This window comes from Oreochromis aureus, linkage group 17 (assembly GCF_013358895.1).
Source record: "Oreochromis aureus strain Israel breed Guangdong linkage group 17, ZZ_aureus, whole genome shotgun sequence".
NCBI classification, from domain to species: Eukaryota; Metazoa; Chordata; class Actinopteri; order Cichliformes; family Cichlidae; genus Oreochromis; species Oreochromis aureus.
In genome coordinates this window covers 6,113,266-6,183,969 of record NC_052958.1, presented here as the reverse complement: position 1 = coordinate 6,183,969, position 70,704 = coordinate 6,113,266, and the positions used below count along the sequence as shown (strand labels likewise).

The 70,704-nt window shown below is 42.6% G+C and overlaps 4 protein-coding genes and 1 non-coding gene across 12 annotated transcripts; 3 read left to right on the top strand and 2 right to left on the bottom strand.

Annotated features, from left to right (window-relative positions):
• Positions 1–20,406: 20,406 nt before the first annotated feature.
• Positions 20,407–26,603, bottom strand: creld2 (cysteine-rich with EGF-like domains 2). Its single transcript, XM_031758515.2, has 10 exons — positions 26,220–26,603; positions 25,995–26,077; positions 25,647–25,757; positions 25,386–25,477; positions 24,562–24,738; positions 24,346–24,444; positions 21,811–21,894; positions 21,548–21,643; positions 20,903–21,043; positions 20,407–20,756 (listed from the first exon to the last, which is right to left on the bottom strand). The coding sequence occupies exons 1-10, from the start codon at positions 26,361–26,363 to the stop codon at positions 20,698–20,700; spliced, it is 1,086 nt and encodes a 361-aa protein (XP_031614375.1). The 5' UTR covers positions 26,364–26,603; the 3' UTR covers positions 20,407–20,697.
• A 279-nt stretch (positions 26,604–26,882) lies between these two features.
• alg12 (ALG12 alpha-1,6-mannosyltransferase) lies at positions 26,883–32,315 on the top strand. The gene is made up of 9 exons (XM_031758496.2): positions 26,883–27,088; positions 29,291–29,423; positions 29,529–29,702; positions 29,803–29,997; positions 30,091–30,194; positions 30,750–30,973; positions 31,134–31,303; positions 31,465–31,540; positions 31,983–32,315. Exons 1-9 carry the CDS (start codon positions 26,930–26,932, stop codon positions 32,218–32,220), a joined length of 1,473 nt encoding a protein of 490 aa, XP_031614356.1. The 5' UTR covers positions 26,883–26,929; the 3' UTR covers positions 32,221–32,315.
• A 307-nt stretch (positions 32,316–32,622) lies between these two features.
• On the bottom strand, positions 32,623–40,744 carry zbed4 (zinc finger, BED-type containing 4). Of its 3 annotated transcripts, XM_031758493.2 has the most exons (3): positions 39,648–39,797; positions 37,181–37,415; positions 32,623–36,982 (listed from the first exon to the last, which is right to left on the bottom strand). In XM_031758493.2, the coding sequence occupies exons 2-3, from the start codon at positions 37,220–37,222 to the stop codon at positions 33,440–33,442; spliced, it is 3,585 nt and encodes a 1,194-aa protein (XP_031614353.1). In that variant the 5' UTR covers positions 37,223–37,415; positions 39,648–39,797; the 3' UTR covers positions 32,623–33,439. The 3 variants fall into 3 exon arrangements, with proteins under 3 accessions (XP_031614353.1, XP_031614352.1, XP_031614351.1); XM_031758492.2 differs by lacking the exon at positions 39,648–39,797 and adding an exon at positions 40,611–40,744 and having other exon boundaries at positions 32,623–37,415; XM_031758491.2 differs by having other exon boundaries at positions 32,623–37,415.
• On the top strand, positions 39,793–59,332 carry brd1a (bromodomain containing 1a). 6 transcript variants are annotated; one of them, XM_039600994.1, is made up of 13 exons: positions 39,793–39,861; positions 41,866–43,267; positions 43,365–43,533; positions 43,854–43,985; positions 44,109–44,237; positions 47,718–48,030; positions 48,136–48,456; positions 51,731–52,312; positions 52,724–52,865; positions 53,070–53,203; positions 56,101–56,210; positions 56,624–56,778; positions 57,498–59,332. In XM_039600994.1, exons 2-13 carry the CDS (start codon positions 41,883–41,885, stop codon positions 57,679–57,681), a joined length of 3,756 nt encoding a protein of 1,251 aa, XP_039456928.1. In that variant the 5' UTR covers positions 39,793–39,861; positions 41,866–41,882; the 3' UTR covers positions 57,682–59,332. The 6 variants fall into 6 exon arrangements, with proteins under 6 accessions (XP_039456928.1, XP_039456929.1, XP_031614355.1 ...); XM_039600995.1 differs by lacking the exon at positions 39,793–39,861 and adding an exon at positions 39,904–40,644; XM_031758495.2 differs by lacking the exon at positions 39,793–39,861 and adding an exon at positions 40,854–40,992 and having other exon boundaries at positions 43,365–43,521.
• Positions 47,438–47,510, top strand: trnak-cuu. Its single transcript has one exon. It is a non-coding gene; the product is annotated as a tRNA-Lys (tRNA).
• Positions 59,333–70,704: the final 11,372 nt, after the last annotated feature.

The following is a 70,704-nucleotide window of genomic DNA, read 5'->3' as shown; positions in this document are numbered from 1 at the left end:
CAGTTTGAGAGCCAGACGGATTATCTGTAGTTATACGCCTCTGCCAACCACTCAAGTTGCACGTTGCGCCACTGATTGTCTAGACTCATATAATATCCAGTATGTAGTAGAAGACTTAGAGGGAGTTAGCGGAGATTAATGAAACAAAACAAATATGGTCACAATGTTCCCTTCTGTTCCCGAGTTCAATAACGGCCAGAGAAACGTTTTTGAACATCGAGACGTCACATGGAAATTGACTGCATGGTTACACAACTTCATGATGTCATCGGTTTATTGTTTATTGTGTTATTATTTTTATTGGTGAACTTTTTTTTTCCAGTGTATGATTTGGTATGTTACAGTCAAACCCTTGTTTTGTGAGACTGCAAATTTAAATCAGTTCATCTTTGTAGCTGGACAGACCGTGCAAAGGCATTTTACCTCCAACCATCATCATCATCATCACCATCATCAAATGCAATTGCATTTCGCCTAATGCATTTCCATATGGACTGTTTACCTCCATCCAATCAAAGTTAGCTAAAAATAAATAAGTCACTACTCCTTGAACTACAAATAGAGTTCATTTCTCAGGTGCTCAGCTGTTAATGATAAATGTTTCTTCACGTGGAAGAAAATCTTCTCACTGCTTCTCGCTGTTTAAGTTTAAAGTTTGCAGTTTGAAACAGGCTTTTGTTATGTAATCCCTGCTCTGGTAGTAGTCCATCTGGGAGTATTGTATTGGCACGTACAAACATGTGCAAGAGTGTGTCAGTGTGTGGGCGACAGCAAGATGGAAAGAGTCAAGTGAGTGAATGTGTGTGTTTTTAGAGTGCTTCTGTGTATGTGTGTGCACACCAGCTCCCTTCTGCTTTGAGTCCAATCGATTAAATCAAATTCACTTCAGAATTGAATTTAGTTAATTCTGATTTTCCACCTGATGATTTGAATGGCCGTGCATCAGCGTCATCCTTGTTGCCAGCATGCAAATACTCCATCGTTTGTGTGTGCGCTTCTGTGTGCGGGGGCAGCAGCAGGCTGGTGAGTGGGCTGTTCACTGCCTTCCATTCTCTCCACAATCACTTCCACTGCATTTTCTACCAAAGCCATTCACAGCTATCACTAAAGAGCCTCAGAAACAGGATGTAGGCCAAACAGGAGCTGCTATTGGCCGCAGGAGCCAGCCTAGATTCTAGCATTACGTAAACCTGCCAGCTAAAGCTTTGTAGTCACACACCTAATTTAATCTTTTTTTCTTTGTTTATTTTTTTAATCAGTGAACTTCCTTCTAGAAGTACTTCCTCTAGGCAGTACCACACTGCATCTTGGCAATGTATCTGGGCAGGTATTCCTGGGCGGGTATTCCCATGCAAGTTCCCACCTAAAATTTTCTAAACTTCAGTTGGCAAAAGTGCACGTATAGTATCACCAATCAAGCCTAATGAAAAAAAAAGCTTTCTTTTTCACAAGGTATAATTCAACTGCACATGCTCAGTTCATCTTACAGCTTCATTAACAGCTCAATCCAGTGGTGACAAACTCACTCATATGGAACCAGCTGAAAACTCCTTGAAACCACCAGTTGCCAGGAACAAACTGTGTATTCCCTGAAGTGGTTGCGGGCATTCGCTGTGAAATTGATTGTTAAGGCCCTGATCATGTTGGTCTAGAGACCAGTTAAACCACCAAACACAGGTTGCTAGAGAAAAATGTGTATTCTCCAGCTAAATGGCAAGTGGTTGTCAGAAGTTGCTTGCAAAGAGGTATACAGTGCAGCATTGAACCGCCTGGTGACCATTGCTTTGGTAGCCAGGAGGTTGCCACAGTCACCCTTAGTTTTTATGGAAGATGCTGACTTCTCTGCAAACATTCGCCAACTCCTAGCTAAGAATCCCACAAAACAGAAGCAGATATCGTTTCCCTTCAAAGTAAAAGCTGGTAAGGTGGAGCTTTGATTTTGAAAATAAACATTCTCCATTTCCAGTTTCATTATTGATCAGTCATTATAAGGCAAGTGTTTGCAGAAAGTGTTTGTAGCAATCTTCTAGTGACCTTGGAAATCACAAGGAGTGTTTTGATGCAGCACCCACTTTCTGACTGATGTCATGTAGCAACAGCCAGCAACCACTCACCAACTGGTTGGGGAATACACATTTTTCCTCTGTTACTAGATAACAACTGAAGACCTTTCACCCAAAGAGGCACCTCGTATGCACAACGTTTTATGCAAGGATCCTTTCATTGCTTCAGTTAGGCCACATCAGACTCCTTACGTGTGCCTCTTTAAACAAGCACAAACTCAAGGCTTATCCAACTCAAGATCGTTACCCCAAGGGCATGTTCTAACGCAAGAGAACATAACAGGAAGTCATGGTGTTCTTGGTGTCCTTTACCAGCGTGTTGTAAACTAAAAAATTCAGGTCCTCAGGCAAAGAAGCTCGTGCAGGCAGCAACATGGAGCAGTAAAGCTGGATGATTTCTGTCTACAGCTGTGTCCAGCCTTTGAATTGCACATGTGTCCAGATGTTCCCAGCTATTAACTCTGGGCCACAGTGGGACAGCGGACAGTCTGCGTCTTCCAAAAAGGTTGCCCCCTAGTGGTCAGCTCTACAAAGACAGGGGTATTAGGAAAACGCCCTGAAGAAAATCTGCCATCCTCAATTAAAGGAGCGCTCCCCTGATTTTGCACATAAACTTAATTTCACTCAGTGTACACGCAAATCATGTGTTTTGTGATTCTGAAGTATAAGATCATTACACTTGGAACATTTAAAGCTGCTGTAGCTTAGCTGGAAGAGCAGCTTTCCCAGAAATCATCAGGGGTTTGGTCCAAATGTACAATATCGGGAATCAAGACATAAAAATGAGGCAATTAACATACCTACCATGGGAATTGGACACACTTTGTTAGATTTTATAAGTGATTGCATAATTTCTAAAATTTTCAATATTTTTTCTGTAATATTTTTTAGAAGAAATAACTAGGGATGCACCGATACCGATACTGGTATCGGGTATCGGGGCCGATACTGTAAAATGTGTGCGTACTCGTACTCGTAAAAGTTAACCGATACCATGAACCGATACTAATGTAGCCCGGATGGGAATTTGGGAGTGGATACTCATAATTCCCATGGACTTAAACGCCACGGTAACATAAGGTGTTCACAGTTGATGTTATGTGATGTAACTCTACCCTGAATGTAATTTGCCCTGTAATATGTCGCAAGGTAAATACAGGTAATTAGAGCAATCAAACTGTTATGTTAATCATAAAAGTATTATTTTATGGTATGTAACTCTGAAGGGAGTTAAAATATTTTTCAGAGTTCTCATTTTCTGGAGGCCCGTGAAGGTAGCATAAAACGGGACCTGTGTATCTGTGCTGAACGGATAATTGGAGGTGAGCTTCCCTCCCTCCAAGACATCTACAGGAAGCGGTGCCTGAGGAAAGCGGGGAGGATCATCAAGGACTCCAGTCACCCCAGCCATAAACTCTTCAGACTACTTCCATCAGGAAGGAGGTTCTGCAGCATCCGGTCCCGTACCAGCAGACTGAGAGACAGCTTTTTCCACCAGGCCATCAGACTGCTGAACACGTCATAGACACCTCACCCTCACTACTGGAACTTCAACATTATGCACTCCATACTGTACATTAATGCCACTGTTTTGCACATACCTACCTCTGTATATTTTATATTTTATATATCTTATTTTATTGTTTACTCTATTTCATTTGTAAAACATGTATATACACACTCACACACACACACACACACACACACGTAGAAAAACATATTTAGTACACACATTCAGTAATGTATATACCTTTATATATGGTACATATATTTATTACTTTTTAGATTAACCATTTTTATATTTTGCTTGTTGCACGTTATTGTATTTTGCACAACTCTGTTGCTTGTGAAGCTTGCACACAAGAATTTCACTCGCATGTACTGTACCAGTGTACCTGCACATGTGATGTGACAATAAAGGTGATTTGATTTGATTTGATTTGATTTGTTGCAATGGAGGAGGAGAAGAGAACGGCATGGAGAGATGCACGAGGTTAGCTGAACCAAAGTGAGAGACTCGGCTAGTTTTACTGAGGTTAACCAGCACAAAAGAGTGTGTGACTAGAAAGCTGACCGTGTGAGAGCTTCACAACAGAGTGTGGGTGAAGTGACTTTTTGTTTCAATGGTCGCACCACCGTGCTGTGTTTCCAGCTACGACCGCCGAGGCTAAAGGCTAGCCCGGACTGCTTGGCTTCGCCAAGGAGGCAGCCGCTATGGACTGTCGGAGAGCTGGACAGTGACTCGCTAACGTGCTGTAGCAGAGACAGCATCGGTCCGCAAGGAGTGGATTTATTGTGGGACTGGTGAACGGCGATCTACCGGGCAACGGAACTGTAAGTCAGACTTTTGTGCTCTTACTGGGGAGAAGAGGATTTTTCTCCATCGTCCGGCGTGAGCAGCAAACAGGCCTGCAACAAGTGTGAATGTGAGTGTGTGGAGCCCATGTGTGAATATTGTGTGTTTAGTGGATTTATATAACGTGTTTTGGAGTGTATATTAGTGAGTCACTTACCAAAAGGTGATAACATAAGTTGGGTTGTTTAATATAATTTGAAAGGGAATTATGTCATTTATACAGTGTATTTCATTTGGTTAAGGAATTGGAATATCATTTGAGTTTAAAAAAGGGATGTGTTGTACAGTATTTGTCTCTGCCCTTACGTTCAGTAAACGTTTCGTTTGGGTTAAAGAGTTGTCTGGGGTCGTTTCTTTACTACTGGTTAAGTTTAACTTGTGTGTGGTAGAAGTATCGGTTTTTGTACTCGGTATCGGCAAGTACTCAGATCCAAGTATCGGTATCGGATCGGTTTGAAAAAATTGGTATCGTTGCATCCCTAGAAATAACGAAAAGAAACAATTCATTTAAGTGAAGTAGGTGTTTCAGCTGGTTTAAGATTCGGTGTCTTGTCTTCTTCTCTAGTCAGTGCGAAATTAGCATCGTTCTACGTCCAATAAGTGACATTGCCCTCCATTATAAAAAAAAACTGTAGAGATAGCAGAGTTATCATCAGAGCGATGCGGGAAGTAAGAGGCTTTAGCAGAGCAGGCCTAAGTGGGGAATGAGTGGCATGTCGCTGGACCTGCGGCTCTATGTGGCAGATATATGTTTAAAAGTGCTGAGCTGACAGAGAGGTGACAGGCAGCGCTTAGCTGACCCAGCAGTGCTGCCCTGTCTCCGCCTCACTCTGTCTGACTGCAGACTCATCAAGCATAGCCCTCAATACAGAATGCACAAAAGTTGGGTTTCCTGCAAACTGTCTGAGCCACGCTTCATAATAAAAAAAAAGACTGAGTGTGATTGGTTTTAATAAACCATCAAACCTTCAGCCTAAAGCAGGCACAGTTTCCTTCACTAGAGCTGCAGTCACAAAGCGAGGATTTTTGCTTTTACCCTGAGGTTGTTGACCTGAACGTGAATCACCCATTGCACTGACCGAAAGTAGCCCTGCCGGTTGCATAACTGCCATCAGTGGGGTGGTCAGCGTGGCTAAGCTGCCGAGCCCTCCTGTGATCGCTGCTCTCTCTTTTCTAGGGTTCCCATCCAGAAAAAACAAAGCCATATGAACCGATAACAGCCAGGAAATGAGTTTCTTACAGAACGACACAGAAGCCGGGCCTGTTTCATATCCAGCCGATTATAATAAGGGGAAAATGGAATTGATGCCTGTTGCAAAAGGCTGCTGCTTGCTTTCATGTGGCCACGTGGCTTTGAAGATTCATAAGAGACTTTTGTCCTCTCTTATTATGTCGCAATGAGACAAATCCACTAAACTGACCAATAAAACATGGATCAACTTGAGTCACGTTTAGGAAGCTGGATGAAGATGTGACAATGATTTGGGGACCGACCAGCAGCAGAAGGCCATATTTTGACTCTGCAGCTGTCTGGGGAATTGAGTCAATTTCTAACATTTAAAAAAAAAAAACTCCACTAATTAGTCAAGTTATATATACATATGGTCATTCAGCAACCTATTCATCAGCCAAAAAGCCTGCCTCCAGATCAACATGCAAGTCCATCACAGTTTGCAACAAGGTGCCAAGGGTGTTTTCTCACCCTTATCTCCATTCCATCCTCATCCGCTTTATCCGAAGTCGGGTCGCGGGGGCAGCAGCCTAAGCAGAGAAGCCCAGACCTCCCTCTCCCCAGCCACCTCCTCCAGCTCATCCGGGGGAACACCAAGGCGTTCCCAGGCCAGCCGAGAGATATAATCTCTCCAGCGCGTCCTGGGTCTGCCCTGGGCCTCCTCCCGGTGGGACATGCCCGAACACCTCACCCAGGAGGCGCCCAGGGGCATCCTTGTCAGATGCCCGAACCACCTCAACTGGCTCCTTTCGATGTGGAGGAGCAGCGGCTCTACTCTGAGCCCCTCCCGGATGGCCGAACTTCTCACCCTATCTCTAAGGGAGAGGCCAGCCACCCTTCGGAGGAAGCTCATTTCTGCCGCTTGTATCCGCGATCTCGTTCTTTCGGTCACTACCCACAGCTCGTGGCCATAGGTGAGGGTCGGGACGTAGATCGACCGGTAAATTGAGAGCTTCGCTTACACACTCAGCTCCCTCTTCACCACGACGGACCGGTGCAGCGTCCGCATCACTGCAGCCGCAGCACCAATCCGTCTGTCGATCTCCGGCTCCCTTCTCCCATCACTCGCGAACAAGACCCCGAGATACTTGAACTCCTCCACTTGGGGCAGGAACTCATCCCGACCCGGAGTGGGCACTCCACCCTTTTCCGGCTGAGAACCATGGCCTCAGATTTGGAGGTGCTGATCCTCATTCCTGCTGCTTCACACTCGGCTGCGAACCGCTCCAGTGCGAGCTGGAGGCCCCCACCCGATGAAGCCATCAGAACCACATCATCCGCATAAAAAGCAGAGATGAGATTCTGAGGCCACCAAGTGGAAGCCCTCCGCCACTTGGCTGCGCCTAGAAATCCTGTCCATAAAAATTATGAACAGAATCGGTGATAAAGGGCAGCCCTGGCGGAGCCCATCACCCACCGGAAACAAGTCCGACTTATTGCCGGCAATGCGAACCAAACTCTTACAACGGTTGTATAGGGATCGAATGGCCCGTAGCAGTGGGCCAGACACCCCATACTCCCGCAACACCTCCCACAGGACACCCGAGGGACACGGTCGAATGCCTTCTCCAAGTCCACAAAACACATGTAGACTGGTTGGGCAAACTCCCATGCACCCTCAAGTATCCTCGAGAGGATAAAGAGCTGGTCCAGTGTTCCGCGACCAGGACGAAAACCGCATTGTTCCTCCTGTATCCGAGGTTCGACTAACGGACGAACTCTCCTTTCCAGCACCCTGGCATAGACTTTCCCAGGGAGGCTGAGGAGTGTGATCCCCTGTAGTTGGAACACACCTCCGGTCTCCCCTCTTAAAGATGGGGACCACCACCCCGGTCTGCCAGTCCAGGGTACTGCCCTGATCTCCACGCAACATTGTAGAGGCGTGTCAACCAGGACAGCCCTACAACGTCCAGAGCCTTCAGGAACTCGGGGCGGACCTCATCAACACCAGGGGCTCTGCCACCGAGGACTTTTTCCATGGCCTCTCCGAACTCCTCCCACACCCGAGTTTTTGCTTCAGCCACTGCCCGAGCCGCATTCCGCTTGGCCTGTCGATACCTGTCAGCTGCCTCTGGAGTCCCACAGGCTAACCAAGCCCGATGGGACTCCTTCTTCAGCCTGGTGGCTCCCTTCACCTCTGGTGTCCACCATTTGGTTCGGGGATTACCACCACGGCAGGCACCAACCACCTTGCGGCCGCAGCTCAATGCAGCAACCCGGCAATGGAGACGCTGAACATGGTCCATTCGGACTCAATGTCCCCGCCTCCCTCGGAATGTTGTTGAAGCTCTGCGGAGGTGTGCGTTGAAGATCTCGCGGACTGGGGCCTCTGCTAGGCGTTCCCAGCACACCCTCACTCACGCGTTTAGGTGCACCGGGTCTGTCCAGCGTCCTCCCCGCCACCTGATCCAACTCACCACCAGGTGGTGATCAGTTGACAGCTCAGCCCCTCTCTTTACCCGAGTGTCCAGAACATATGGTCGCAAGTCTGGTGATACGATTACAAAATCGATCATCGACCTGCGGCCTAGAGCATCCTGGTGCCACGTGCACTTATGGACACTCTTATGTTCGAACAAGGTGTTCGTTATGGCCAAACTGTGATTTGCACAGAAGTCCAATAACAAAACACCACTCGGGGTTCAGATCAGGAGGCCGTTCCTCCCAATCACGCCCCTCCAGGTCTCGCTGTCGTTACCCACGTGAGCATTGAAGTCTCCCAGTAGGACAACAGAGTCTCCAGGTGGGGCACCTTCCAGCACCCCCAGGGACTCTAAGAAGGCTGGGTACTCTGAACTGCTACTCGGGCGCATAAGCGCAGATGACAGTCAGGACCCGTTCCCCGACCCTGAGGCGCAGGGAACAAACCCTCTCATCCACTGGGAAAAACCCCACGCATACCGGCAGCAAGCCGGGGATATTAGAATACCCACCCCAGCCCGCCGCCTCTCACCAGGGGCAACTCCAGACTGAGACAGAGTCCAGCCCCTCTCCAGGAGACTAGTTCCAGAGCCCAAGCCATGCGTGAGGTGAGCCCGACTATATCTAGCCGGTACTTCTCAACCTCACGCACTAACTCAGGCTCCTTCCCCACCAGAGAGGTGACATTCCATGTCCCTATTGCCAGTCTTGGCAGCCGGGATCGGTCCGCCAGGGCCTCCGCTCCTGGCCGCCGCCCGACACACATTGCACCCGACCCCTATGGCGCCTCCTGCGGGTGGTGGGCCTGCGGGAGGATGGGCCCATGTCTCCTCTTCGGGCTGTGCCCGGCCGGGCCCCATGGACTAAGGCCCGGCCACCAGACGCCGCCCTCGGGCACCCTCCCGGGCCTGGCTCCAGGGCGGGCCCCGGTAACCCTATATCCGGGCAGGGTAAACTGTTCCTCGATGTTCTTTTCATACGGGTCTTCTGAATCGCTCTTTGTCTGGTCCCTCACCCAGGACCAATTTGCCATGGGAGACCCTACCAGGGAGCAAAAGCCCCCAGACAACATAGCCCCTGGGATCCCTGTGACACACAAACCCCTCCACCACGATAAGGTAGCGATTCACGGAGAGGCTCACCCTTATCTGATTTCTTTAAATGACACAAATGTCAAAGCTGCATGAATCTAAATATTTTTGAGCAAATCGATCAAACAGCTGCATATGCTGTGAGAGGGGTTGTTCATTGGTGGAGGTTCTGGGTCAGTCGCACTGGTCTCATCCTCCTTGTTTCCAGCTTCCTGTCAACTCTCCTTTTCCCTGTCTCTTCTCTTCTTCTTCCTCCTTGAGTCATGCTGGCCTGGCAGTGCGTGCCTAAGGTCCTACTGCCTGGCCCCTGTAGGTTGAGTGTGTCCTTTCTGCTCTATCGGGGGCTGGGTGGATGCCCTGTGGTGCCACAAGGGTTGTGCCAGCTGGTGTCCTTCCTGGGTTCCGGTGCTGTGGGCTCCTTTTCCTGGTTGTCTGTGCTGCCAGTATGGGTCCAGGATGAGCTGTCTGGCCTCTGCTAGATCTTGGTAGGTGTGTGTTTGGCTCTTGGGGAGGCTTTTCTGCATGATTTCTGGTTCTAGGCGATGGTCTCCATTGCAACTAGATCTGGATCTTCACTGTAGGTAAAGGCACTTGTGGTCTTTGGGTTCATGTGACGTTTGTTTGTTTTCTTTTTTTAGATGTCATTGTGGTACATTTTTCCTTCGTAGATAATAGATGGTTGCAGATGGTTTTTGGTGGTGTTGGGATTGGAATAATGGTGAAGCACAGGTAATACCTAGGTACAACTGGTTACCAGGGGGTCACTAATCAGTCTCTAGGTCATTGTGACTGGGGCCTTATTCACTTGATCCGACACTCTTCCACGTCCAAATGACAGACATGTTAATGTCACCTTTTCCGTCATGCATTTCCAAAACCTCAACAGGGGTCTATCTCCTTAGTATTGTTGTATAATAGGGCGTGCCCACTGGATTTATGACCTCAGTTATCGTCTCAAACTCATTTAGCAAAACATGATGTTCAAGCAAAAAATAGTCGATAAAGCTGTTAGTTGTTATCATATGGTTTATTAATCAGACTCACAACTTGATTGTGATACCCAGTAGCCAATACACACAAGTGAATGGTTGAAAAAGCAGAGCATTTAGCTTAAAATGCAACATAACTCTCTATGGAAATGGTGGAGATAACAACATAATCAAAAGCACAGTGTATGTTAGTTGTTTTATTGAGCCACATTTTTACCCAAAAGTACCAAGAAATTTTTGTAAAAAAAGACTTTTGCAAGGATCTAAAAGACCCATGAAACTGTCATCATGCAACTATACAACAGATTGCTCCAGTTTAATAAGTCCACATGGCGGAGATTCAAGCCATGCTGCTGCTGATCCTAATTTAATGATCCGCAAATGTGGACATTTAAGTCAATGCTGGAAAAGGTACCAGCAGAAATGGCCCAGTTGAATAATTTTATGAGCTAAATATTGTGTTTAATGCTTGCTGTACTAAATAAAAGCTGGAACTGGTGACTAAGATGATTCGTCTCATCAGCAAAATGTTTATAGAGGTCATAAATCATTTTTGAAACCAGAGCTGTTGCTCTCTGTTGGTCATTAGAAAGAAAATAAGGTATTTCAATGATGGCCATCCTTTGTATACATGCTCACCGATTATTAAAGTACAGAAGTATTCACTGTGCATGCTGTTAGAGTTTAACCATAAATCAGTTACATAAGAAAAAAAATGCTTGAAGATAAACACAGAATCAAACCTGTGACCTTCCAGCCTCGCCCCTCCACCTTAGCGCCCAGACTGTATCGTCTTTGTGACGCTTCCTCGATCCCTTACACAGCACCACCTTGTTCCTTCTCCTCCCTGTTTACACCCTCCAGTGTCAACACCGGCTCAGCACCATGGCAACACACACCAATGTGAGGAGAAAGGAACACCAGCCTCCGCCTCCACTGGGTTCTTACAGCTGGTTTTCAGAGAAAAGGTTCAAAAAAGAAAGAAAAAAGAAACAACTTTGAAGTTGGGTCCAACAGCAAGAGAGAAAAATGCCTTTGATGTGGCTCGCTAGCTCATGTTTTATGTTACTGCAGGTGTTAAAATAGGTTAACAGTGTAAAATTCTGCCTACTCATAGCAAAAAGTTTTACAACCACAGTGTGAAGCAGGTCGCGCTATCGCTGGTGAGTGACATGCCTGTTTTTAGGCTTAGGTTTTCCATTTAAACTGATCATTCTGATCAACCAACGGGGAAAGAGCATTCAAATGGTATGCAGCTCCCAGCAATAAGCACATGCCTGACTGTGGAGTCCTGCGTTTATCTAACCAACCAGGTGCCGAACATCTGCTTGAAACTGTCATCTGGGTTTACTTATGTGAGTTTTTTGTTAGGCTCTGGAGATATCCAAGCACGAGTCATCTTTTCAGCATCAAAATCTGTTTGATTAGTTATGAAGTGATATGGTGGACTTCAACAGAGGGGCCACATGCCTCAGCAAATGCACAATGTCATTACATTTTAATTTGCTATATTTGCATGCTATTTAATTTTTAAAATAACAGATCTAAACACAGCATTATAACATTATATTCTTCACCGTGGTCTCCTGGACGATAAACTACCGCTGTTCCAGCTTATTGATGTGTGCATTGTAGGTCTGTAAAATGAGACTGTAACCTTTTGGTGCCCAATATTTCCACCTCTGATGGGTCAAGGTATCATGTGGCACATGACAAAACAACAGTATTTAATCAGATAAGAAATGCTGGACAATCCTGATAGGAAATCTAAAACGGATGCAGCAAGACCCGTGGTTATCATTGTGATAACCAATGAATGCTTCAAACAGGACATGTTTATCTTTTAGCCGTTCGTCTTTAATGAAGTGAAAGTACATAGTTGTCCAAAACTGTGAGTTCCCTCTTAAACCCAGCCATCACATAAGTTAACCCCATGCACATCTTTGAAGTGTGGAAGGTGACAATGGTCACACCTGGATTTGAGCCCAGAATCTTCTGGGTATGAGATTAAGGTGGTAACTACTGTACCACTGTGTTTCTATTGTTATAGCCTACATGCATAATTGAATGTCCTTAGTGCCCATACTTAACCAAACAGGGGGGAGAAAAGAATGAGTGACAAGTGGAAGTGCAAAGAAAACATTGGTACATGATAGGAATTGAGTGTTTTAAGGCTTTGTTTTGCCTGCTCCTCAAAAACATAATAGTAAGTGACACTTTAAAATGAAACAAAGCAGGAGTTTCAGACCAAGCATCAGTATGTGGCAAGGTGGAGCGAGAATGTGTCGCATGTGCACATCTGGCCAGCCACTAATCTAAGTGTTTGATTTGAGTCAGTGTGAGAAATGAGACAACGCACTGCAGGGAGGAGATTCATTCAAGTGCTCGTTCTCTCTTGACTTCTCCATCTCAGCGATCTCTTTAAAACGAGATCAAAGTCGCCCTTCTGTCTCCTCTCATTCCTGACGGGCGCGAGAGATCAGAGGCCAGACGACGGAGTCGCACGGTGGTGCCACGCACATACGCACACAAGCCAAATCTCATCATACTGCTATATGCAGGCGCAGAATACACACAGATACCTGCATGCGAACAAAGACACAAACAGACATGGGCGCTGGCTTTAAGATCAAACAAAGGTGAGTAGTGTCAGTCTGTTCAACCTGTCTGTGAAATCTCTGCACGGCACAGAGTGTTCCTGCTACTGCAGCTCCACGCCACTCCCTGTCTTCTCCCACCCTCCCCTTCTTCCTCGTCCTCCTCCTGCTCTGCTGATAAATGCAACTCTGAGATGTAGTTAGTGAGAAAATGATGAGTCCTAAACTCATGCTATCATTGTGCTTTTAATAAAAGAAAATAATAAAAATAATAAATAAAAGAAAACAGCAAAACACTTTTACTACTCATACTCTATATCAGCAGGTAAAAAAGAAGCCGGGGTTACATTTAAAAAAAGAAAAATACAAAAGTGACCATTTTCTCATTGACTTTTTGTTCCCAGCCCGATGAACCAACACAGCCAAATAACATGCTGAATAATTAAAAATGTTTGGATTTCTCTTATTGAACCGAGCAGTCCCAGGTAGAGTATCGTTTTTACACATGAAAGGAAAAGTGCAGTGTTATCGAATGCTTGGCTAATGCATCAGATACCGACACATGTTGTGGGGGAAAGGAAAAAAAAGTCGTCAACCTAAATAATTCAGATTAACATCTTGTTTCCCTGTTTGTTTTCATCAGAAGTGAACTGAATCTGCTAAAGAAAAACATGTTCATCAGTCCAGAAACACAGAAGTCAGCAGACTGTGCAGCTGTGCTTGATTCCAGATGTCTTACACATTAACTTTTAGCAAGCAGCAGCTGAATATTCTAAACAAAACTAACCTTTGATCACTTAGATTTTAATTTGTTTCATATAAAAAAACTGAAATACTACATACAATACAATACAATACAGTTTCTGAAATTTGGATTTAATATACTGATTTGTGTCCCACCACATTAAATAATTACATGAACAAACTGTGCAACCATAGCAAGAGCTTGATTTGTATTGCCGGCAGTAAGTTGAAATCATTTCCTGTAGGTGTTGGACTCCACCAGGGCTGCCCTTTGTCACCGATTCTGTTCATAGCGTTTGTGGACAGAATATCTAGGTGTAACCAGGTGGTGAAGGGACTCCACTTTGATGGCCTCAGGATTTCAACATTACTTTTTGCAGATGATGCAGTTCTGTTGATGACCAGCTTGCACATAAGCACGGTTATCTGCCAGAAAGGTGTCCCCACTCCCGGACGAGCTACTGATCCAAGATAAAGAGTTAAAGTAGCTTGAGGTGTTGTTTACAAGTTAGGGGAGAGAGGAGGGTGAGATAGACAAGCGAATTGAGGCGGAGTCTGCAGTGATGCAGATGTTGTACTGATCTGCTGTGGTGAAGAGAGAGTTAAGCATGAAAACAAAGCTGTTGGTTTGCCTGTCAATCTCCATTCCTGCCTTCATCTATTGTGACAAGCTCTGGGTAGTGACCACAAGAATCCGGCTACAGATACAAGCAGCAGAAATGAGTTTCCTTCCAAGGGTTGCTGGGCTTTCCCTTACAGATAAAGTGAGGAGCTCGATATTTAGAAGGGGACTCGGAGTAGAGCTCCTTTACACTGACAGGAGGCAGTTGAGGTGGTACCAGGTGAGGTCCAGGAGCAGACCCTGGATTTGGTGGAGAGATTAAATTTCTCAGCTGGCTTGGGAACAGCTCCATGTTCCCCCAGATGAGCTGGAAAAGGTGGCTGAGGTGAGGGGAGTCTCTGCTCAGACTCTTTTCCCCACAAAACAAACCTGGAGAAGTGCTAGATGGATGGATAAACACAAATTTTCATCAGTCTGATCTTAAATCATGTGATTCGTGTCCAAAACAGCTTGCATTTGAAGGTTAGAAGGGTTGATGGTAATGTCACGGGTAATGTTGCCTTTTAATTCCAAAGCAGAAGTGATTGTTTTTACACTTTATGGTATTCACTCGCTGGGCCCATGTCCTCATTTTAGTTTTGACAGCATTATAGTAAATAAAGGTGAATGGGTTGGACATGAATTGAGCTGCGGTTTGGGGAAGGCCTCGAAGGGGACTGGCAGATCCCCACGTACTAAATAGAAGTAAAGAAATTAAAGAATTGAAAAGGGGAGGGAGGGTGGGGCACGTAAATGAAAACGAACAGGTTGTAGAACTGGGGGAACATATATAGATGAGAACCGTGGTCCCACTCCTGAAATTCAGATACTTCATCTCCAATTACTTTGTTATTCTTTGTTTTCTTAGGTTTAAGAAATAAAACTAAGTGGCTTGGGTTAGAAAAAGACCACGTTTTAGGTTAAAATATGAGAGTTGCCACTTATTTCATGTTTTCTTGGTTGCCAGGACACCGTCAGTTACTGTCTTCAGACCAACTTTTGTTTATCTTTTTGGCATTTTATTGCAAAAAACAGAGAAAGGATGGAATCAGTCTGGAAGAGCATGGGGTCAAATTGACAGTTATATGTAATCTGTGATAATACAGCAATTAACTGTGATAAATCAGTGAAAATCACAAATCTGTTACCATCTGCTGCAAATCTGCTGTCGGCTACATTCGAAGAAATTCATTTTAACTACTTACATTTGGAGACCAGACAGAACCTGATAGATTTGAAAGAGAAATTCTGAAATTCCTTCACAAATATTGACTTGGTTGATATTCAACTGCAGAAAGATTCACATGCTCTTCAACCTTGGTTTTATACTATTTTAACTAGAAGAAACCTGAGTAGCAACCAACTGAGTTGCAAGGAGGTACGCACTCATCGGTCCAGCTTGACTCATATCGATTGTAACATGTTGGAAATCTGTCTGCGTTTTTAAATTAGGTTTCTAAATATGAAAAATTGCAATGCATTCAAAGTCAAACACTAATTTTTCCTCATTACAGGGCATACTAGTGTTACTGAGCTATAAGGAGTCTCAAAAACATCCATCACCACATGAACATGAAACATCCTGCAAATTGAAACAGATTCACTTCAAAGCTGAGCTGTCTGTTAAAATAAAAAACAAAAAACAAAAACTGATGATTCATGATGGTAGGGATGATTCATTCAAGGCCCTGCTCTGCAGCAGATTGGCAATCTGTCCAGAGGGTACCATGCCTCTCGCTGTACGGCAGCTGGGATAGGCTCCAGCCCCAGAATTGGATAAGTGGGAAAAAAAATGGATGTACAGATGGATGGATGGGATGATTCATGTCCATGCACACGTATAAACCCTACAATAAAAAGGTGACCTGTCCAGGGTTGACACTTTTTTCCCTATGGCAGCTGGGACACGCCCCAGCAACCCCGAAATCCTGAATTGGAAAAGCAGGAAATGAAAGGATGGCTTTTTGGTACACGAACAAAAATATTTTTTGGGGACATTTCAACATTCATCTTCAGACTGGGCTGCAAACACACCACTAACATACATTTAGTGGTAATTTCCCACTTTTCCCACTCTCCCTGATATAAACAGATTTTACATTTTTATCATCAGCATTTTAGTGTCTTCCAGTTTAGTGTTTCATTGTAACCACATAACCTTCCACTTCCACACACGCTCCTCTTAACAGGCAGTTGTAGTAGATGCTATGGATTGCATAGGATGTGCAGTTCCAAATCCCACTGAGCATTTGCACTAGCACATCTAAGATGAATCTCATTGGAACTCATCCATTCTCAAAATGGTGGGTGTTTTAATTGCATTTTGAGGATTAAGACAAGGTTGTTTCTTACCTGATGCACCACATTCACGTTTGGATGCTTTGAATTCTTTACCAAAATTGCTCCCATGAGCTGTGCGATTAGTGTGACACAGAAGCTGAGGCTAGAGTCTGACTGATTTATCGGCACACTCACATTATGGACAGATGTCAACTATTTACTGATGTACTGATATCAGCATTTCTAACAGTTGATAAATGAACATTTTAAAGAGTAAAGAAGAAACACGCTTCAGCCATGTTACAAGTGTTGATGTTGTGTAGTCCTTCCCTGATGACAACACATATTTGGAACGACACAAACACAGCAAGCAGCTGATCAGAGCACAGTCACGCAGTGTAAATGAGTCAATAAAACAAAGGTTAGGTAAATATTTTTACAGTTCGTATGTCTAGAAATAAAAATTGGCCAATATATTGGAACACTGGAAAAGAACAAATATCGGGTGTTGGTCTTACAAACCATATATTCATCAGGCTCTAGTTGAGGCACACAGTGAAAATCCAATCATGAAGGTGCACAAAAAAGGCAAACTTGAAGGGGAGATTAACCAAAGTATACAAAACAAATAAACATATTCAAATGGGAGCTGTTTAAACTGACTGCTAAAAATCACTGTGTGCTGGATTGGCATTGTTGTGTAACATGATAGTCTGCTCCCTACAAATAAATACATATGAGTGAAAGCTAAGTTAATTTCAGATTTATACATTTCATATCAGACAAGCTATCCCAGGAGTCTTTCACATTGCAGTCTAGATCACCGATATACTTTAAACCATCTGGCTTCTCATCTAAAGCCTTTATTTGGTTACAAAAGTGCACACACTTCCCTGTTTGGAGCCTCAGATACGAACTTTATAATAAACTGCCAAACTGGATTTGTGGTCATTTGTGTTTCAAGGGTCATACGGACTGCAAGTCAGTGCGTTATTTCTCTGTTTCACGCAGAACAAATGTCTAATTTCCCCCTCCTTCACCTGAAGCAAACAGCTATAGCTACTCTTCTCGCTTCTCTGTAATCTATCTGATGCTTTCACTTCTCTCCAAAGTCTACATTTTATAAAGCACACTAAAGGAGGAGTGCTGGTTTCTTTCACTCAGGCTCATTGCACATCTTTTGAGGGGTCCTCAAAGTGACCAACCAAGCCGCACCTTGAGGAATCCTGCATCCAGTTTGGGTCAGCCCTGCAGAGTTTCCACTTTGTCAGGCTTAATTGTTGGCGGCTGAGCATCCAGCTGGGTGAAAGGAAGGCAAACCCAACCGCATCAGAGAGGGCACCAAGTTTAAGGAGTGCCTCACATCAGAGGCGGCGCAGACCACTAACAGACAACAAAAACACATGGTGCCACATCTGGCTTCTAGTTAAGCATGCAGTTTCCCTCAGTGTACCTCAGGACTGTGATTATCGCTGTCCCACTGCCTTACAATGGAACAATGAAGATTGTTGTCTAAGGATAGCTTTTAGAAACAGCAGCCCTGCGATCTAACCGCTGATGAATGAGCAGGAGGAGGAGAATCAGAGATGCCAGGAAATAGAGGGCACAGTGTCCTGGCAGGCTAAAACAAAAAAAGAAAAAGAAAAGGCATTTCTGAGTGTAGAAGATCCTGGTGCCATCAGCTTACTGTCACTGTATTTTCCTGCTCTGCTTGATGCTAGGCTTTCTCGGTAACCCCGTCAGCGTCCTCGCAGTCACCCCGCTACAACCGGACCATGTGTTTCACAGATGAGTTTACTGGCAGGAGAAAAAACCACCACAAAGTCGAGAGAAAATTGAGCAGGGTGCCCCTCCAACCACAGAGGATTGGTCCACACGCATGAGTAGACACATAAACACATCTTGATGCACGTTTTAGTTCTTTTTTTTCTTGTGTGTGTTTGTGTGTGGAGACTGACCAGGGATTCACTACATTGCACGAAAATGAAGGCCAGCATCAGGAATAAACAATACCCTCATTTAAACAGCAGACAAGTGGTCGAGTCCTGTGATCAGAAGGCCTACCCCCACCTTGAATCCATCCATCACTCCTACTGCACACCTTACCACTGTCCTCACAAATGCCCTGCACCACCCTCACATACTACCTCATGCAGTAGTACAAATCCACAAAGACACAGTGCAACTCGTAATCTTTACTTCTCCATCAGCACTGCTGGCCAATCATCGTCACCTCTCTTCTTAACCTGGAAAACTCTTTCCCATGTCTTCATGGTACGGCTCATCAAAACCTTCTGTAGTCACCACAGCTTTTCAAATCACTCTTGTTCCTGAGACAAGAATGATGCTCACGCACCAGTACACTTCTTCTCCACTCCTCAGGTGTCCTCTGACCCTCAACCTAACGTCACTCACTTCAGTTTCCAAAGCCCTAAAAGCACAAAGTTCCCAAACATGAGCGAAAAACTATCCAATGGCCAAAGAAAAACTTTGAAAGACCTTCAGACACCTTTGTAGAGCTATTGCTCAAAGCCACTTTTAAAGTGACAAGAAAGTCTGGCTCTTTGGAAACAAAATATTTTAAGAAATGATAAGCGGGTTGAGACTTTTGCACAGTATTTAACATGATGTGTAAAACCTACTACAGGAAAGTGTACTAAGAATCTGAAATGAGTCTATAGACGTAACACAAGATAGCCTCAGACTTGTGAAACTTGCTTCTCTGACTTTGTTGAGACACTGATGATTAACTTCCAGGGGAAGTAAAGCGAGCATGAACCACAGAACATTCACAAACTGTGACAACAAGAACCACATTGATAATCGCAGAAAATTATGTTACGTTTTGGCATTCAGCTTCAAGAAATACCCCCGACTCCAGAAAGTCAGCAGTCCAAACAGAGTGACTGTGCATCTTAGATAAGTGAAATGAATCCTACTTTGTGCCACGGCCTGATAAGACGGGCGCTGTGAGTGAATCACAAAATCTCTGCTGCACCACTGCCTCAGAGTGCAACAAATAAGAAAAGCCCTGTGCGTCAGAGAAAAAAAAACAGGTGAATTTACAGTGATTACTCATGGTGCCTGGTCACTCTGCATCAGCTCGCCGCGACATGATGATCCCCGAGCTTTCCCGCTTGAGCTGGTCTGCGGCTGAGGTGGAAGCATCATAACAAATACAGTGTACATCTCATAACAGCTAAACTCACCTAGATGGGTGTTGTAGCATCAATAATAGGTACACTGACTCATGTATTAGTCAGTACGCTGACTCATACTGATGCTCTCCTAAGCCCTCTCCTAAAGAAAAAACAGTCTTGCTAGAGCTATAAATCATGAATTTTAAAGAAGGACAAGTTTGTTCATTTTTTTTCCTTATACTACTTTTCTGCTTTGGCAATTAATTTTTTATATATATAGGTGTGTGTGTTTGGTGAACCCCAAATTCCTTTGCCTCCAGAAAACCCCTTTCCACATGGTGGAGTTAACAGTAGGCAGAGGTGGGCTCTCTGCTGCCTCACTGCTAGATTAAACAGGTCTTTACTTGCCCTTCTCTATGTCTTAGAGGGCCTTGCAGTCAAAACAGCTGACATCATCACAGAGGAAGCTGGGAAGATTTACCGCAAGGTGAGACTTAGGTTAGAAAAAGGTGTTTTGATCCACACAGGACCAGAGGAAGGGCCTTTCCAAAAAGCATGCCAATCAAGGGTAGGTGATGGTTCTGGTTCGCAAGACCAAGCAGACGTCATGTAGACCCAGGCCGTGTGGTATAAGTGAGGGTTAATGTTGGTGGACATAAGAATGATGTTGATATTGAATATAATGGACAATACGCAGCTGTAATCTAGCCTAGCTTCAAAATATTTATGAGATATCAGGGCAAGAGAAGCACCGTCTAGTCCTGTCCAGATGGTTTAAAGCTGGAGCGTCTTTATTTCATATGACTATACTGCCATCCTGTGGTCATGCATGACTGCTGCAACATACACAAAAACTCCCAAAGCTGAAAGCATCCACATTCCAATGACAACAGTTTTTGATAAACTTCACATAATGAATCTTTATTGAAACATCTTTGCTTTTTAAAACCATATAAGACAAAGACAACGAGTCTGAGCGCACTGGAGAAAAGCAACACCCAGCATGGTGAGAGCGTAAAAGGTCTCTTTTTTTTCCCCTCTGTCCATCATCCTCTGCTGGAAACCGCCGTCCTCTCGGCTCTCGTTGTTTCATTAAGTGCATGTGGTTGACAGTTTTATGAAGGAGGGGCTTCGAATGTGCAACAATGTCAACAGTTTGCTAATCCTGGTCCCCGTTTGTGACATCAAAGCTCTCCGTGCGGACTCGCGGTTGTCTCAGGTGCTTCAGACTCCTCGGCTGTATCTAACATAGGAAAACTTATAGCATTAATCACACTGCAGTCAGTGAAGCACACAAAGTAAACGTGTTGCTTAAATAACATCCACACATCCTAAATTACTACTGTCATAATGGGTATTGTGCTACCTCACGCCAACACTCATCCTCACCTGGCTGTTGTGTTTGCACACACTCCCCATCTCGCTCCTCGTAGCCTTCAGAGCAGATGCACGTGTAACTGCCTTGATTGTTGACACACTCCTGGTGCTCTTTTGTGCACACTGGCTCTGACTGAGAACACTCATCCACATCTGGCAAAGATTTAAATAAATTAATAAATACATACAAAAAAAAAATCTAATATATAGATAAAATATATAGAGAAGTTTTTCATGGGTGCAACCCAAAAATGCATTATCCTTACAAATGTGACATCAGTTAAGGGGAACTAAAACAGACTTTCCAAGGGTAGAATTAAGAGGTTCTGTCCATCCACAGCAGTCTGGAGCTCACAATATCCTTTCTTATTACAACAACTAAAGAGACATAAAGGGAATATGTAAATATGCAAATATAAGGTGATCTAAAGTTAAGCCTGCATCCAACCGTGATGAGAGACTCATGCTTACAGTATGCATATTAATGACATGTATCATGAGGCAAGAGGCAGGGTCCACCCTGGACAGGTCGCCAGCATGGAAGCAATAAGAATTTCCTTCCAAGGACTGCTTCTTTTGGGTTCATTTGTATTAAACTCAAAGTGGAGACTGACACTTTAATGTAGTGTCAGAAATCTTTCAAATAGTGAATAATACCTGTGCAGGTTCCCTCTGTGTCTTGGTACCCGCTGGCACAAGCCTGGCAGTTATCGGGACCGGCTCCAGTGCAGCCGGAGCACACTGTATCACAGGCTTTGAGGAACAAACACACCGAATAAAGTTAGACAGGTCTCACAAAACTGTCTGCAAATGGAAAACAATCACACACTTGTAATATGAAACATCTAACAGCGATAAGTTCACTGGCAGCAAATTTCCACGCTGCTCCAAAAGCTACTGTTTGGCATATGACCTCTTACCCTTGCAAAAATAGGAGCCTTCTGTGTTGAGGCAGTACTGATCTTCTTTGCACGGAACGGGGTCTTTGGAGCACTCATTTACATCTGCAACACATCAGACAGAGAGCCATCAAACAGGCTGGCAACCACACAGCGCCATCTGCTGATCATTCTTTGTGCGCTTTACCACATCAGAGTGAAAACACAAAAAAAAAAGTGTGTCTGCAGATTAGAACGTAGAGTTACTGAATAAAGATCTCAGGGGCAAAACTGGATGTTAATGGTGGAGGTCAGAAGAGAATGACCAAAGGGAAATGGTTTGACAAAATTAAAACCTTGGGTGGAGATGATAAGTATCACCACTGTGATTATCAACTTTCCCTGTTCAGCCAGGCATTTTGATTCAGGCTCTGTGTGTACGTATGCTATACTGTATTCACAAAAGTGTATTCACAAAAAGTGCCAATATGAAATTGCAATCATATTCAGTATCAGTATTTTCCAAGGTTTTCTGAACATTGTGGATTCTGAGGACTTATCATTTTATGACACCAAGTTATGACCCCAACATCTGAATGTTGCAGCAGAAATCGAGACTCGTCAGACCAGGAAACATCTTTCCAAACTCCTAGTTTCCAACTTCTGGTGAGCCGGTGAGAACTCACAGGTCTTAGGTCACAGGGGTAGTGCATGGTGTAGTCTTCTGCTGCCGTAGCCCATCTGCTTCAAACTTCAATGTGTTGTGCGTTCAGAAATGCTCTTATGCATATCTTGGTTATAACAAGCGGTTATTTGAGTTACTATTGCCTTTTACTCGATCAAAGCAGTCTGTCCATTCTCTTCTGAACTTTGGCATTTTCACCAAGAGAACTGCCGCTCACTGGACATTTTCTATGTTTCAGACCATTCTCTGTAAACCTCAAAGAGTTTGTGGGATTAATCTTATATGCATCATATATATGATATAGATCATTATATTTTAATTGTGCTCAAAAACATTTTTCTTCTGGCTTCATCAATTGTGGGTGCAAAATGAGGGTGAAAGCAAAAATGTTTGACTATTACACTGCCTCAAGATTCACCTGTGACCACTCCAAGAGCAGTTGGTGCCCGTCTCCACGGGAACCTGATCAAATGGACATCAGCCATTCTCCTGAAAGTGTCAAGGTCCCTGTTTAAAACTGCCTTCTATAAGGAAAGCCTCCACCATGTGGGAGGCTTTCCTTATAGAAGGCAACTTTGTTTTGTAACCAAATGCCACAACACGATGTGTGACTATCAAATACAACAAGAACCACCATGAAACTTTGTAAACAGGTAAAATTTGACATTTCCATCCTGGAGAACCTGAAACGCTTGGATCCAGACACTTCCAACATTGTGAAGTGGAACGGCTTTTTCTTTGACATTGAGCAGTGTATATGCTTAAATTATGAACTCCCTGAGTTATGAACCTGTTTGACTAAAGTATCACAATAACCAAGAACTCCCCATAGGAGAACTGGGGCCAATTTTATACCATTTAGAAAATGCCCTATCCCACTTGAGTTCTATGAGAATCATACCTGCTGAATGCAAACCTGATAACATAATGGTTGTGGACCACTATCAGTGTCCGAACGAAGTCAAAGTTATGGACTTTGGCCTATCATGTCATGTGTCCGCAGTAGTTCCTCGTGTCTGTGCACAGACTCTTTGGTACAGGCCACCAGAGGTTATGCTTCAGATTCCATCTAATTATTGAAACGTGGTCTCTGGGCTAAATAGCTTTGGAGCGTGCTACGAGGCTGCTGCTTTACCCAGGCAATCTGGTTCATCATACACACTCAGGGCCAGCCACCAGACTATCCTTGAGACTGTCCTTGAGAAAAAGAAGAAAGCTGCAGTGTTCACTGCTTAAATCCAGCCTAATAGACAGTGTTAAACCTATGACAGTTCTTTAAAGTAGGACTCCATGGTGTAAATTAGCCTTTATACATGTAGCCTTTTAATGTCCACTTTAAGCTTGACATGGCCATTAATCTCACTTCATAATATACCCCTCAGACTGCTTCAAGCCTTCAAGAAGCAAAGATTAACTCAAACAAAAACCAAAGTATGCAGAAGAGCATCTCTAAATAAACAGCAGATCAAACCTCGGAGAAGCAGAAGACCACACCGGGTATCAGCCAAGAACAGAAAACTGAGGCTAAATTGGACAAACCTGTGCTAGCATTCTGACTTGTGCTACTAGCATCAAATTTTAAAATGAACATAAATGTACTTAAAAATAACATTTTCAAGAATTTAGGAGGTCTGGTACTGTTCTGAGTTTAAAATATAACTAACTGGTCCATTGTTGGTTAATTTGGCAACAATTTGTGTGGTTAATAAATTGTTATGAAACAGCAAAAAGATCAGAGATTTGCATTTTTATCCAACTAGTGGTATAATAATCAAAGTTGGAACAACAACAACCCAAACAGCAAGAACAATAACTCAGATTACCTGTTTATCAGAGTACTTTTGTTAAGATAAATATCAAGTAGCATGGAGAGCTAGTACAAGTTGTCTTACCTACACAAGCTCCCTGGTCGTCTTCCTCCCAGCCTTCCTTGCACTCATCACAGTCCTGATTGGTTGCTCCAGTGCAGGTCTTGCAAGAGGAGTGACATTCTGCAGAAGTGAAGACCAAATTTCCATCAGTACATTAATGATGGTGATGTTTTTCTGGTGCAACAGCAGGTAACTTATTTAGGTAAACTGAGTTTTTTAATTTATTTATTCTTTTACCTGTGCACAGAGAAAAGCTGTCGTTCCTCACTTCGTTGAAATAGCCGTCGATGCAGTCTAGGCAGAACTCGCCTGTATAACCGTGGTGGCAGCTGCACTTCCCGTTTCCCCCACGGGTCCCGTCTCCATCGCACGCACCATTCCCGTGACAGGGTCGCTCAGAACCCCCCACACAGGCTGAAGACAGACACATTGTTTATGTAGTTTTAACCCATGTGGCACAACCAAGAGAAATAAGTAATGTGTGAAGTGACTCTGGCAAAAACCGGTATGATATCATCCATTTGTGTTACGTCCTTTTTCCTCATGTGTTGCACTTCTGTAGCTGGTTACCAAGTAATCGTTGTCCATGTTAATTTGGTTTGAAAGGAGGCAATCAAATACGGCTGATAAGTTGAAAATAAGGCCTCCCCACTCTATACTGTCCCGGACTCCTCATCTCACATCTTAGTGAGCCTCATTTTAAAGCGATGTCAGTATAATAAGGTGTGTGCCAAAGATGCATCGTAAACTGTTTAGTTAAACTACCTTTAAGATGTCAGGTGTAACATTGCTCATGACATAGCTCATGTTTAGGGCCACTTACACACATACCGACATTTATTTCTGGGTGACAGCTGGGAGAACAGAGGAGGCCCAAAATAGAAATGGACTGTTTGCAAGTAGATGTTTTATAGATCTGACGATTTGGGACAGCATTGGAAAAATGCTAAACTATGACACAAGCGACCGGTTTTCATAATAACATTGGAAGCCCTGAAATTAAGATGAAACACGGGGGGAAAAAAATTGGAGCACTGGTGGGTTCATCTGTAAATTCTCACCATTGCAGTCGGGTCCAAATGTTCCCTTTGGACAGCACACTTTGATGGTCTCTATGCAGAACCACTTGTGCAGATCGGGATGTTTCGTTTTCCTGTGTTGCAACAGGAAGAGATGAGGTTTAACAGCAGGTTACCAAATCAAACAAGCCTTTAAAAACGCAAACAACCCTGATCAGCATCTGCCAGCCTGTGTGATCATGTGTCCATCACTCATTAGGTCCCCTTTAAAATCCAACCACAACCTCATTTGCATCGACCCACCTCTTGAACCACCAAGTCTCAAAATGCTCCTCGTGCTCCTCCACCATGTGGTTGCACTCAAAGCTGCTGCTGTCGCACAGCCCCTCCACGATCTCCATCAGCCGAATCTCACTGGGGTGGAAGGAAAGCAGCAGACGAGATGAGTGCACAAGTTAGTTTGAGATTGTAAACATACATCTCAAAATGTACAAGAAGATTTATATTTGCATGAAAAGAAAAGAAAACAAACTTCATTTGATGGAAAGCACAGAAGCTCAAAAGCCTGCAGGTCTGGTGAAAAGTAAACAGCTCAGATCACAGGACCTGTGGCAGGGTGACCTGTAGGCTGGGCTCTTGGCTCTGTCTCACCTAGTCTCATATTTAGACAATTTCCTCTCCTCCCAGGCTGTGTTTCCTCCTCCAAAGTTCTGGTTTGCTGTTCTCTCGAAGCCCTGGCATACAACGCAGACATTTTAATTTTTGAGCCCAGAAATAGGAAGAACCCTGTACTGAGTAAAGGGCACCCAGGCATCTTACATTCGACTGACGTCTTTTCACGTCAACACAAAGGAAGGTTTGCAAACGCTCACTGACCTTGTTGAAGTTCTCGGTGATTTGCCGGCAGGTGTTGCAGGCGCTTTTTAAATCCTTCTTGGCGTCAGTAACTTGACAAAGTAAAACAAGAGTTAAGCAAGACACAAGGCGCAGCAGCCGCAGCTCTGGACCGGTGGACAGCATCTCAGCAGATCAATTCACACAATTTCATATCAGGAGACGAGCGCTCCAGCCACTAGCAAGCAAGCTTTCCACTAATGTTAAAGTGCTGCAGTGGTCGGACACATCTATGCGAGGTGTTCCTAGCATTAGATGAAAGATAGCGTTATCTATGCAAAGCGAGACAAAATGGTATTTACATGCCGGTTACATGAAAAAAAAAAAAACCGAATCGGTTCTAGTTTTCCGCGTCAGCGTCTTAATCGAATTGTGGCTTGTGGTTATTGGCTGTAACCGCCTGTCAATAAAATGGAAAACCAATCGTGAGTCGCCACGCGCGGGACAATAGAAAAAAACAAAAAAAAAAAATCCATCCCCACGTGGAAAATTCAGGAAGCTCGCAGGTAAATTCAAAATAAATATTTTTTTTCATTGTGGTTGGATTTTTTTAAAATTAGGTTTCAATAATATTTCTCAAAAGCCCTACTAAAACAGAAACCCTCAACGCCTTAGCCAAAGTAAAAGTTGCATCGTTCACTTCCTGTGACTGCCGGAAGTGAAAATTAGCTTTTTGTTTTTTTTCAGCTGTCATGGCTGAAAAGAGGACTGTTTTGGGGCTACCGCTGTTGTTTTTATTAGCTTCCGTTGCTCTCTTGCATTTATTTATTTGCCCGTTCACTAAAGTTGAGGAGAGCTTCAACTTACAGGCGGCACACGACCTTCTGTATCACAGACTTGACTTTGACAAGGTAAGCATGCAGCCATTTGATGTGCTAATAAGCTAAGTGGATACAGAAAGCACCTGTGGATGTAAATAAAACATTCGTAATATTTAATTTCCTTTTTTGTCATTTAAAAAATAGAATGACATTCTTACGGCCCTAAAGATGTTAAATATAAGGTACATTATGAAAAAAAATGTGACCTCAAAGCTGTGGGTACAGTTTTCATAGCCTACTTTTGATGTAATGCTACGTCCCAAACATACTGCTTGCTGTTGATGCGTGCTATGAAATCATACACACCAGTAGTTTGACAGCTATACTGTGGTGTGGACTGTTCCATCGTAAACCTATAGCTACAAAGAAAAAATAAATCTACACTGATTACTTTTAAAATGTGGTCTAATCCTCACCCATTCACGTCACAATATTAGAAAAATGCATTAATTCTCAATAAAACAAGAGAAGATAACAGGAGCTCTGTTGAAAAATGGAAAAAAATATGACCAAAACTGAGGGACATGGTGGTTGAACATAGGTATACTGTTGCTATTTAACCTGATTTTATTTTAAGGCAAATCGCACTACACATAAGCACATCATGGGAGTAACTCGACCCTACTGGAACTACTAGCTTTGATGCCAGGGTTGGGGATAAAATCAAAGCCTCAAAAAAAGAGAGACCTATTGAATTTATGCCCTGAAGGCCACCAATAACTGTGGTCCTAATGAGGACTAATATTAGGGTCACTAAGTTTTGTAACTGACGAGACTTGACCTATATTGTTGGTTTTCAGCATTAACATTGCTTTGCAGTTCTTTTCTGCATTGTAGTGCTCTGATATATCACTACCAAGATTTATAAGAAAGAAATTTAAAATGTAAAAAATCCAAAGAAGAGACTGGAGAATCACCTTTCGGAGTATTGATGTTGCATTGCGTGTACACCAGAGGGCACTCTGAAACTACCCTGGCAAAACCTGTTTGAAATGCCACAAACTCAACAACCAGTTGATCTGAACAGCCTTGAGCAGAATGTAAATGAGTAATCCCTGACTTGTTGTGACAATAAAACATTTTTAAACAGAAATGTCTTATTACCTTCATAAAGACTCATAAATAACTACACATAAACAGATTTCCTTGACATTTATTATGTTTTGTGTGTCTGAAAGAAAAACAATAAGTTGATATATCGGAATTTTTAAATCACTCAATATCAATATCTATTGGGCTTTATTCTCTTCTGTTGTGGCATCAATGCTTTTTGTTCTGTTTTATTGTTTATTACAATGTTGCTTATCACAATATATTACAACTTGATAACATGCAGGACTGTTGTGTTCCCTGGGATGAGGGTGTCCTGAAAAATAATAAGTCAAGAGCACAGTAAGCAGTCCTGAAACTTAGAGACACCCCCCCTCCAAAAAGCAAAAACAAAAAAGAACCCAATACACAGCAAAAATATTTGCAGCAGTCTTTACAGCTTGTAACATTTCAAATTAGGTGTTCACTACAAGATGAACTACACTACATGGCACAGAGTTGTCAGTAGTATCCTTCCACAGATGACAGAGTTACTGTGAGAATGACTTAAGAATACATTGCAACACATCTCAAATTTGCATGAGACTGCCTGAATGTAGCTCAATTTTACTAGATAAATCTTCTCTGGGATGTTTAGACAAAGGTTTACCTTTATAAGAAGAATGCACTGTACATTGTAGGGGTTGAAACAATGCTGTGAAGACATTGTAAAGCACGGTGGAGGGAGGATCATGGTTTGGCTTTTTATTTTTGTTTTTCTATGGTCTAGATATCTGGACATGCAGAGAGTAATAAATTCCAAATTCAGTCAAAAACCTTTACAGCAAAATAGTGGGGCATCACTCCATGATTTGAAGCTTAGGAGAGGCTGAGTCAAGACAATGAAAAACCAACTACAGGATGATTAGAAAGAAGAAAATCGATTTTTTTAGAACAGCCAAGAGAGTCCTGACTTTAACATAACAGAGACTGCTGTAGACACTTTACTTGTTTGTTCTGATAAAAAGGGAGAAATAAATCCATGACATCTGGGTAAATTCCAGGTCTTGCTTAGGGTCATGTGATGTGATTGAAAGCGAGAGATTAGATTGTTTTATCTACTCTTATTTTTGAACTCCTTGAAATCACTGTATGGTAGTGTGGCTGTATAAGTCTTACGAAGTACCTTGTTTTTCTTTTCAGTATGACCATCATGAGTTCCCTGGTGTGGTGCCGCGCACTTTCCTTGGCCCCCTCTTCCTCTCCACACTCTCCTCCCCTGTTGTTTTTCTGTCAACCCTGTTGGATGCACCAAAGTTCTACACACAGCTTATAGGTAGCATACCATCTCACTTTTTGTTGTTTACTATCCAAACCACTCAGATGTAAAGATAATTAAAATCTCTAAAGAGATGTTTAATGTGTTGTTCTTTCTGCACAGTCCGAGCTTCCCTGGGAGTGTGCGTCATCGGTGCACTGTGGCACATGCAGAGAGAGGCAAGGAGGCAGTTTGGCTCTACAGTTGCAGACCTTTTCTGCCTTATATGTGCATCTCAGTTTCATTTAATGTTCTACAGCACAAGGACACTGCCCAATGTATTCGCCCTGCCATTAGGTAACCCACCAGCTCTAATTGGAGTTCTAGTTTTTTTCTTTGTTATTTTTGGAACTTAAATAATCGAGCGTTATAATGATGAGTAAAATTCTCTGCTCAGTTCTTGTAGCATTCACATCATGGATGGCTCAGAGATATGGCCGGTTCATCTCCCTGTCTGCTTTGGTCATCATTGTGTTCCGGTCAGAGTTGTGCATCTTTATGGGCCTCATGTTACTGATGTCGCTCCTGAGCAGGAAGCTGGGGATGTTGCAGCTGCTGAAATATGCTGTTCCTGCTGGGATATTGTCATTAGGTTAGTGGTTCATCTATAATAAATACAGTGTATGTCTAACAATATTAAAAACATGCTGGTCACTGTTTGTTTGCTTTCCTTTGTCTCCTGCAGCTCTGACAGTGGCTGTTGATACCTTCTTCTGGAGGACGCTCCTGTGGCCTGAAGGCCAGGTTTTGTGGTACAACACCATTCTCAACAAAAGTTCCAACTGGGGAATATCCTTTGATTTATTCCAGCACACTCCTGTTTGTTTAGCTGTTTGATAGTTGGGAAAATGACGACCACAAGAAAAACACAGAAATGTATTAGAAAATGTGACATTTCACTTTATGGAAATAGTAGGAGAGGATAACTGTTAGAATTAGGACTTTGTTGACTGTGGAAAAATGACTTTCCTTGTTGGACTGAATATTTTAGTCATTTCATTTCACAACAACAGATTTCTTAGTTTATAATTGTTAATTTAATAAACGTTTTAATTTCATGGTATCTTAAAAGCGTGTTGATGAACAGCATGTTGATGCACTTTGGTAAATTATTCCTGTGTCAGTCCAGCTTCCTTTAGCATTCTAGCTCAGTTAAAACTCAGGTAAGGATGCTACTGAAAGTAGTATAAAAACAGGACATGACATCATCATGTTGCCAGGGTCTTGCATTCTATCCATTTAGAAATAAGAATAATAGAAACAGAATAAAATTCAATTTCATGATATTGTTGTTGGGTTTATTGTTGGTTGGTTATAGCAGTCCTTGACTGTTCTCCCCAGTAAACCTCTCCGTTTTTCTGGTACTTCTACTCTGCTGTACCTCGCGCCCTGGCCTGCACGCTGTTCTTTGTCCCCCTTGGCCTCCTTGACAGGCGAATGAGAGCACTGCTGCTGCCCACAGTGGGCTTCATTCTGCTCTACTCGCTGTTGCCCCACAAAGAGCTGCGTTTCATCATATACACTTTTCCTGTGCTCAGTTTGGTGGCTGCGCGTGGTTGTTCTTTCATGTAAGCTGAAACGTACAGCACCAGTCCTTATATTGGAAGAAGAGTGAATGATCCTAAAAAGTTTCCTTTCTCTTAAAATTGACATTGAAATTTGGAGAGCTGAAGCTGTTTGTCATGCTTTTTACTGTTTGTTTTTTTTTTCTCCCTCCATGTGATTTAGTTTGTGCAACTACCAGAAATCCTGGATATACAAACTGGGTTCTGCATTTGTGGTTGGACAGCTGTTGGCAAACACGGCATACTCTGGTATTTGCCTCTATGTTTCTCACCACAACTACCCTGGAGGCAGAGGAATGCAGGAACTACACAGGCTGTTGCCAGCTTCAGCAGGTTGGAATCACTTCAACCTTTTTTTTTTTCTTTCTTTTTTTGTTTTTTTTTTTTGAAGGGAGCACTCACACACGGTTACATATTTAAAAATCTGTCCGAAATGCAGGAGGCAAAGAATCGTGGTTTTCTAGTGAACTATCATTGTTGCTGTCTTTCCTCAGATGTGTTTGTTCACATTGACACCTACACTGCTGAGACTGGAGTTTCACGCTTCCTACAACTAAACAAAAACTGGAGGTTGGTGTTTTATTTTGATCTGAAATCTGCCCACCAATCTTTCTTTTTTTAATATATAGTTTTAAATTTTCTATTTATTTATTTATTTTTTGTTGGTGTTTTGAGTTAAGCTTAGAATTCAGAAAATATTTGGCCTCAGTTCAGTTTTCAGTATCTGTGTTGTCAGTTTTAGTTTTTTCAAATATTATAACATGGGTAACATTTGGAAAGGGGAAGATTGTTCCAATCTCAGAATAGGTACTGCAGTACAAATATTTTGGAAAGGCAGGTCAGACATGCTGGACTTGAATAAACATGTCTGTGAAAGCCTTATGAAGCAGGTTACATTATGTGACCAAAGTGACAAAAATAAAACAATAAATAAAGCTTTATTTTAGCTTTGTAAGTAAACTTAAAATATTATGTTAAACATTTTTAACACTTTACTTCCCATTTTCAACAGATATGAAAAACGTGAGGACTTGAGCCCCACGAGCCCAGCTATGCAGATGTACTCGCACCTATTGATGGAGGCTAATGCGACCAAGATAGAATTACTCCAGAACACCCATCAGCCTCTGACCTTCATAGAAGGTTACCGCAACATTGCCTTCAGTGTGTTTCACTTCCCTCCTGTCAGAGTGCACTTGGAGAGAAAAACTGTGCTGATGGAGAGAAAGGCCACCAAAACAGAGACTTGAACAAGTGTTGGATTTTTTTTCTTTAAATTTGGTGACCACTATTGTGAAACCAGTGCTTTTACTGAATAATAAAAAGTATTTCTCCAGGTATCACATTCCACTACAAAACATGATCGGTGTTGTATTAACATAGTCATGAATCTGTAAATCTTATCTGCTCTCACACAAGGAAACGAGCTACCACACTTTCTCTGTGAAACTATTTTGTCTTCTGAATAAATCTTTGTATTTTTTTTTTTTAGCTCAGAGGATAAAAAAAGAAAGTTCACTGAACACTGGAGATGCTTAAAATGAAGTGAAAACATCTGAATTCTTGTACTCGTGCGCCTTAAGGCACCCCACACTAAACACCAGCTTTTGATAAGACACCAGTCTCATTGATAAGAACAAGACTCTACGATATTGTGTAAGGAAAACCTTTATTTACAAATGACCAAAATTTGCATGTTTCCAGTCTCAATGCTAAAACATTTATGAAATTAGGTTCAGAAGTCATTTAATATAAAAATGTACAGTACATTGTTTTACTCAATAATAAACCCATAATTTAAACCCCTGGACATAAACTTAAATTGTGCTTGAGAGACAAATTGTATATTCCAAACAAACCCCATTATTCAGAAAATACAGCAATATTATACATGATCTTATTAAAAACATATCAGCAAGATAAAAAAAATCTAATTCTAAATGACAGTACCATGAGCCACAAATTCACAATGAAAATTAAATAATATAAACTTAAAATATCTTTCAGTCACAGCATTTATTTATTTTTTTGGGGCCATGTTTTCATTCAGAAAACAACTCTTATCTTTAATCATAATATTCAAAAAAAGCATCCTGACGTGATCTGCGCAATTTCAACAATATTTACAGCGTTTTTGACCTGAAGTAGTTTTGGATAAGGCACAAGGAGAGAGTAGACAAAGGAAAAACATTGATTTAGAAGCAAACACATTATCACCAACCCCTACAGCTAGAAAAACCCTCCCTCCCTGATACACTTCTGAGACTTTTCATCACAACAGCTCCAAAGTGTTTTAACAGTAGTACAGAGAATACAATAAAGCCTCGATCTGGCCTTTGCATTGAAAATCAGTGTATTCAATGATATTTTACATTTTGCCCGACAGAACCCCACCCCCCATTTCACAGCTATGCAACTTGGTCCTTAAATAAAGGGTTTTCAAGTTAATGCTCAACAAAATAATTATGATCAGTACTGAAAATAAATCAAAGGGAGGTTGACCTTGAGGAACAGCAGACCCTCCATGTTTTCTAGCAAAGGCCTGGGCTGATTCAGGGCACAGTTGACACTAGCTGTGCTGAACAGTGTCTCTGCTGGGACGACGCTCGGAGGGCAACCCACGTAGCGGGCGGCTACTTTGGCAAGATCAGGCCATAGGAACTTTTTCAGGTTCCAGTAGTCAAGGGGGTCACAGCTTTGATCGAGTATGTCTTCCTCAAGATACTCCAGCACTGCCAGCTCTGAGGACTTTGGCTTCTCCTCGTTTTTTATCTTTTGCCTGATGTCAGCCATCAAGGACCAGAGGTTGTCCTTGTTCGAATTCGCGGTGCTGGATGAAACGTTGGCCTCGTTGCAGCCGTTGTGCAGCAGAGGCTTGACTGAAACTGAGGTAGAACAGGACATGTCCAGCTCCCGGATCAGGTCTTGTTTACATCTTTCAGCTTCTTCCTCTGTGAACAATGACGTTTTGTATCGCGGGTCCAGCATGGTTGCCCAGATGTATTGAGGGTCGTGAAGAGTTGCAGACATCCTGCTCACCATCGCTTCCTTTAGAGACTTCAGCATGTTGTCTATTCCCACGGTCTCGTCAAACAGCAGGTCTATTTTTCTGTTGAGAATATGAATGAGTGGTATCACTTGTCCCAGAGTGGCAGTGCGGTTGCTCATCTCCCTGCAGGCGACTTCGAAAGGTTTCAGTGCATTGCAGACTGACAGCATTACTTCCCACTGATCGCAGCTGATCATTTCCCTGAAATTGCACTCAATCGACATCTCGTCAATGGCTTTCTTTTGCTCAACCAGTCGCTCCAGCATGAAAAAGGAGGTCATCCATTTGGAAGGGACGTCCTGAATGAGCTGGTTCTCTGGCAGCTGATGGACCCTCTGGAGCTCGGCCAGCTTCTCCTTGGCCTTTGCTGAGCGGTGCACACGCTCACAGATCTTTCGTGCAATACTCAGAAGGTTCTGAACCATTCGCTGGCTCTTTATGGCTTCACTAACAATGAGGTCGATGGTGTGTCCAAAACACTGCATGGTGACGTGACCGTGGTCCTCCAAGGTGTTTTTGATGGTGGTGTTGTCTGTTACAGTGAACCCCTTTTTCAGCCCTGATGAGTTGATCCAAGAATCCCACAGATACTCGAGCTGCTTTGGGATGTCATGCATATCGTGATCAGAGTCTATTTGTGAGACACTTAGGAGAGCAGAACAGTGAAAGTCTTGACCTTGGGGTCTGACACTTGACTCGTACGTCGCCCAGTGGGCGGTAAGGGTTAGGTATTCCCTTGTCTGGCTACTGACCCAAATACTAGTTGTGAAGTGGACAACACCACCTTCAGCTTCTTTCAGGTGGGTCAACACAACCTCCTTCACCCTTTCGTACATATCTGGTATGGCAGTGCTGGTAAAGTAAGAAGAGGGTGGTAGAGAATACTGAGGCTGGAGGTACTCTAGCAGTCGATTCAGTCCAGCATTCTCCACCATAGCTGATGGCTGAAGATCCAGTGCGAGCATTTCTGCAATAAGTTTGGTGATTTTTTTGGCAACCGGGTGGTGTTCATCAAATCTCTCACGATTCTGTTCCGTTTCATAAACAGAAGTGTCCATGAGCTCTTGTTTAACATGAATTTCAGCAGACGGCACATCACCTGAGATAGTATTGTTACTTTCAAGAACATGTCCGTGAAACCTCTGCATGTGCCTGAAAAGGCAGCTTGTGCCGAGGTTTGTAGTCTTTTTGCCTCTGCTAATTGTGCGGCTACAGTGCAAACAAACCACCTTTGTAGGGTCAGCAGGCGAAATGGAAAAATGATTCCACAGTTTTGACGTCTTTTTACTGAAAACAGGCAGGGTTTGTGGTTTTTTCTCACTAAGGGGACTCTCAGTTTCTTTGGCTGAAACTGGATCTGTTGCACTGAGATTGGTGTAGGGATGAGGGGAAGATTCCTTATCATCTGTGCTTTTTTGGTTTTTGAGGACATCTGGGTGACGTCTCATTAGATGTCTCATTAAGCAGCTTGTACCAAAATCGCCCCGTTTCCCCCGGCTGATGACACACGGACAGTAACGGCACAGTGCTTTTAACTGGTCAACAGGTGACACTATGAAATGGTGCCACACTTCTGATTTAACCCGTTTCATGATCTTTTTGTTTTGCTGAAAAACTGAATGATCCTGATTGAGGCTGGGGCCTTCAGAGAGGTCACATGGTGATGAAGTCAGGGGTGTGTCCTCCCCATGAGTTTTGAAGGAGAGGTTGAGTGTGGTCTCCTGCCCTGAGAGATGCATCACCTCATCAGATTCTTCCTTTATATCCATGCTTTCGTCCATGCTTTGGGGTAGTTCATCTGATATGGTTTCTGGTGATGATGGAAGAAGGGGTGATTCTTTTTTGAGTTCCAGTGGATCTTGTAGTTGAGTGCGGGACAGCAGCGAGGGCGGGTTAGTATAGGGCGGTGGAATGTGATTTCCCTGTCCATTCTCCTCAATTACAACTTCTTTGTGTGCCCTCCACATATGCCGGATAAGACAGCTTGTCCCCAAATCCTTTCCATTTTTACCCCTACTGAATTCATTCATGCAATGAATGCATACTGCTTTGGAATTATCAGCAGGCGACAGGTAGAAATGTTTCCATACAGCTGACCTGCGACGGGAGCTAGAGCTTTTTGGGGTCCCTGGAAGGCGCTCGGGCCCTCCGTCTGACATGTCTTCGGCATTGTTTTCATTGGAATGTGAGGATGGGAGGGTGCTGCAAACAGCGTCGGCATTGGTGTACGGTTCTAGTTTTGGTTCGACTTTGGGTAACACTTCTTTGGATGACAGGTCTGAATTTTCAGCTGAGGAGGTGGACGGTGAAGTGTTCTTTGAGGCAGAGCTAACAATGCTATTTGTCAAGTCTCCGTTTTTTGGTGAGTTTGGGGAGGGAGGTATCAAAGATGAGGCAAGAGGGCTAGTCAGATTATTTGAGGATGCGTCGGCTCCTTCTTGCAAAAGCACAGTGGGGTGAGCCCTTCGTACGTGCCTCATTAAACAACTCGTGCTGAGGTCTTTTTCGTTCTTACCCCGACTGAACTCTTTCATGCAGTATAAACAGATTGCTTTGGTACTGTCTCGTGGTGATATGCAGAAATGATTCCATGCTGGAGATTTTTTCCGTGGGTTGGTCTGACTCCTCATAGATGACAAAAGGCTCTGAGTGACAGCGTCCATGGCGACATCATAAAGGGTGCTTGTGTATCCACTTAGTAAATTGCTATAGTCATCGCCATCTTTAGTTACAAAAGGGCCAACTGAGCTTCCAAAGGGTAGCCTGTCATCATCCTGGGTTTCTTCCTCCATTCCATTAGCATCCTGGATCTCCCCTTTGCCATGTTCACTCAATTCGCTGCCATTTTCATACTTTTCACTCTCTGCATTTCCCTCGGTGTCAATGTTTAGGCATTTGTCTGAAAGAGTGGGAGAAGCTGCAGCACTCTTATTTGCTGTGTCTGTCTCAAACAGTCCGTCACCCTGAGAAGAAAAGTTGAAACAAGGAAGAGAGTCTTTATCCAGTGTTATTGAGGAGCAAGCAGGTGACTTTGCATCAGCAGTTTCACGGGGGTTAATGCTGTAGGATTTGAACACATAGCCATCCTGCCCTTCAATTTTCAGGCAGGTCCCTTTTGCCTCTCTTTTTCTGCGTTCTATGGAGCCATTAGGTTCACTGACCATTTCCTCGCCCATATGTGAGACCTCTTCCTCCCCATCCATGGCAGCAGCCCAAGCGTTTCTGTAGAATAGTCAGGTCTGCGGTGTCAAATGCAATCGCTTTTTTCAACTGTGGTCATCGATACAGCAGCTCTCAAGCAGGTGTTGGGATGTGGGTGTTGCCGTCCAGGACACAGAGCGCGTGCTCGTCCCTCTCCATTTATGACTGGAGTAGCTCCACTCCTCCGTACAAGACCTAGAGAAAGATAGGGAGCGAGAGAAAATAGATCAGATAAGGGTATTCTAAAAATAAACACGACTCCAAAAACCAGTAACACAACATGTTGTGCCATAAACAACAGATTGTACTTTCATTTAGCCACACACAGCCACAAGGAAAGTATAGAGATTAAAAACAAAACCACTTATGTAAATCAGGTTTCATTAAACGTACAATTCACAACAAGAACTGACCGCTGATTGATTTGACTCTGCAAGCACTGTTGTGGTAGTAGTAAACATAGAAATTTTGATTTTGCAAGGGGTAAACCATTCTGTCGGAATAGACACAGACAGGTTAAGGCTTAGTCTTCCAGTATTCAGGTGCAGCTTGCACTTTCAAGGATCATTGTGAGGCTCAAGTATTGCGTCATAGCTTTTAAATGCACTCGGCTACCTAGGAAATTCATGAGCAGAGCAATGCTCAAAGTGTATTCCGTTGAATTTCTGCTTCATGCGATCATCATTCCAAGTTGCAAAATCCTGTACTTCCACAGCTCAAGACTTGATAAAAATCTTTTGACACAAGTAATGCTTTGGACCGTTTCCTCATCTGATTGTATTAAGTAACATATCAGATTTATGTACCACTAAAAATATGCTGCACAACAGCCAAGCTGTTTAAAACTTCACTCAAGTACATCCTTGAGTATGTAGATATTATATTGAAATACTTGAGCAGTTTATGAGCAAAAGCAAACCTGTACAACTGCAAGCAAAACACTTTGAGTACTAACCTACAATGTAATAACCTTTTTTGGTATAAAAGTATGATAATCTGATATAATACAATTTTATATACCCAGGTGCAACAAGCAAGTGAAAAATTAAAGGAAAAACATAACAAAAACTTTTATTATCGTCTTGTCCAACATGTGCTGCCATTTGGTGTTTTCACAACGGTAGCTTTCTATCACATCAGCACAAAATCTCCCTTGAGTGTTATATTCAGTTACTACGAAAGCCACAGCATAGGATTTACTCATAATTTCAATATTCAATTCATTCCTGTGAGCCCCTTGAGCCTTATTGGTGGAGGCATTTTCATTCTGAAAGGTGTTAAAAAACTAATTCAACCTGACTGCAGACACATAATAGGCCATGGGATCAGGTCTAATGTGGTCCATTAGGAATGACAAATTAATGTTATGCCTCTGTTCCATTACCTCAGTAAAATTTGGCAGTAATATTTACTGCCAAATTTATAATAACATATAATAACATAGTGCAACTATGTGGCAGCTAACTGAGAGAATGCTGTGTAAACCAAATAAAATAAATTAGGGTCAATGCTGAAGCAATTTTTCCTTAACTACAAAATTCACTCAGTTTTAACACCCAAATGTGTGCAACTAAAAAAAAAAAAAATACACCAGCTCTGAGAACATTAACGTAAGTACTCGCTCACATGTAAATCTGGTTATTTTAAACAAACAAAAAAAGAGAAAAAAAATCTAAAATTCACATTTAAATCAGATATCAATCACACATTAAAATGTGCTCCAAAACAGCCAACTTTAAAACTAAATACTAGTACAAGATGGGGCTTTTAAATGTAACAAAATAACCAAGTAATTTTCTACGTGAGCAGTGGCAAACCAGTTTTCCGGGTTTGGCTAAAGCGCTAGTCAGGAAGATGCGAGAGGACAGCAGAAATAGCCAACGCTAACTAGCCTGCATCTTCTTTTAGCAGAGAACTTGTAAATGGGTATTTAGACACCGGCTTTCGACTCAACCCCCAACGAACCAAAAGTCACACTTACCATTAAACTTGCACCACCAATATAAGCCAATATGTTCTATAACAAACATTACTGGCAGTTAAGCTACATCATCAGTAAACACCACGGTGGCTATCCTGGTGCTAACTGGCTTAGCCGCAAGGCTAATAACAGACAAAAAACCACGCAGACACAACACTTGGGTGGCGTGGATTTGTATCACAAAAAAATAACAGCATTTACAACTATCTTATTAGCCTTGCATTACCCCGAGGAACACGTTCAGCACATTTCGGACCACACCATGACTGCTAGCTGGTTAGCTGCCAGCTAGGCCACACACAGGACACACTAGCTAACCTGGCGAGGCAGAACCCAGCCGTGGCGACACACGAACCACACGGGATCCGAATCAGATCTAGACTCACCTCGACGTCCTCACCACATTCAGCCCCTTTCACACACACACACGAGTTCGGTATACTTACTGTTAAGTACGGCGACTTGTTCACTGGGTTTCGGTTCCTAAACGGTTAAATATGACACATTTGATTGATCCGGAGGGGGGTTCACTTTTGTTGCTTTTGTCTCCTGGTTTGCTAGCAGTTCGCGTTCGGCCGAAGCAGCTCCACACAGCGACGGACGGAAGGAACAGGTTTTAATGATGTCACCGGGCACTGGGTCTCCAGTATGGCGAAGGGGGTAATAAATTTCAGTATTAAGTTACATAACACGGTGTTTTACTTTGACTTTTTACTAATTATAAACTGAAATGTTTAACTAGTCCGTTCTAATGATAGATTCAGTGACTTCATTTGCATATTCAGTTAACTTGTCGACCCATTTACACCACCTAATAACCTATTTTCACAGAAATTAAAATTATTCGATTTTTAGAAATTTACGTATGGTGCAGGTGTAACAGGGAAAAAAGTAACACATTCATTTGTTATTGCGAAATAATAAATCAGTTAATTAATAACTTTTCGCGTGTGTTGCGTTCACGGTCTGGAGCGCCACGTTGGGGTCCAAATGAAAAAGTAAATGCAAAAGATTTTAATCAATGCAAATTATAACTGCGCTAAACCGAGGGGGGTTCTTGCCCTTAAAAAAGACGTCTGGGCCCAGCGGACCGGTCACTGGGGTGGGGCATGTTGTTCTGCTTGTGTCCTCCAACCTGTCCTCTATTACTACAAGAGCAAATAATAACGCCAGAGCATGACAGACAGGCATGACACTCTGAAAGTCTTATCCGCTGCTCTTATGACTTGATAGCCACGGCCCTCAGAGTCAAAACAGACATGTCTCAGCTTTCCTTACACAGCGCTACTGTCCGTATTCGCGCTTTGTTAGGTTTGCAGCTTTGTCTTTGCAAGGCTAGTATGGTTATTACAAAAGGCAACGCACTCTTAGTGTGACAGATGGGCTTTTGTGTGAAATCTACGACTCACCACAGACATGACCTCCAGCGTCACACGTAGACCGGTGCGTACGGGTGGGAGTTGTCTGCTGAAACGCATTGTTGTGTTGGGGGATGATCCGTTCGTGCGGCTGCTGCTTCTCTTACTGCTATTTGCCTCTGCTCGACTGTGGCTAGCGAGTGACTCTAGCCTGTGAATGGCCCACACAGCAAATACTTGTGCGCTTTGTGTAGAGTTTAATATCGAAACTTCAAGGCACAAAGCGGCCTCTTCCTCTTTTATTAGCAACTGAAAAGAGCCCCGTATCGCCCGTTGGATGAGAACATTGTGCCCGGAATTAGCGCCACTTAGTAGGCCGTGTAGCCATTGCTTTGTAGGACTGCTGGCTAGCAAAACTGCTCGTGAATTTGAGGTATGTGCTGGGTTTTATTTGCTATGCTGTGGTCGGTGCGTTGGCGAAAGGGGGACATGTTGTGCAAATGCAAATGCAAAAAAAAAAAAAATGTTAGGCTTAACTAGCTATTGTAGCTATTGTGCGCCTTTTAAGGGCTATTGTTTTTTTTGTTTATTTTTTTTTTACGCCATTCGCCCCGTTTAGCGGACGGTTAGCGCCGTCTGCTAGTTAGCTGGCTAGCTAATGTTATTGTTAGCACCTTGGCCACTTTGGCTGCGAGTCCTTGCTGAAAAGGCGTTACACCTCTGCAGCAAATGGGCAAGTGCTCACTCCTGCGCTCCCATATTGCCCCGTGTAACCGCCTCCCTCCCCAATTTAAATGCATGGACTCATTGACAAAATTGTAACGTAAAAACTGGCTGCTATGTTGTAATTCACAACACAGCTAATCTGTGTTTTTTGGGGGCAGGGACATCGGTGAAAACTGGAGGTTTCTTTTGCCCTCTTAGTCACCAAAACTCTGTTAAAGTACTTTTTAATACATTTAACCCGCAGAGTGTTGAACTTTTTTTTTTTCCCGTGTTCTGATTTAAAAGACATAAGTTGGAATAAGAAGGTGTTGCTTGTCAGTTAAACAGGTACACTTATTTTTACCAGACATCTTATTTGCGTGTTTACACTTTAGTTTCGTCGCAGTGTTGAGCATAAAAGAAGCTGTATCAGGGAATTAAGTCTGTCTTTAAGTTTGCAGTGAAATTATTGTATTTTACTGTGATTAGGTAAATAGCCTAATTTTCTAATGTAACTGTTATGACCTTTATTTGAAAATTCAACTGGGATGCTTCCAAGCATCGCATACACATTTCTAACCGCTATCATGTATCTCCACAGCAACACGGAGCGTCAAGATGAAGAAGAAGGCTCGGCAGCACCGGGTTGCGGTGCAGAGGCCGCCATCTCCTATCAAGCCCTCGCCCAACAAGCAGATCTTGACCTATGCCCAGGCGCAGCGCATGGTAGAGTTCGAACTCGATGGTCGCATCCACCGGCTCAGCATATATGACAAGCTGGACGTGATCTCGGATGATGACCCCATGGTGCAAGAGATAATGGAGTGCACCAGCAATAAGGAGAATGCGGAAAAATCGAAGCAGCAGGTCCTCCTGAGGTCAGTGAGACTGAAAAACAAGGAGAAGAAGAATGCCGCACTTGCCATCGCAGGCCATGTAGAGGGAGGTGGACACCACGCTGGTAGCCACGCTAGCCCAAAACTTCCAGAGCCTAAATTCCGAACTGTAGAATATAATCTTCCAGCTGTTCCTAAACGCCCATCTGCCTTTTATAAATACATAGATAAGACGGAGGAAGAACTAGATGAGGAAACAGAGTATGACATGGATGAAGAGGATTACGCCTGGCTGGATTTGGTCAATGAAAAACGACGAAGTGAAGGGGTTAGTCAGGTGTCTCACAATGTTTTTGAGTTCCTTATTGATCGCTTTGAGAAAGAATTGTACCTGGAGAGTCTGGACAAAGGGAGCGAAAGGCAAGCTCCTATCGATGATGATGCTGTCTGCTGCATCTGCATGGATGGAGAGTGTCACAACAGCAACGCGATCCTGTTTTGTGACATGTGCAACGTGGCCGTACACCAAGAGTGTTACGGAGTGCCCTACATTCCCGAGGGTCAGTGGCACTGCAGACACTGCCTTCAGTTGCCGACTCAGCCAGCAGAGTGCATCCTTTGCCCTAACAAGGGCGGAGCAGTAAAAAAGACTGATGATGACCGCTGGGGCCATGTAGTCTGTGCCCTCTGGGTCCCAGAGGTGGGCTTCTCCAATACCACATTCATTGAGCCCATCGACGGCATCAGCCACATTCCTCCAGCGCGCTGGAAGCTCACCTGCTATCTCTGCAAGGAGAAAGGGGTCGGCGCTTGCATCCAGTGCCACAAAGCCAACTGTTACACTGCCTTCCATGTCAGCTGTGCCCAAAAGGCTGGTCTCTTCATGAAGATGGAGCCGATCAAAGAGGTGACAGAAACAGGAGAGCCCACCTTCTCTGTGAAAAAGACGGCGTACTGTGGAGCCCACACACCTAACGGGTGCGTGAGGAGACCTCTTGCCATCTATGATGATTCCAAACTCAGAAATGGACTTTGTAAGAAGGGGGACAAGGGCAAAGGACAGTCAAAAGGAAAACAGAAACAGAAGAGTAAGAGCAAGAAGCCCGAGCCTGAAGTGGAAAGTGAAGCTGTACCACCTGCTACTGTGCCTACTTTTCCTGCTCACAGGTATATTTCGGTACACTTTTTTTTTTTTTTCTTCAACCTTGTACTTCAGTGGGAAATACTTTTGGTCTTCTAAAATCCCTAATTTTCATCCCTCTAGGTTACAAACCATTCTGAATCAAGTATCAATACAGAAGAAGAAAGTCTTTGTAGAGCTGGTCCTCAGTTACTGGAGACTGAAAAGGCAGTCCAGGAATGGGCTGCCCCTCATCAGACGCCTTCAGACAAGACTGCAGTCACAGAAGAATGTGCAACCGGTTTGTTCCTCTGTCAGTTAAGCGCACAAGACTTGTAGCCTTCATTTATCTTTTTCCCAAGGTTTTCAAATATGTTGTCTCATTATTTGCACAGTCATAAATTATGCTTTTGTTACAATTTAATGTTTTCGTTCAACACTTTACTGCTTGTGTTAATGAGATTTTTGACCATGCTGTGTAAATCAATAGCAGTTTGTTGTGAAATGGGCATCTTATGTGCCAAATGAAAGAAGTTGCATTTGTTTGTTGAGAATTTGTGCAAGTTCATAATTTTCCGGTGTTCAGTTCTTTAATGTGTCTTATGTTTTTTTTTATTTCCATGCGTTCCCCAGAGGCAGAATGAAGAGGAAAGCAGGGCACTTAAGGAACAGCTGAAGGAATGGCACCGCCTCCGACATGACCTAGAGAGAGCCAGACTGCTGCTGGAACTAATTCGCAAGAGGGAGAAGCTCAAGCGGGAAGAGGTCAGGATAGGGGAGTGATGCATGGTTGGGCAGAGTTGTGCTTGTCTTAATATCTTAGAGAAAAAGTTCAAACAAAACAGAAATGTGATGATGCTCACTGTTATCTTTTGTGTTTTCTTGTAGATTAAACTGCAGGAGACGCTTCTAGAGATGCAGTTAACACCATTTAGCATTTTGCTCAGAGCCCTCTTGGACCAGCTCCAGGCAAAAGATCAGGCCAGGATCTTCACCCAGCCTGTCGATGTCACTGAGGTGATATGCAGCAGATATTCAAACACTTTCCGTCTATTCTATCTATGATTGTACTTTAATTCACACTGTAGTACTGTTAATTATTCTGTGCAGAAGTTTAAAACCGTAGGCTTCTTTCTGGCTCTGCCTTGTTTCTGCCAAGTTCCTTGCTGTGTTTTCACTAATGACACATACAATTCAAACACAGAATAACACATGGGATGTGCCATGTATCATTATGCCAGCTCCTTGAAGAAGAATAGTAGATAAGAAAAAGTGCTGACATGCTTGTAGGAACAACTGTAATATCTGGCAACACCCTGACAGACAGATAGTTAAGGTGTGTGCCAGTTGAGATTTATATAGCACGAAATCACAAAAGCTGCTGCCTCAAGGCATTTTGTATTGTAGGATGAAGATCCTACAATGTTAGAGGGAAACCACAACAATCTGACAACTCCCTATGAGCAAGCACTTGGTGACAGTAGGAAGGAAAAACTCCTTTTTAAAAGGAAGAAACCTCTGACAGAACCAGGCTCAGGGAGGGGCAACCATCTGCTGCAACTTGTTGAAGCTAAAGGGAAAGAAAAGAGAACAGAGGGACTTAAGATGCCAGAAGACTATTGGTCAAAAGAACTGTAAAATTTGGCTATAAAGAGGGCTTATTGTAGTTTGTCTGCTATATATAGTTACAATTGTGGCAGCTCATATTAGACTTGTGTGAGAAAGTGAGACAGTTACTCAGGCTTCAGACTGCTTAAAACTGACAATTTTAGACATTTTCTCACCATGGAATGTTTATAATATCATGGATAGGGCATATAGTAAATCCCAGGTACATCAATCAGGGTGTGAGCACAGCAGCCCCATCAGCCTGCCATCTAGACATTTTGTCTGTGAGGGGCAGCCAATTAGGGCTGCCACAAACGATTATTTTGATAATCGACTAGTCACCGATTATTTTTGCGATTAGTCGACTAATCAGATCATGCATCCGTTGGACGTAAAACGTACAGCTTATTGCACCAGCATGCATCTGCTCTTATATAACTATCATTAGCTTACAGCTTTAAGTGTTTAAGGTATGTGCCAAGTAAAAATAAAGACAAGATGATAGTTTATTAAATTTTAATGACATTTGCAGATTGTTTCGGTGGAGTTTAATAAACTCAGCTGTCTGCTCCTTGCTATCTAAAATATAACGGGACCCCGGAGTATATTCTCAAGCATCTCACACTTCTGATAATCAGTTGTCTGCTTGACGTTTATTTAGCTGCTGTTTAAAACCTATAACTTTAATCTCCGCCAAACCGATTTACTCAGGAACAAATAAAATACTAAAAAAAAGCCAAACAATAACATTTGTAAGTTATCTAAGTGACTCATATACGTTTAACCTGAGTAGCGAAAGACCGCGGTGGGTTTGAAAACGATTTGCCGGGAGTCCGGTGTTCTCACGGGCGCTAGTGAGCCTTGCCCCCGGCTAGCTATCGAGCTAGTGGGTAACAGACGTCTCCGAAAACGTCGGAGCGCTTTTGAAAATATGTGGTGTCTTGATAAACTGAGCAGATATTTGCGGTTTACACAGCTACATTCTCGCCTGAAAACATGTTAAATATGTTAAAGTTATTTTGTGACCCAGAAAGAATAATAAGAGTAATATTAAAACTAACTAGCTGCCGCCATTGTTGGAAACTGAGCTGGGCTGCGCTATGAATTCTGGGACGGAGCTACTCCTCCTTCTTCTTCTTCGGGGTTTAACGGCAGCTGGCATCCTTGTACATGCAGTGCTGCCATCTTCTGTTTCAGTCCGTTATTACACTCTTAAATCCTACTACTTATTCCTGCGTCTTTTGTGATCTTACAAAGCTTCAAACGACGCGTCGACTATTAAATCAGTCGTCGACGATTTTGATAGTCGACGTAATCGTGATTAGTCGACTAATCGTGGCAGCCCTACAGCCTGAAAACTGGCTTTAAGTGAGGGGGGCAGGGAGCTGGGAGTTAGAACCTAGCAGCTGCACCAAGATTCAGCTTAATGATAAATATTGGTTGCTCTTAACTGTGAATCTAGTTGAGCTGAAGAATAATGCCATGGATTTAGAAACGATCATAGTGGGTCCATTAAAGAAAAACAAAAATAAAAAAATATATGGGGCGATTGTGGCTCAAGAGTTGGGAGTTCGCCTTGTAATCGGAAGGTTGCCGGGTCGAGCCCCGGCTTGGACAGTCTCGGTCGTTGTGTCCTTGGGCAAGACACTTCACCCGTTGCTCACTGGTGGTGGTCAGAGGGCCCGGTGGCGCCAGTGTCCGGCAGCCTCGCCTCTGTCAGTGCACCCCAGGGTGGCTGTGGCTACAATGTAGCTTACCATCACCAGTGTGTGAATGTGTGTGTGAATGGGTGGATGACTGGTTGTGTAAAGCGCTTTGGGGTCCATAGGGACTAGTAAAGCGCTATACCAGGGGTGGGCAATTCCAGGCCCCGAGGGGGCAGGTTTTAGATCTCACCTTGGGTCAACACACTTGAATCACATGATTAGTTCGTTACCAGGCCTCTGGAGAACTTCAGGACATGTTGAGGAGCTAATTTAGCCATTTAAATCAGCTGTGTTGGTTCAAGGACACATCTAAAACCTGCAGGGACACCGGCCCTCGGGGCCTGGAATTGCCCACCCCTGCGCTATACAAATACAGGCCATTTACCATATGCACTTTAGCTGCCATGCTGTTTGACAAAGCTTCAAACTTGGCTTATTGGTTCAGATTTCTAAAGTTTTCCTTGTGTTTTGCCTTTAGTTCCTTTTTCTGACTGTCAGATAAGTGTACCAGAAATGGTAACACTGACATAAATTATTTGTGGAAGTCAATTAGAACTACTTTTGTACTCTGGTAAAGTAAATTTTATGTCTGTGAACATCATGACTATAAATCATCGACACACAAAATAAGACTTTAGAAAAAAAAAAATTACTAAAAATTTTCTATTCTGCGTTTCCTTACACATTTGTTAGAAGCTTAACGCAAGCAACCAGCGCTCAACTGCTTGCTCCAGTCACATGTTCTGATCTCTGTGACTCATGTTAGACATTACTCCACCCCACCCCCCATCCTGTAAAAGTGTTAAGCAATGTGACTTCCTGTTAGGGTGAATGTGTAACAAGAGCTCATGGTCTGCTGCATGGTCGGGAGGCTTTGGAGGTGAAGGGTGCTCTTCTTCATAAGCCCGGCTAGCTCAGTCGGTAGAGCATGAGACTCTTAATCTCAGGGTCGTGGGTTCGAGCCCCACGTTGGGCGCAGCTTTTGATCTTGAATCTGTTAGAGTAGGTTCCTGATTCTTGGAATAGACTCTGTTATTGGACAGTGGGTGGAATTTCTACATGGTTGAATTGCTGTCAAGAATCTTTAATTTAAAAAGCCAAGTTCAAACATTGCTTAATTTTTTTTAAAAACATTATTAAAAGTAATTTACAAAATATTCATATTTCTGATGCTTTCTTGTAGGTGCCTGATTATCTCGACCACATCAAACACCCGATGGACTTTTCCACCATGCGGAAACGCATCGATGCCCAAGGCTACAACAACTTTGATCAATTTGAGGATGACTTTAACCTCATTATTGAAAATTGTATGAAATATAACTCAAAGGACACCTACTTCTATCGGGCTGCTGTGCGACTCCGAGACCAGGGTGGGGCCTTGCTCAGAAAGGCCCGTCGAGATGCAGAGAAAATCGGCTTTGACACGGAGAGCGGCATGCATTTTGCAGATGCTCCGGAAGTCAAAGCACCACCATCGTTTTCTTGGGAGGATGGTAAGGGAAGAGCACGCCTCTCTGAATAACTAGTTATAAAGTAGTTGTGGTCAATCTATCTTCTGATGATTCCTTGTTTGTTTTTTGTTTTAATTCTCTTCTTAGTGGACCGTTTACTAGTACCAGCTAATCGGGAGCAGCTGCCTCTGGACAAGCAGCTGCAGCAGCTACTTGAGAAGTTTGATCTCACCTGTGCCATGAAGTCCAGCCCTTCCCGCAGCAAGCGGCTCAAGTTGCTGAAAAAGACCATCAATGATGTGCGCAACGAAATGAGCCTGAAGAGAGTTCTACCCTCTCACCACCACTGTTCTTCCTCATCATCTCCAACAGCTTCAGCATTGTTTTCAACAGCTCCCTCCCTCGCAGAGCTGGTTACAGCTAAGGAAGAAAGACTGAAGCCCAATGGGCACTTCTCCGAGGATGACGGTATGTGTGAATGCTTTATTTTGAAGTTGGTTTTCTGCTTGACCCACTGGTCGTCACAGTCTCTGCGATTGTAAAGAGAATCACGAGTACAGGTCAAAGGTCAGACCTAAGTCTTAACCTAGCCTAACCACAACCAGAAAGTCCCATGATGTTCTCTCTATAAAGCATGTCGGGAGGACGGGAAAATCACAATATCACAGTTTAGTTTTAAGAATGATTATGAAACCTGCTCTGTTTATATGGAAGTGAGCATTTCTGTCAGATATGATGACGCTTGTAAATTGTATACTATGTTGATGAGGTGAAAGCTCTTAGAGCATTTTGATTATTATATTATTTTCTAACAAGTAGCTACTTTATATTAATGTTTAACACACGTTTAGAGTAAAATTTGGTAATTTTTCCACCCAGGAAGCTGTTTCAAATTTACAAATGGACAGATAAATAGATATATTTCTAGTAGAGAGGTTACAATACCAGAAGTGTAGTAATGTAGTAATCAGTAATCATTAGTTGTGTTAAATCACTGACATGTTGGTGACAGACTGTTTAATTAATATTGGATGTGATGCAACCACAAAGGTAAAACATGCATTCCCTGACTGGTTGGTGGATTCCTGGAGGATGCTGTCTGCTGCTGGGTAAAATTGGAGGATGTTTACACATCCCCAAACATACAGTCATCCTCCATGTGGTTGCTTTGTTCCAGTCACCTGTAGGAAGATGTGCCCTTGTCTGCAAACATTCTTTAACTACTAGCTGAGAGATACTAACAAATGTCACACAAACCAGAAAGGAAGTTTCTGTTGCACGTGTTGGCTGCAGCCCTGAGACACAGCTTTTACTTTGAAGGCAAACTTCTTTTACAGCTTCACTATCACTCAGAGTGTGTGACTAGCATTCTCAGACAAGTCTGCATATTTCCTGCTAGTGGCAGGTAAATGCAGATATCTGTAAGTGAGCAAAACAATCCCAAGGAGGCTTTCTCCCACTTGGTCACAGAGTACATGTTTTTCCTAGCGACCAGTGGCTGCCAGATGGTCATGCAGCAGACTGTGTAACAGACACTTTATTCTCTGTCACTACACTGTCACACTCATCGAAATGGCAGACAATTGAACATCACATGGCTCGCGGTCACGTGGCTGCAAAAAAACCCAACAAAAACTATTGTTAGGTATTGCAAACATTTCAGCCTATGGAACAAAGCCGATTTCACAATAACAAACAAAATGGACAACAAGAATAATATTTTCATACCCGACTCTTACTGTCTTTGTTATCAGCAAATTGGAGTGGAGCTATTGTGGTATCTACACTATTTGTGGGTGTCCTCCTCCCTCTTAATTTTGTGAGGCTAGGTTAGAATCCTTAAAGATGTAGGCGGCCCCTGTCATTTCCTAGGAGAACTGCAGGCTTGATACATACACTGCTACCTATAATACTAAAACACACGTGTTGTTGCATTTTTCAGAAATTTGGTCCCAAAAACAGTTTGTCATGAGGCAAGATGATGGCTAACTATGTATGTTTACAGCCACAGGAGACCAATATTCCCTACTCATTTAATAATAACATTTGTATGTGCTTTGTATAATCATAGGTATCCATAATAAAACATTCAAATACAACAAAGCTATCTATTAGGTGATATTTTTCAAACTTGGATTGGTTCTTGCCTTATTTGCTCACTAATTGTAAAATAATATCTGAAACATGTGATTAGGATTTTGTTACTATACTAAACGTCTTTGAACATGACCAGGAATCTCGAAGAAACACATACAAGCTATTAAAGTCCAGGGTTTTGGAACATGTGACCAAAAAGACTGAAGCAGAAAAGCCACAAATTGGTGCATAAAAATTGACCTGAATGTAAGGAGAGAAAAAAGATGCTCAGATGTTTGCACCCTCTCCCCTCTAATTTCAGTCACAGAAATGTTCCTTGCTTTAAGCACACCATGAGTGTATATTTTGATAAATAAACAATATGAAAAAAACCACTAAATAATTACTGCAGACTCCCACGAGTCTGACTGTAGAAACGAAATGTATAAAAATACAGTATTGTTTCATTTTTATTCAGGAAGAGTTTCACAGGCGGGTGAAAAAAAAACTGTAGATGTGTGAAAAACAAAACTCACTAGCTTTGATCTATACTCTGTAAAGGATGGCTAAACTTTAAAACTAGAATTGTTCAAAGAGCTTTCTGATACACAAAGCGATTTGTGAAGTCTTTATTCCGACTCGCTGAACCAAATCAGAACAACTCGAGGTTTACTTGTCATTGGTGGTTGTGCTTTAGCATCAGATAAAAGGTGTTATTGCTAAATCCCGAAAACACTCGTGTGTTCCCTCTTGGAACTCATCCCTGAATGGGTCTGAGGAAGTGGCATTGTCCACATCTATGAAAAAATAACCTTCCAGCATCACCAGCAGCATCTTTTGACGTGGTGACGCACGCACGCACGCACACATGCACACGCACACACAGAGTGTGACTGCAGTGGCTTCCTCAAGCTTAAAGCCACTTATTGAAATTAAGAGTTTGCAATTCAAAGATGGCATTACAATGTGCTAGTGCAAAGGAAAAATTCATTGTTCATTTTCTTTTTTTAATAAAGATGACCCTGTTTATGCTAAACACTGCTTGTTTTACTTGTATGATAAACACAAGGTCATATAATAATGTGCAACATCAGCATTTGTGCAAACACAAGGAGAAAGTGTGGGCACTGCAGCAAATTATTGTTAGTGAAAGGTCTCTGTCATGGACACTTTAGGATTACATTTTGTTTTTTTATAAGATGGTGTGGGCTTCAAACAGTATTTATACACGTGGGACTGTATGTTGAACTCATTGTGTCAGTGGTTAGTAATTTAGCATTCCTTTACATTAAATATGTAAAGTATAAAACTTAGATGTTTAAAATCATTTTTCCACAACGAATACTGTTAGACCCGTCTGCTGCTGCAGCACTGGGAAGCGCTAGTGGTTCATATAGTTTAATTTTGTATTTGACTCATGTGCAGCTCTCCATCACTGTAATGCTAATTGGTAATTGTGCAGTGCCTCAGCCAGAACAGTCCTGCACCCAGGAGGAGAGACACAGAGAGACCTGTACAGTAGCTAACTAAATAGTAGTTGCTTTGGTCTTTAAAAGAAATCCACTGTGCTTAGTGGTTCACTTAAGCCTGGCAGGCGACTGAGCTACCACTACACTGTTAGAACCCTGTGTGATGATAAAGCTCACCACTGTTTATTGTTTCACAGGAGATAAGTCTCTTCCTCCAAAACTGGAGCCATCGGATACCATTCCTCCCCTCATCCACTCAGACACAGATCCCGAACCCCCCACCCTAAAACCAATAGATGCCGCCCCTGACTGTGAAGACAAGGTTCACGGCAAGCGAGCCAAGCTGGATGGGGAAATACCAGACCTGCTCTCCTCTCCCGCATGCCTCAATGGCCATGCACACAACAGCCTCCAGGACCCGTTGTTAGAAGGTGATGTGAGCGTGGTGGCAACGTCGACCCTCGCAGAGCCCACAGGCGCGGTTAACCGCAGAACCGCCGTTCTCTTCCGCAAGTCGAAGGCAGCCAGCCCGCAGAAGCTACCCAGGAGCGGAGACGAAGAGTCCGACAGGACTGACGGAAAAGAGGGCGAGGAGGAGCAAGATGAAGATGACGCACAGCTAGGTTCCAAGTCCTTCCTGTCAGTGGTCATACCCAGGCTGGAGACTCTGCTTCATGGCAAGAAGAGGAAGCACAGCGGCAGCAGGGATGCAGAGGAGGAGGGTGGAGAGGAAGAGCGTGAAGAGTCGGGCGAGTCTCCAGTTAAACGACTCGACACTGGTGAGAAGTTTACTGAGGAAGTCCTCTGAAAACAGGATTTTAAATAAACATTGATTGATTCTCATATAGTCTCTTGTTTTAAAGTTCTTACATGGGATAAATTCTGCTTTTGTGTTCTGGTATTTAAGAAATAGAAAGGTTCTGATTAAATTACTACATTAATATTGAGCTATACCTCCAACGTCTTAATCTACCATCACAAGCAATGCAGAGAGTTGTCACAAAAGTCATCTAAGTCAGTCCTAATTAACAACCCTTGTTTACTCCTTTTCATCTGTTGGGTTAAATCAGAGAATGGCTTAACAATCTGTAGCTTGATCATCGATATTTGACAGGAGTGGCTGGGTTAAAGATTGTGGCCTTTGGATCTCAGTCTAATATTTTTTGAATTCGCTGCTCTGCTTCTTTTAGGCCTGCCAAGTGGTGCTCTTCAGGTCGAGGAGCAGAAAAAAGTAGAAGAAACCAGCAGAACTAGTAGACCTGTGGAGCCTCGAAGACGCTGCGCCTCTGAGTCATCCATATCCTCATGTAGCAGTCTGCAGGGAAGCACCAGGTAAAAATTTTTGTTCCCCTCCCCATCGATAATCTGCAGCTGAATACAAATGAAGAAGCAGCAGATAATGTAACACAGGCCTGCTGCAGGCAGTTTGCCTGTTTAGGCAGCTGTGTATCTGATCTATATTATCAAAGCATGCGTGCCACCAGATATTTTTGAAAGTTGACTTTGTGCTGTGTTTTTCTTGTGTTTTGCTTTTAGCACCATTCTCAGTCTTCCAAAATGTGGGAAGGGAAAACCTGCCTTAGTCCGGAGAAACACTGTGGATGATAAGAGCGAATTAATCGCCTGCATCGAAACTGGGAATTTTGCAAAAGCTGCACGAATCGCTGCTGGTAACGTGACCAGATTGTCAAAAGAATTTAAATGCATGTGTGGGGAGTGGGTAGACATCTTTCACAGAAATACAAATAATAACTATTTTAAATTGTAATATACTTATTAACTTACTCAGTCCTGCAAACAAAATCGATTAAAACCATAGTGAAACTGGGTTTTTGTGGTAAATACAAGGATAATAATAGAGAGGAAACTTTTTTTTTTTTTTTTTAAACAACTTTAGGGTGTAAACAGATTTTACGAGTAGTCTTTAAACTTGGTTATTATCAGTCTTTTCAATTCTGTTCAGCGCTTTATTGTAAGATAAATATCCTCTAAGTCAGGGGTGGGGAACTCCAGTCCTCAGGGGCCGGTGTCTTACAGGTTTTAGATCTCACCCTGGGTCAACACACCTGAATCAAATGATTAGGTCATTACCAGGCCTCTGGAGAACTTCAAGACATGTTGAGGAGGTAATGTAGGCATTTAAATCAGCTGTGTTGGATCAAGGACACATCTAAAACCTGCAGGACAGTGGCCCTTGAGGCCTGGATTTCCCCCACCTCTGCTCTAAGTTATACAAAGAAAACTCCAAGAATCAGACGGCCCCCTTTGAGCAAAGCACTTGGTGACAGTGGGAAGAAAAAAGACTTGTTTTTAACAGGAAGAAACCTCTGGCAGGTCCAGGCTGCTGTGAACGGTTTGTGGTGAGGGGAGGGAGACATGACAAAAGACACACTGGTCGTGTCCAAATTCATGGGCTGCATCCTCCTGAGGACGCATTTGTAGACCGATTACGTCACAGGGCCGCGCCGAAGGCTGTCCAGATTCATAGACTCCTCCGAATGCAGCCCACAAATGCGTCCTCCTTTTCCCCGAATTTGAAGGATGGGTCGGTTGTGTCCTTCGTGGCCCACCATATCCCAGAATTCATAGCGCGGCCCAGCCAAACTCCAGTTTCCAACAATGGCGGCCACTACTAAGTTTTAAAATTACTCTTATTAATCTTTCTAGGTCACAAAATAAACTTTTAACATATTTTCAGGCGAGAATGTGGGTGTGTAAACTTGAAATATCTGCTCAGTTTATCAAGATATCGCATATTTCCAAAAGTGCTTCGATGTTTTCGGAGACGTCTGTTACCCACCAGCTCGATAGCTAGCCGGGAACTCGAGGGTCACTGAAGCCGCCGAGAACGGCACAACTCCCGGCACATCATTTTCAGATCACCGCGGACTTTCGCTACTCAGGTTAAACGTAATATATAAGTCACTTAGACAACCTAAAAATGTTATTGTTTGGCTTTTTTCAGTGTTTTATTTGTTCGTGAGTAAATCGGTTTGGCTGAGATTAAAGAGATTAGATTAGATTAGATAAAATAAAACTTTATTAATCCCCCGGGTGGTTTTCAAACAGCTAAAAAAACGTCAAACAGAAAACTGATTAAACAGAAGTGTGAGACGGTCGAGAATTTACGCCAGTGTCCTGTTATATTTTAGATAGCAAGGAGCAGACGGCTGAATTTATTAAACTCCACCGAGACAGCGGTGACGTTAATCAGAAGGCTAGACCGTCCAATTCCACAGCCGTTTACTTCCGGCCTACCCGACCTTCTGAGGACCCGGCCCACATAGACCGCAAAGGCCGGGTCCTCAGGAGGATGCAGCCCATGAATTTGGACACGACCACTGTAGAATAGAGCCAAAGATTAATAATGTTGAAAACAATGCTGAGCAGGTCATTTACCTTGAAAGCAGAAACTAAGATCCCTTTAGAGAAGTTTATTTTTGAGGAAGCTGTTGTTTGGGGATCATAGTATTCATTTCAAATATTAAAGACAGCTTTTATTGTTAAACTGCAACCAGATGGGATTAAAGCAAAAAAACAAATTGAATGAGAAGCAAAACAGTTTTGAAAATTCCTGTTTTTATTAGATTAAAACGTTACCCTTAACTAAACATATGACAGACAACGGCAGGTTAACCGTCCACGTTATTTTAACAGCCTACATTTAGGGAGTTTCTTTTATTTGTTCTTGACGACCATGCCTCCTGGCTATTAACTGTTTCTTACTAAGTCAAGTGCAAAAAAAGTTATACTGAATAACAATAGATTTTTTTTTTTCAAAAGACATTCAAAATGAGTCGTTGACCTGGTTGATTATATGTCAATTTGCAGCCTTCTCAGGAAAAAAAATTACCCTGATGATATAGATGTCTCAAAGTTTCACAAAAAAAACTTCATGCATAAAATATGATTAACTTATTATTAAAGGGTTAAAATTTCTTCTTGACCAAAATATACAGTGTGTATCGTGACAATCCAATGTAAATATGTGAAAATGGGATCATATTAACAACATTAACAAAATATTTATTGTAGTCTGTTTGATTTAGTACGACTAGTAAGTAACATTGTTATGTATACTCCCAGTTGTCTGCTGGTCCCGTACGTTTCAAAACGTCTCTGAAATTAAATAATGTGGCTGAACGGTGTTTTTGTGCTACTGTGTGTCAAAGCGCTCCCAGAGGTTTAACTTGATTTAACCAGCAGACACCTGGTATTCATACATACATATAAAATCAGGGTTGGAAATTAACTACAGCTACCAGCCAAGTTCTCGTGAATTTTGGCACTGACTGGCTAGTCTTTATACGCTGCTGCCACCGTGGCATCTAACCAGTCAGCATCTGGAGACTCGGCCCTCATCTGAAATTCCCTTTTGGTTAATTAACAGCTGAGGGTGTCTGGTAAATTTTAATATCTGCCTCTCACTGTGGCTCCCAAAGTTAATTTCCCACCCTGATTTGGTGCCCCGGCACTTGCAGCATGGCTTTATTTTTTTTGAAATGTGTTTCTGTGTGTGTTTAAACTCTCACACATAACTTGTCTGGTGTTGTTCCCACTTCCATAGAGGTTGGCAACAGCAATATTTGGATGCCTGCTAGTGCTGCAACTGTTGCATTGGAACCCCTAAAGCTAGTTTGGGCCAAATGTAGTGGATACCCTTCCTACCCTGCCTTGGTGAGTGCTTGTGGGAGAGAAAGCATGACAGTCGCTGACTCTAATCTTTTTATTCTGACGTTTTTTTTGCCTCCTTCCCAGTCTGAGGACACACTGATAGCAAATATATGACACTTTTATCCCACAGGACGAAGCAGTCCTTTCACTACGGCTGCTGTTTTCAGCCGCAACGTGGCCAGATTGCTACTTGTAAAAATATTAAGTTTTTCCTCTAGGTGGCAGCATTTCTCTGTAAACCAGCAATTTGAGCTTTGCATGAAGGGACAAATGAGGAAGCAAATTTTAGTGGCACAAGCTGGTAGTGGAGGTGCATGTGTGTAGAAATTGCAGTCGTCTCTCTGCTATATCTTTGCATTTGTTTTATAAGTGTGTGTGTTTGTAACGCCCCCTTTTACCTCCCCTACTGCAAATAGATCATCGACCCCCACATGCCACGTGTGGGCTGCCAGCACAATGGGGTCTCCATCCCCATGCCCCCCCTGGACGTGCTGCGTATTGGAGAACAGATGCAGTACAAAGCAGAAGAGAAACTCTACCTCGTCCTCTTCTTCGACAACAAGCGCAGTTGGTGAGTGCCAGTGTCTGTATTTATCAGTAAGTAAAGTGGGTAGTTGGATCATTGAAATAGTGTACAAAAAACCTGCAAAACCTCACACCTTCCTAAACACGCACATTTATTTTGGCATGACTCCCGTTACCGTGCAGAAAACCTTTTAGCTTTCCTGTATGTACACTTGGGATGCACTGATTGCAAAATTTATTTTTTCTGCTTTCTTACAAGAACATTTTCTATATTAGACAGAACTGACCTGTGTTAGTCTTTCAGCTCTTCAGCACATCTTTTTTTTTTTCTTTTTTTTTTATAAACCAAGCACAAAGTTGATATGACACAACAGCTAATTAGTCTCCACTGATGCTGGTAAATACCAAGATATCTGCTGATATGTCACAGGGCCAGTGTAGACATTAACATTTCTAATAATGATAAAACTGTCATAATTAAAGCTTTTTGTGAAGGGGAAAATAATTATAGATGCTTATGGTATTCCATAAATATTACACTTTTTTTTAAGAGTTTTTTTGTGGTCAGTTACTTTAAAATAAATAAATAAATGAATAAATAAACAAAACCCAGAATATATATGGTTGCTTGTCATGTTAAGGTTTTAGCTTTTCTCCTGCTTTTTCCTGTTAGCAGGGTGCTATTTTCCTGTCAAGAATCATAGGAAACATTGACCTCTAGCTGCTTTTCCAATAATGTGACACTAGTGTTGCTTTCCCCTACAGGCAATGGCTTCCTAGATCCAAGATGGTTCCTCTGGGGATAGACAAGACCATAGACAAGATTAAAATGATGGAAGGACGCACATCCAGCATCCGTAAGGCTGTCCAGATCGCCTTCAGCCGTGCCATGAACCACCTGAGCATAGTGCAGGATGAGCCAGTCAGCGACCTCAGCGACGTGGACTGACTCTGACTCTCTGCCCTCGCACACAAACACACACACAGATTTGTACCTCTCCTGTACCAAATAGCTTGTGACTACCCTCACCCTCACACCCATCCCGGACCCCCTCTGTCTCTGCAGGAGACTGAAATGTTTACTGGGCACCTGCTGTAACAGGTGGTGTCTCTTCCTCATCCATTCCTGTCCGTACACACTCCTACCACGTCCCGACGGGATACGGCTGCTGCTGAAATGAATGTGTCGATCTCTGCTCACCACCTCCAGGCTTAGAGACTGCTATTTTTGTCATCCCACCTTCCCACCCTCACTCTAGTCGACCATGACTGCCGTTTTATCATTTCAAGGCAAAAAAAAAAAAGTGTCAGTGATTAATTTCATACGCTTTTGGTAGTCTTTTACCAAATCAGTCTGTGGTGTCAAGACTCGGAGTAAAACGAAAACTGTCACACTGACTTAAACTTTAAACCGTTAATTTGGCATCCAGCCACAGTCGTCCTTTTGCTAAAAAGAAAAGTGGGCTGCAAAACTTCTCAAGTGGTCGAGATCGTACATTTCATGCTTTCACAGAGGCTTTTTACTGGCATCAAATTTGTGGCCAAAGCCTGTGTTGGTGTTATGGTTATCTTTACATTCTCAAGTCAGCTCCATTTGTATTGTAAATGTAAATACTGTGTACAGTTGGCTGACATTAACTTATTTTGTAGGTTTGACAGGAATCGGTACTGTACAGGTGTTTTCTTAGTATTTATACTTGACGCATTCTTGGCACTAGGGGGAGTGCTGTTTTGCCAGTGCTGTGTGAACAAGAATTAAAAAAGTAAAACAAACGCAAAAGCCTTTGTATTAAGGAGATTAGGGCTAAATTGTCATGTTTCTGAAAAGTATCAACCTATTCCCTTTTTTAATTTTTTTTTTTTAAGTTATTGAAGTTTCTATCATAAGCTTCCATTTGGCATTAAATCATTTTGTATTACAAATAGTTTTAGTATATTTTTGTTCATATATATACACACACATATATATATATATATATATTATATATTTATATGATTTGAATACATAGTATACAGTTTGTAAGCCTCTGAAACTCATACAGGCAGTGTGTGATGTTGTGGACACAACATACGTTCTCAAGAAACCAAAAGAAGAAAAGAAAAACAAGAAAATAACATAAAACAAAAACATTGCTACCCAGAAGTCTTTGATTGATTTCTTTGTGTGATGTGTTGAAACTGTTGCCAAAAACAAAACAAAAAAGGAGAAAAAAAGTGTATTTCCATGTGATACATTTGACTGTTACTTGGTTTTGCTGTAGTCGTAGGGAGATGTGCCTGCGTTAACTTATTGTAAAGTATTTGCATTACTTTATATTTGAGGAAAGATGTGCAAGCTGATTGTGGTAAAGTGGCACATTTTGTGGTGGATACTTGCCTTTTTAAGTAACTTTTTTTCTAACTTTTTTTGTAGTTGTAGACTTCCAGATATTTTATTTTATACTCTTGCCTATTTTTGTTTCTTTATTTCTGGGTAGCATTGGGTAGTTTTGGTATATTTCATTTTGTATTTAACTGTAGTAGTTTTCTTTTTTGTTTGTTTTGTTTTTTAATCAGATGATGCAAAAATATTGCTGGGACTGTTTTTTGTTTGTTTTTTTTGTAGTAAAGCAAAAAATAAAACATACAAATAAGAACTCATGTAGCCTTTTTTTCTTTTTTTAGGTATACTGTCAAGCTAGTGCACTTTTTTTTTTTTTTTTTTTTTTTAAAAGCCTCATTCAGTATTTTCTAATTAATCTGCAACTGAAAAAAAAATCTGTTGCTGTACAAAATTGCATTCAAGAAGTTTTAGCACTTTAATTTTTATGCAGCTTCTGGATGTATATTAGTACATACTGTACAGTCATATAGGTAATAAACCTGTACAATAATCTAAAGCTACTTGAACAAGCCTTTTATTATGCTCTCTCTAGTAAAATTTATTATTTGTTACACTTAAAGTGCTTGTGAAAAATGTTGCCCATCGTGGATATGGTTATTAGATTGTTGCTAATACATCAGCGTGTAAGTGGTGTTTTACTGCTGGTCCACATGAAGCTCTCAGCTCTCTTGGAGTGCATTTATACTGTTAGAGCCATAATTTGCTGAATAAAGACACAATCTTTATAGTTTTGCTGTGAATCACCATAGTAGATTTTAAATCAAAGATTGATGTGCAGACTTTAAATACTTGAATTCAAGGGATTAACAATAATTTGTATTGACTGTCCACTAATTACAACAATTTTAATACATCGGAGGCTCAGACTAGCATAATTTCATAATGGCTGTTTTTAATTGTTGAATGAAATCCTTTTACATTTTCTGATCTTGAACCTCACCAAATGTTGTGTTTCTTCCTTTGAATTGTTCTTTAAGGCCTTTACTGCGTCTGGTGGATTGAAATTGTAGCATTGAAGAATATCCCATTTCTTTGCCATGAGAAACTGGGACTACTTCTGCAGTATGATACAGTACAATTCATCCTGCTGCTTCTACCAGCAGTCAAATCATTAATAAACAATAGTGACCCAATTTCACTGGCAGACATACATGCCCATGCCATAATAATGCCCCACACAATGTTAGCTGTTGTGTTTTTCTTAACCATAGAAATAATTTCCACATCAATAACTGCCGCGTGTGGCTCACTTTAACGTTAAGTGGGGTGGACTGGAAGCTACCTCTTCTGCCAGTGTAAAGAACTTTAACTAACGTATTATCCCTGAGATGTCTTAATATAAGAAACAGAAGATTGTGCAGACTGTCCTGTATTTATAAAGCAAAAGATTTTCATTCATTCACAACAAAGGTCCTTTTTTGGAAACTTTCTGTCATTTAATTGTTTACTTTGGTGTACTATAAACAGCCACAAATGAAACCTACAAAAATACAGGTGAAATTTCAAAATCCATTTTCCACATGCCCTCACCTTTGGCAAACCTGCCCAGTAGGCCAGCTTGGGATCGATTCAGGGGCCAGGGGCCAATTGGGCCTTATGTTTGATATACCTGTCCTAAGCAGTTAATTTAAATATCTATCTATAAATCTAAATATATACAAATTAAAGCTTTAAGTCTGCACTTCACTCACACCTTAACTGATTTAAAATACATTGTGGTGCTATACAAAGGAAAAAACTACAAAAACTGCGTCGCCTTCAAACAAATTATGGCCCCAACAGTTAAAAAACAAGCGCACTTATGTACTAGTCCTTCATGTGTCACAATTCTCAGTCCGAAGCTACCTGTTTTAGCTTCTGTCTCTTTAAAGTCACACACTGTATCTCGTCTCCTTGGTGGAGTGACATATAAGACTTAAAAATAACATAAAAGTAACGCTTAAGATAAATAAATGTAATAAAAGTTATATAATTACCTATGAAACGTAGTAAAGTACTATTTAAAAAAGACAAATTACAGTCGGAGTCCCTACCAGTTAAGCTAACTGGTGGATACAAGTTTTGCATCAGTTCTGATTAAGATGGCAGCCACTTTCCACAGGGAGGCGCTGTTGCTCCACACACACACACACACACACACCCGAACACCTCCTCCTCAGCCGTGCAAACACCCGGCGTACCCGAGTGTCCACCTGCTTTGCTCAGCCCCGGTCGTTTCTCCTCTCGGGTACGCATCAGTATTCAGCATACAAACAGTTTTTTATTACTGTGTTCAAATGGTGAATGCGGCCGATTAGAAGACTGTCAATTAACGCTAAATCACTTCGAAGACATGGGTTTGGCGCTTCTCTCCAACAGCTCAGATAAAAAGTCTGCTAATGCCAATCCTTGTCCATCTCTACCCTTAACTCCATTTTCCCTTTTTTTTGCCACAGCGAGTGGGCAGACAATTTCTCTCTTAAGTGTTTTATTTGTTTATATGCTAATAGTGCGATGAAGTTAGCTCACAGAGAAGGGGGGGGCATGTAAACTGCTTTGTGTGGGCTGGAGTTGAACCTGCACCGTCACGCTTGTGGAGTTTTGCTCTGTGGGTTCTTTTTTCCTAAGTGCATCTTAAAAGGCCGAAGCGAGGCACGTCTTCGATGCAAATTTAGCAGAAAAACTGTTGAAATATGCATTTTACTTAAGCCAATACAGTTTCTGTTATTTCAGGCTCCTGACATTCAGAGAGGTAAAGCAGTTTTATGGGGATTAAATGAGCTAGTAATGGCCCTGTGATATAGAAGGCCACCTTCAAGTCGCTGTTGAAAGACATCTCCCATCTTCATAAACAATTGGAGCTAATGCAGTCGCACAGCAGAGTCTGACTCCATCCCTCGCTCCTCTCTTTTGTCTGTCTGTCTTCACCAGATACTAATTGCGCGGGGAGGTAAACACGGCAGTCAAGTGGAGAGGACGGCGAGTCAAGCGTGAATATCAATCTCCCCACATCAGTGTCATCAGATGACTTTGAGTGAGTTGAAGGCGGGCCTCATTAGAGATGTGGTGCAGGCAGGGGTGCCGCGGGTGGCAATAACATCCAGGCGTAGGGCTGTGATGTTCTGGAAGTCTGCAGAGCTCACCAGGTAACAGGCCTGCGGATGTATAATCCAAGCCTCCCCCCCGCCAAACCCGGCCCTCACAGAAGTGTCAACAGGGTTCAGGGAGGAAATGTCACATTCCCCGCATAGGCGTGCTCCTCTGCATGAAGGCGTGAGGAACAGCACAAGTTCGTAGGTGTAAATGTGCATCCCGTAGTCATGCAGCCGATTGTTATGAGCTTGTGCCACCAGCTTTATTTTTTTTTCTTTTGCCCTTTTTTCCTGGCTCCATGTCAGCAAGTGACAGCAAGAATTGCCTGCGTTGCACACAGGTGTCAGACCTGGCAACTAACTTTTCCCACCGTGCCGCCAAGATTTTTGGGGGGAGGGGGGATAGAATATGGCGCCTGGGACTTTGACTTCTCTCACCAGATCAAGAAGGAAGGATGTCAAGCAGATGCATTTTGCATCTGAGCTGGTGTCGCACGTTCTCTGTCAGCAAACCCACAGCGGAGATGTTGTTATTTGGCATTTGCTTTTTTATGGCTTTGCACATATTTTTAATTTGGTGGAGTTTTTTTGTTCATGAAGTTAAGGTAATGCAAGCAGAGGAAAAAGAAAAACACAATGGCTAATTGATAATTGGCTAATCATATTATATTTTACCCCTTGGCTGTAAAAGCTTTAAGTCTGCACTTCACTCACACCTTAATTGATTTAAAAAAAGCAGTTGGGGCATTGTGATCACCCAGGTGGGCAGCGTGGATACACAGGTTAGTGAATACAATAACAGGAGAAAGAGGCGACGTAGGATTTTTAAATTCATACCATGGCCCATCTGCTAGAATACTTGGATGACTTAAAATGACCTCAAGGTTAAGGTCAAAGGTCAAGCTTTCTGAAAATCTTCTGAACTTGATAACTTGGGAAAGATGTTACCTGGGATTTTCAAATTGGCATCTACTAAAAACCACTGACGAGTGACCTTGACCTCAAAGTCCTAGGTGATTTTCAGAAAACTTGACCTATGACCTTGATTGTGACCTAAAGAAGGAAGTCACCGAGGACTTACAAATTTATACCATAGCTGCATCTGCTAGAAAGCTGAGGGGTATCACTGGCGGCCATGAGTATTTTTATAACAGTAAAGAGCATAACACAGAGGCCCCTAATCAACTTGATCTGTGAGAAGTTGTTGTTTGTTTTTTATATTTTATAGACTAAATGATGGGAGAAATGGTGAATGTTTGCCTTTAAACCAACATAGTTCATTTGGCACCACTGGCAAAAGCACAATGGAATGATCTAGTTTAGCAAAGGTGAGGCATAGCAGATGCATAGAAGCTACAGTTGCTAATGTCAAGACACCGGTCAGTCGGTGCAGCCATGCCATCCATGCCAGAATCCAGGTGGTGAGGTATTAAAAAAGAATTCAACTTACTCAGAGTTGTTATGAAAAAGTAAAGTATCCATAGATGCCCATACTGTTTTTGCCCCAGGATATAAACATACTTTTCAGTTCTGTGAATTCAAGACATGGGAGTCTATGGAGATTGACTCTGTACTTTATCATTAATTCTTCTCCAAAGAATTGTTTTCACTGTAATGAAAACAAAAACAATCCTGCATTATCATGAGCTCTGTGGGAAATTTGAACCACTGGGACAGGGCGGCAGTACTCACTGCTAACTACCAGATGTGGCGTGTTAAAGCATGTGTGATACTGTGAGGTTAGATGCTACTTAGTAAAAGGAGAAGCACAGCCATGACTACTGTGACTCCTCTAAAAACTAAGCAAAGATGAGGTCCAGTGTAAATTCTACTAGTTACAGCTAGCATTAGAGCATTAGATAAGCTTATTTGAAATTGATATTTGGTGATTTAAAAATCCCTTTTCCTTTCATACAAATGAAACATAAAAAAACTCTCTAATATTTGTTATGTGTAGCTAACATTTGTTATGTGTATGTACAATCAGCTGGTTGTTGTTTGGGACGTTTCAAACGTGTTGCAGTCACAGAGTTCCCCCTAGTGGACAAAGTATGCAATGTCAACACTCATAACATTGTGTAGGGTGTTTTGCCCATTTCTTATTTACTTTTCAGGCTTTCATTTAACAGCAGTTATGAATGCTGATACAACTGGCTAATATCAGGCAATACCATCAGTCTGCCAGTAAATTGGTTAGGTTCCAGCTAGCATGTCACATGTCACACAGTTCTTTGAGTGCAGTTTTTGAAGAGTAGCTGATTAATTTCCAGCAAAAGTAGTAATAATTGTATTTTTGCATGAAATTTCAATTTTGAGTTTAATAACTTTTGTTCATTTTCGTCACATTTGTGTAGCTGTAAAACTAAGCAGGAGTGACTTTCTTTTGAGATGTTCTCATGTCACTCTGACCGCTTCCTAAAATGTTATAGTGTTTATGCGCTGCCCAACACAGTGCTCCCAGGACAAGCTGATTTCCAATCCTCTGCTGGGATTTTAGTTTCCAGATCTTCATTCCATGCGTTTTTACCCTTTAAAGGAATCTTTGATCAGATTCCTTTTCTTAAACGGCGCTTTGTGATTGTTCTTTCAAACAGAAGATGTTTAATAAGTGCTCTGGTCTGCTCTTAAATACCTGCCAAAATGGATATGTCAGCACGGACATGCTTCAGTGTTGGCTCAAAATGACATTAGATTCAAAAGTCACGTTTTAAAGTTCTTTTGAATCACATCGCCAGACATGCCGGAGAGGTTAAAAAATCTTGGGTTTTACTGTGAATTTGTGGCAAAGATATTTCTCCAACCAGCACAAAAGCCTAAAAAATGCAGATGAGAATCATCTTGTTTGTGACTGAAAGTTCAGAGGTGTGTGAGGTGACTCGTAAAGGAAACACTATGAACTGTGCCCCGATCCTCCTGCATTAAACATCGCGCAAACTATCCGCTTTCCATTTTGGAACACACACACAAAAATATTATCCTCCACCGCTCCCTCCCTGCTTCTTTCCTTCTCTCTCTCTCCCTCTCTCTCTCGGTCTCTCTCGGCAGGTCCCTGATAGGCCCAGTCTCCAGTGGCTATGTTCAAAACACTGGGCCAGAATAGCACGGGCCCTAGGTAGATAAATATTTATGGGGTGCGTTTACTTCTTACCACAGAGGAGAAGTAGAAATAGTGTTTCCAAGGTGAGCAAAACAAACAACTTCAAAGGAATTTAAATGCAGTTCATGTAAATTTTCTCCCACAGTCACATGTTTCTGCAAAGATTATCGTTATATTGTTAATGAAGGATTTTGCGCCTGATGCCAGATGACCTGATTATTGTGTGTTTGCAGGAGCAGGAGCCCAGAGGCACTGGCGTAGATGAAGCTAATGAAAGCATGCGCACACAAACATGTGCCGTACATTCCTAGCCATAAGGTTGTGCCATTAAGTCGTGGCTTCTGGGCAGCAGTCAAACCAGCAGCTACATTATTCATTGATCAGAGTGGACTGTGATCAGAAACAGCAGTGCTAATGGATGAGATGAAAGAGATGCTCAGCACGGAATAAACCAAAGAGAGTAAAAAAAAAGAAGAAGAAAAAAAATCAACGATCCTCTGGGATGTCATTTATTTACTGCTAATCTGTAAAATGCTATGCAGGCTTTTCACTGAGGCTGCAGCTTAACACCTGAGATCTAATAGCTACGGTTAAATCTGGGGGATAATATCTCTCTGGAATCCCGTTCAATAATTCAGCTCGCAGACGGCTGCTCGTCACATGTGCCCCCATCAAACGCAGTCAGGCGATCGTCTAATTATCTGCTAATGTCATGATTCAGCTGGCTCCGGAAACGTGCCGATGATGGTGCGCGTCTGGGGCGGGCTGGCTGGCTGGTTGGTGGGTTGCGGGGGAGGGAGGTGGGAGGTGGGGGATCAGCAGGCCTCGGAGCACAGCCCTTTGATGTGAAAGATAATTACTTGTGTAGTTAAGATAATTAGCACAAGTCCAGAATAAAAGTAAATAGGCTAACTGTCGCTTCCACTCTAGCCTGAATGAACTCAAGCTGCGAGCCAAACAGCGTGTGATTTTCCTCACAGCTGAAAGTGAAATAAGATTCGGAACGAGCACTCGGACTTTGTGCGGTGTGTATAGTGTGCGTTTACATTTTGGATGCGCGCTTTGAAACTGCATAAAAGTCGTAGAAGATGATGTTATGATTATTGGGCATTATTGGCACATCTGGTGGTTATTTGGGGAGTAGGTTTGCAGGGTGGGTCATGTAGTTTCCGGGTTTTAACATTTGAGGGATAAACAACAAAAAAAGAAGAAGCCATGTCAGGGTTAGGATTGAGAACCATTTTCAGATCATCCAATTCATTGAAATTCTACGCCCTCCAGGCTCCTGAGTTACTTTATCGATGCTGTTACTCCATTATGACACTTGCTCATCACAAAGCAGCTTTTTCCTAATGTATCAGTGGAACTTTTGCACGTGCATATGTTTTTTCAACCGTATTTCTACCCCACCCCGAACTTTGAGATGATTAAAAAAAAGTTGCCTTTTTTTTCTCCTCTGCTCCCAAACAGAAAAATTGATCGGGAATCAACAAGGGAATCGACTATGAATCTGACCTTTAAGCCGACTCGATAATGGCACTGGTATCAATACACGAGCTGCATCACAGGCTCTGCTCTTTTTGGGTGTTGTTTCTTAGCTTTCCATCCTATGTCTGACAATGCAAAGTATGGAAAGCAATGCTGAGTTTTTGTGTGGCTATCCGTGATCAAATTTTCATCCATTTTTAGGGAGTAAAAAAAAAGCGGTATTGATTTATGGGCCAATATTCATACGACCTTCTCAGCTGCGCTTTTGTGCCTGCTGCATGTGAAGCAGTACGTGCTGAAGGTATTGTAAAATTCAGAGTCGGAGCCCGCTGCTGGACGAGCTACGTGCTGTATCCATTTGTAAATTACCAGCAGGCAGGATTACACTGTTAGTGTCACTGCTCGTGCTGCGGATGAGGTAAAGCTTGTTATACTTTCCTGCTGTCAAAACATTACTTTCTACTAAAATTAGGCTGCTACCTACTCAGCTCTATTGATGCTTTTAAAGGAGCCAGTTGACTATTGTAGCCACTGTATTAAGAGTCTAAATAGAGCATTTGGCTTTCTTTATCCATCAGAAGAAATGTTAAGGTCACAAGCGTTGTTTTACAGAGTGTTACAAACCTTTAGAAACAAGAACCCTTACAGGGTGATGCAGGATCTTGGATGTGCCTGCACACATTTAAGCAGGTTCATCTTGGCTCTTATGGAAAACAGAGCCCCCCTGCTGCTGGGATCACCATCCTGCCACATTCCAAGGACACTGTTGTGATAGACAGGGCTTAATGTGTATCTTGCCAGAATTGGATTTGATCCTGGGGACTCTGCCACGAGGCCCCCCTATGTTAGGTTTGCCCCCCATCCCCCCAACACACTTCTATCTCCCCCCTCTCTTTTTCCGTGTCAAACAAACAGAAGCAGAATTGCCTCTTCTGGAGCTCCCGCCTGCTCGATTGCTGCATTGTGACAAGATCATGTACGGATCTGTGTCGCCGAGTGCTTTTTGTGTTTTTCCCAACAATGGAGGAGAAGGGGAGGATTTGTGTGTGGAAACAGGCAAGCAGGGAAAAAAAGAGCAGGTGTGACTCTGTGAGCTTGTTTTGACGCCTGCGTATATATTTTATGTACAGGTGTGTGTTGTAGAATATGTGCCTCCCTGTACTCGTTTGCATGCCTGTTTACGCTTGGGGACAAGAGTGGGGGGAATCGTAGATGCACCTGCTGCCACAAAGCTGTAATTTCCCTCGCAGAATTTAGCCGAATAATCGTACTTTCCCTGCTGGCACATCGTGCTTCAAAGCACCGATGAAACGGAAAAAAGCGGCGATTTGGGGCGTGATTGTCGGAAACGCCACACCTCCCCACTCTGTCTGGGGTGAGTTGGCATGGCAACTGGTTGCATAACCAGCCAAAAACTTTTCCCTACTCTTTATACCTAAAGGCCTAATCACATCCATAAAAGGCAGCACGTATCTGAAATAAAGCCAGGCTTGAGTCTGAGGCATCTGAACTGTCTCCACAGTCACATTAGCTGTCAGCATATCTGTAAATAATCTACATTTTATACCAAGCTATCATTAATCCAGAAGACAGCGAGAATAAAGATACCTCGGGCTTGTCGTCACTGCGATACCGCTTAGATACACAATAGTAGCATCAGTTCACGAGTCTCCGTGTTGTGAAGCTGTGAGCAAACCAGCGGGGCCCCATTCTCCCCGGCTTTTAGATAGCTGACTCTTGTCTCCCGCAGATCTGTGGCGGTAACATCCTTATCTGCAGCAAAAAGCCTGCCATCCAGGTTTATCCATTTGGCTGAAGACTGACATTACTGCAATAGTGTCCCTTCTTATCTGTTTCTGAGGCTGAGGAAGCAAATGCAGAACAAGACAGACTACTATTTCATCTGGGGAAAAAAAGAAAGAAACAATGGTTTCATGTGGAGGCACTGCTGAAGCGCCATCTTTTATCCATTCTCATGTATGAAGGCAAAGTGTGATGAGCTGTTTTTAATCTGTGTTTGTGTCCTAGCATAGCAAACACACACACACACACATACATACATACATACATACATTGATACATTGATTGCTCTTTTGGAATTTCCATGAACTAGAAAGTTCTAGGAGCCTGGAGTTTTTTTTAAATACCTGCAATTTGGCACAAAAGAGGTCAAACTAGGTATAGCCCCACATTTCTCTGCATTAGCCTAAAGCTCATATTAAAACTGAACCTGGCATTGTGTCTGTGAAGGTTCTCAGTCATCCAGGTCATCGTAGTGGCCCAGGAGGGAACTCCCCAGACGCCTTAACGCCCAAGGCCATCTGACCTCAGGAATTCACATGACAAGGTGGGGCCAGGTTTCACAATGAGCTCACCCGAAACCCTGGCTGATTAGGTCCCACACCCGCTTTCACACCTTGGCTCATGTGATTAGAGGATCACCAGGGGGTCCTTTGTCCCTCCTTGGGGGGATACTCCCACTGGGTTTAAATCTGGGACTCTCGGCCATTTGACCTTAGAACTGAAGAAGATTCTCGGATGAGAGGTGAAACGTCTTCAAGCAACTTAAAGAAGTCCAGACGCTTTTCTTTGCAAATTCCTTTGAACCTGGCATTCTTTGAAGAATTTGGTTGGACTTTTTTATTATTTTTTTTATTATTCACCAAGATCTTGTTTTCTTTTTTTCTATGTTATTACATTAAATCTGCTGCCACTGTGTATATTAGCTTCTAAGATATTATTATTTTGAATTATTTAACTAAGAAAATAATTGGATTGTTCATAACACTACACAGTGTGGTCTAAGGACCAAGATTGACTTAGACCACAGCCACGCAGGCCTAGAGCCTGGTCAACAACTATCTAGCAACCAGCTGTGAGAGAAAAAATGTCTGATTGGTGAGTCTTACTGGCATTTGCTACATGCAAACACAGCAATTTGCTAGAAACCAAAGCAATCAAAAGGAGGTTCTTGGTGCAGCATCCTCTTTGTGACTGATTTCACCAAATGACCTCCAGCAACCACTCACCAACTAGTCTGAGAATACAAACTTTTCCCTAGCAACCAACGGTTGTTAGCGGTTGATGAGTGTTCTCTAGGTTTGTGATGCAAATACACCTGCTAGCACATGCTAATAGTAAGTTATGTTTTTTGGTTTTTCCTTTAGCTGGAACTGTTTTTTTGCACTTTTTACTGAATCATCATTGGAGACTTGTTTGTACGCTTGAGGGAACGCAATGATATAAAAATTTTGAACAGTATTATCACTTTTTGTATTATGAGTTGTAATGCAAAAGGCCTAGTCAATGGCTACTAAGAACTTTGCCCCAAAAGCATTATTGAGAAAATCTAACAGTAGACAAAAAAAGTTCTTTTTTAAGAAAAGCTACTGCAGGACTTGGGTCATGAAAATCAGAAAACGACTCTGCATGATGTTAGACTGAGTGACATTCTACATGGAAGGCATTTAGAGAGGGCTATGCTGTGAGGTATTATACTTTGGATAGGCTATAAGTTGAATGTCCACTGGTTTTCGATCCTCAGGGTGCCGCTTCAAGGGAATGCAGCGCTCGGGTCAGAGATTGTTAAAAAATAAAGGATGGTCTGTCAGACACGTTAGAGAAGGAACAGCGATGTGCTTTCTTTCCTGCTCTGCTTGTTGTTTTTTTTATCACTGGATCTGGCACTGTTCTCCTGTCAAATAAACGCACTAAGTTATCTTGCTAGATGGTAACAATAAAGCCACTGCGGTTTCTTTTCCCACAGATTGCTGGATTAAGTCAAAGTGATTCATTCTCTTTTTGTAGCCCTCTTCAGCTCTTTTATTGTACCCCTCCTCCAGCCAATCCTTTTGCAGAGTGTACTACCTGTTTTTCCTGTAGGGACCTGTTAACGCCAGTAGATATTTCCCTGTTGCACCTGACTCCTTAAGT

Bases quoted from the DNA above. Each gene is read 5' to 3' on its own strand.
- creld2 (XM_031758515.2), bottom strand. From the start codon at position 26,363: ATGCTGTCCACCGGTCCAGAGCTGCGGCTGCTGCGCCTTGTGTCTTGC. The intron at 21,895-24,345 runs GTAAGACAACTT...GATGTGTTGCAG, and splicing joins CGACCAGGGAGCTTGTGTAG to ATGTAAATGAGTGCTCCAAA. The intron at 21,644-21,810 runs GTAAGAGGTCAT...TGTTCCTCAAAG, and splicing joins AGGCTCCTATTTTTGCAAGG to CCTGTGATACAGTGTGCTCC.
- alg12 (XM_031758496.2), top strand. From the start codon at position 26,930: ATGGCTGAAAAGAGGACTGTTTTGGGGCTACCGCTGTTGTTTTTATTA. The intron at 27,089-29,290 runs GTAAGCATGCAG...TTTTCTTTTCAG, and splicing joins ACAGACTTGACTTTGACAAG to TATGACCATCATGAGTTCCC. The intron at 30,974-31,133 runs GTAAGCTGAAAC...CATGTGATTTAG, and splicing joins GCGCGTGGTTGTTCTTTCAT to TTTGTGCAACTACCAGAAAT.
- zbed4 (XM_031758492.2), bottom strand. From the start codon at position 37,222: ATGGATGGGGAGGAAGAGGTCTCACATATGGGCGAGGAAATGGTCAGT.
- brd1a (XM_039600994.1), top strand. From the start codon at position 41,883: ATGAAGAAGAAGGCTCGGCAGCACCGGGTTGCGGTGCAGAGGCCGCCA. The intron at 43,986-44,108 runs GTCAGGATAGGG...GTTTTCTTGTAG, and splicing joins AGAAGCTCAAGCGGGAAGAG to ATTAAACTGCAGGAGACGCT. The intron at 52,313-52,723 runs GTGAGAAGTTTA...TGCTTCTTTTAG, and splicing joins AGTTAAACGACTCGACACTG to GCCTGCCAAGTGGTGCTCTT.